Source organism: Rattus rattus, chromosome 9, assembly GCF_011064425.1.
Source record: "Rattus rattus isolate New Zealand chromosome 9, Rrattus_CSIRO_v1, whole genome shotgun sequence".
Taxonomy (NCBI): domain Eukaryota; kingdom Metazoa; phylum Chordata; class Mammalia; order Rodentia; family Muridae; genus Rattus; species Rattus rattus.
The window spans coordinates 6,345,161-6,417,249 of record NC_046162.1 but is presented as its reverse complement, the minus strand read 5'-3'; the positions used below and the strand labels follow the sequence as shown (position 1 = coordinate 6,417,249).

Here is a 72,089-nt window from a genome sequence, read left to right as displayed (position 1 = left end):
AACCGAGGCACTGCCTCTTTTCTTTGCTTACAAAGTATCCATTAAGAATATCTTTGGAGCATATAGCATCAGGAGATAGATACTGTCTCCCGCCAAAGCAAGAAGCAGGCAGGCTCACTATTCACGGTGAAACAACTTCTGCAAACTCGGGTCCTCTCTCCTGCAGTGCAATCCACAACATGGATGAACGCTATCTGGCCCTGTGTGGATACAAAGGCTTGTTGGTCACAAAGAATGAGTTACACAGCAAGACTTAGTATTTTTGTAAGCATTGCTACTTAGTTGTCTTTTCTCCCTACCAAGTCCTAAGCTCCACTAGGTTAGGCAGCATCAACTATTTACTTTTGTATTTAAAAAAAAAAACAGCCAGGAACTATTGCCAATGCACCGGTTACCTCCACAACCTGGTGGCAAGATCCTATTGGCTAAAAACACCATGTACTTACATCAACGAATATGAAGAAATCAATCTGACACTCAGTTATCAGGTTTCCTACTATTGACTAACACTCGTGGTGTTAGAAGGTACCGTACATGCTACTGGCGCTAGTTACACCCAGCTACAAATCCTGAGAGCCCCAACCTGCCTGCAAAGTGTGCCCACTGATGCGATGTTGGCACAGATGTTATAGAGGTAACCAACCGCCTCTTTATTTGATTTAAGAGGTGGAACCTGTATCTGACACCATTAATGAAATCAAGAACCGGAGACTCAATAGATCAACCACTGGAGGGGAAAACCTATTACTGTTTCTCTGCTAAATGAACTTAGCAAGAAAATGACGCCTATGACATATTTCTATACCCCACAGATCAGTGTATCACTCAACTCTCACTTCTTCTTGCAGTAAATAGCAGTTAACATGAAGGCCCACACTGGACATTGTATAACAAGTACAAGATTTGGGAGTACTCATTACTAAATGGTATCTTTAGCACAGCACTCTCTCAAGGCTTCTGGATGAATGTGGAAGAAGAAGCAGGAGGGGCTTAGGCGTGCACGGCAGGAGGTAGCCGACTCCCAGGAAACACAACACATATGATGAGGCTTGATGCACATATGAACTCACAGAGACTATGACAACATGCCCAACAGCTGAACAAGCTCAAGCCCCGCAGGGTTCCAGCACTGAGAGGGGAAATGGGTGCACTGTCCCGTCCCTAACCGAGAAGCTGTTTGTCTTGACAGCTTCTGGATAAGAGGAAGTCAGTTTCCCTCTGTGGAATGACACTGGGTATATCAACCATGCCAAACACAAAACGCACTGTGATTGTGTGTGTGTGTGTGTGTGTGTGTGTGTGTGTGTGTGTGTGTGTGTGTGTGTGTGTGTGTGTGTGTGTGTGTGTGTGTGTGTGTGTGTGTGTGTGTGTGTGTGTGTGTGTGTGTGTGTGTGTGTGTGTGTGTGTGTGTGTGTGTGTGTGTGTGTGTGTGTGTGTCTGTGTGTGTGTGTGTGTGTGTGTGTGTGTGTGTGTGTGTGTGTGTGTGTGTGTGTGTGTGTGTGTGTGTGTGTGTGTGTGGTGTGTGTGTGGGGCAGGGGATCCTGTATCCTTACCTGGGTCTGGGTATCCCTGCCTCCTCTCCTCCCAACTTTGTCTCACACCAGTTCCGCTTTCCTCCTTAAGACCTAGTGGTGACTGCCATTCAAGCACAGCAATATTTTCGTTCTGAGTACCAAACCACACATTTTTTAGTCACCACTAAACTAAGCAAGCTAGGTATTTATTCTTGTTGGGCTGAAAGGAAATCAGTATCAAGCATTTATCAGTTTCTCGGTTAGTATGTCCTTAATGAATGGATGACAATCAAATGAATTGCTCCCTTTTTTTAAGCCAGCGGTCCAGAGCAACGAGCACTTTAGTTGAAGGGAGAGGGGATAAAAAAACCCTGAGCTAACGGCCTAGACCTTCCTTTTGTATCACCATCCACACAACAAACACAATCTTCAGTCTGGAGCAGTGCCAGCATTTGAAGTGACAGCCTGCCCTCACCTGAGTAAGTGTCCCTGTATGTGTACACACATACAGTGTGCAGGGTGGTTGTAAAGGAGTCCCTACTCCATAGTGCCGGTGGCTTGCAAACAGCCAGGGCTCTTCTCCGGAAATGCAAAGGTTGCTCAGTTGACCTCTTGCTGAGAGAGGCCAGCAGGGAACAGCTGTGCAGTGCAAAGGTTTTAAGGTGCATTTTTCAGCCCTCTGAAAAAAAGGAGCACGCAGCAGGCAGTTGAAGTGGCCAAGGCTCTGGGAAGGGATCCTGATCCTTCCCCACAGGACCAGTACACTCTCTTTTTTTCCTTTTTTTTTTTTATTGGTTATTTTGTTTATTTGCATTTCAAGTGTTATCCCCCTTCCCAGTTTCCCCTCCACAAGCCCCCTATCCCATCTCTCTACCCCCTGCCTCCCTGAGGGTGCTCCCCCACCCACCTATCCACTGCCTCCCACCTCGACACCCTGGCTTTTCCCTACACTGAGGCTTCAAGCCTTCACAGGACCAACGGCCTCTCTTCCCATTGATGCCCCACAAGACGAGGCCATCCTCTACTATATATGTGGCTGGAGATATGGGTCCCTCCATGTGTACTCTGGATGGTAGCTTAGTCCCTGGGTGCACTGAGGGGTCTGGTTGGTTGATATTGTTGTTCTTCCTATGGGGTTGCAAACCCCCTCCAGATCCTTCATTTCTTCCCCAATGCCTCCATTGTGGTCCCTGTGCTCAGTCTGATGGTTGGCTGCAATCATCCACATCTGTATTGGTCAGGCTCTAGAGGAGGCTCTCAGGAGACAGCTATATCAGGCTGTCAGCAAGCATTTCTTGGCATCCGCAATATTGTCTGGGTTTGGTGGCTGCATATGGGATGGATCCCCAGGTGGGGCAGTCTCATGATGGCCTTTCCTTCAGTCTTGGGGTGGGGGTAGGGCAAGATCAGGTGTGGGAGGAGATGGGGAGATGTACAGAGGGTAGGGAATTGAACAGAGGTGTGTAGCTGTGGGGGATGGGGAACTGGGGTTAGCCACTAGAAAATCCCAGATGCAAGGAAAGCAAGGGGCTCCCAGGACCCAATGGGGATGACATTAACTGAAATACCCATAAAAGGGGAGAGAGAACCTGTAAAGACCACATCCAGAGGTTAGGCATAGTCCCCGTTTGAGGGATGTGGCCACCCACCAATCTCAAAAATATTAACCCAGAGCTGTTCTTGTCTAAAGGAAATACAGGGACAAAGACTAGAGACCAAAGGAAAGGCCATCCAGTACACTTGCTATTGTTTCTTCGGCCACAGGACCAGTACATTGGCTTTCACGTCTCTCCTCACCTCTCCTCAATGAATAGCATTTTTATTTCACTTTTATTTGCTGTTAGCTGCCTAGTTTCCAAGAATGCTTTTGTTTGTTTATACTCCCTTCACTTCACGAGTTTCTTGGCAGACTATAAGAACTCTATACTGAGTTTCACACAGTATGGTTGAGAGGCTGCGAAGGGGCAAACAGCTTAGTGGCAAGCTTGGAATCTGAGCTTAAATCCCCAATACTCACATAGAAAGAAAAGAAAGAGAAAAAAAAAAGGGAGAGAGGGGAGGGAGGGAGAGAGAGGAGAGAGAGAGAGAGAGAGAGAGAGAGAGAGAGAGAGAGAGAGAGAGAGAGAGAGAGAGAGAGAGAAGAAGAAGAAGAAGAAGAAGAAGAAGAAGAAGAAGAAGAAGAAGAAGAAGAAGAAGAGGAAGAAGAAGAGGAAGAAACAAAGAAACAGACAAACAAAGCTGGCTGTGTGTCTGTTTGTCTGTAACCCCAGTGCTTTGGGGGAGGGACAGTAGTGTCACTGGAGCTTGCTGATGGTCTCAAAGGAATCATGTAAAGCTGGAGAATGAAATGTGCCCTATATTTGGCCCAAAATCTCAGAGTCACAGTGGTCCTGTTCTAGGCCTTGGCTCTCAGCATTCCAAGTCCGCAACCTGGTCTGGCCAGTTCTCTGAGAACTGAGGAGGGAGGGGTTTTTGCAGGAGGGATTAACACACAAGGTTGCAGGACAAAGGGAGGAGGAGGAAAGAGAAGGAGGGAAGGGGAAGGGAAGGGAAGGGAAGGGGAAGGGGAAGGGAAGGGAAGGGGAAGGGGAAGGGGAAGGGAAGGAGGTCCCGAGGTTGGAGGAGGGAAAGAGGAAGGAAAGCTACTATGGTGTCTCTGTATCACTTCCTGGCCTGAAATCAAAGTCTAGGAGGATGTGTGTCTGGAGGAGAGGGACTGCCACCCTGCTCTTCACAACTCTGAGACCCCCACCCCCTTCTCCCACTCAGAGTCCTTCAGAGACCTACCCTTCCCCCACCTGAAAGCACATGTGGCCCAGCCCCATCCTTGTCTCAGCTGGGAGGCCCTCACAACATCCCCAAGTCCACTAAGGTTTTCGTTCTTTTCAAGGCTTCCAGGTACCTGATCCCTCTGGAAAACTACTGGTCCCCAGAGCCCTCAGGATTCTAGGGGCTTCTTTAAGTTTCCATTGTAGGCCAACTCCTGGGTCACCTCCATTCCGTCCGGGGCTTTCCGAAGATAACCTCTTCGACTATGTTTATAGGTGGTCTCTTCCGTGTGCCTTATTTAAATACTATTCTGTAGCTCTTAAGGGGTTAACTTTATTCTAAATTATAGGGGTGAGGAGTGGCCTCTCTCTAGTTGGCAGGCATTGTTTATTTACCGGCTCAGTCAGTAAATTGCTGTTTATGGAGCAGAGTCGGGCCCTGGCCTCCAGCAGGTGTTTTCCAGTTTAATTACACATTAACCATAATGGTTACAGACACCAAAAGAGCCCCTGAAAAGTGAAGGTATTGATGGTGAACGGCCCCGAGCACAGGCAAGCATCTGGTTCGCATTCTCAGCAAGCCGACATATCTGTTCGAAAGGAGACCGTGCACTGAGGCAAGCATTGCTCATGGTTAATCATCAAGAAATACCGATATTTGGATCCAATTTCTCACAGTCTTCCAGAAAGGCAGACATCAGGACTCCCCAGATACACGTATATTTTGATCCATTGTTTTAACCAATTCAAGCAGAGAGAGCGGCACCGCACAGACAAGTGTAAGTGATTGCTTTCTGGTCAGAGAAAATGGATGTGGGGCCATTTTTCCCTCGGGCTTGTGCCAGGAGCTGAATGGTCACAGAAAACACAGGAAACCCAACTGACTTTAAATTTTGGACAAATGTCAAAGCACTGCAATGAGGTGACACAGACAGGCAACCGTAAAGATCCAGTGCCATGCTTTATTTAGAATATGGCTCAAAATATTGACTGTTATTCTGAAGTTCAGACTTACCTGGATGTTCTGTGCCAGACATTTGCTATGTCTGGCAGCCCCCGTGGGAGTGGCAGAAAAACATAATCTCGTCCTCCAAGGTGAGTTACAGACAGATCTTACTGCAGTCGCGCACGGCCTCTGAATTAGAGCCCGTCAAGCTCAGCCCTCTGTTGGCTCTTGTTGGTTACTTGACAACGCGCTTGCTACTGTGTTCTCCTGAAGCACCTGCCGGTGTCCGCCTGCTATTCCTCTTCACGTTGCCCATCTCGGGGTCTTTCTGCGACACACCCTTGCCCTCAGCCTCTGGTCTCCCACATGGGCTGTTCCCTCTGTCTAGAAGGCTGTCTCGCTCACCCTTCGAGAACCAGTCCAGTTTCTGCCTGAACTGTCCCAGAGTCCCCAGGGAATTCTATGCACAAAACCCTCTCCTTTCCCTCATCAACTTCTTCCTCTATAGTGGTCTGCCCTGGTCGAGATGCGGTTTTAGTGTGTCCTCATGGGATGGTGTGCTGGGATCTCAGTTCCCAGTGTGACATTGTTGGTGTGTGTGTGTGTGTGTGTGTGTGTGTGTGTGTGTGTGTGTGTGTGTGTGTGTGTGTGTGATATGACCTCTTCTGAGCAGGGCCCAGAGGAAAGACAGATGACAGATGACAGGTCTCTCCTCCAGAGTCTGGCTTCCTGTCCTACCTGGTGTTCTCCCCTTCCACTGGTGTTCCTGTCCATGGGCTGTCACTACCATGAGGTGATGCGGACAGACAACCCTCCAGATCCAGCACCCTGCTATTTGCATTGCGGTCTCCCAACTTGTGAACTCATAAAGCCCATGAGTACCCAGCCTCTGGCATTTCATTACAGTAACAGCAGCAACAACGGCTGGATTGGTAAGTAGCAGTTGCTCCCCTCCATTACAAATTCATGTCTACAACCTTTTCTCTTACTGAACTGAGAACCGGTCAAGAGATGTCCTTCTCACCATGGTGTCTACATCTTTGGGTTCCAAGCACTGACAGCAGTGGCATAAACCTTTGCCCAGAGTAGATATTAATCAATGTTGGCCTAAGGAAGAAACCACATTTCACTCAAAGAACATTTCCCCAGCTTTAAGTTATGTGATCGAGACCATTCACAACCTGTGAAGAGTCCCACACACCGTCAGACGGGACAGGGCAATCACTGCGGAGGGGGTTGGCTTAGAACAATGTTAACATTCTGTCCACGGGAGCAAGTCTCAGGTAGGCACCGGATTCAGGGGGCATCCTAGACTCTCACCCTAAGACCTCCTTTGCAGACTGTCTGTTAAGTCCACAATACTGAAGTCTTTCTAGAGGTGAAGCCTGGGAAGGGGGTGAGGTCAGCCTGGGTTCCAGTTTGGAATTTCCCGTACACAGTCAGAAAGAGGTAGGAGGGAACTGTCCCTTTCTGTTCAGGGGACTGACCTAACTTCCTGGCCTCATGCCAGTTCCCAGATGAATCACTTTCCCTAAAACCAGAGCTGAAACTCAAGAAGTAGCCAAATAGAGGTCTCTTTGGTGTGGGGGATGTGGCCCCAATGGTTATATAGCCCAGAAGCCAGAAGAAGTGTAAAAAGGCTTACTCCAAATGATATGTTGGGGACATTGGATCCAACAGCCTAGAGCAAGCACAGCATTAAACAGGACTCTGTTTACACTTCTCAGAGTCACACAACTCCCAGCCCCTACACACACACACACACACACACACACACACACACACACACACACACACACACACACCAATAGAGCAACCTTCTCTTTCTGACCTGGACTCTAGTTTCAGGGGCCATGTAGATTGATTGTCCCAGATTGTCACCTGCCATCACCAGCCCAAGTGATGCCTTTAAGATAAGTGACTCTCATCACCACCCCTGCCCGCCCTCCTGAGCAGAGTAACTCTCTATAGACATAAGGCAGAGCGAGCCTATATAGATACCTACCATCCCCCGAGGTTAACATGCCTTTTCCAGACCTTCCCTTGTCTCCTGGCCCATCTGTTTCTTAGCCTACTGACACTGATTCTTTGCTTGTCTAACTTTAGACAGATTCCTGAACCATCAACGAGGCCCTTCTGTGAAATTCCTTCTAAAATTCAGTGTCAACAGGAAGCTCCCAGCCTTGAGGTCAGATCAACCTGGATATCCATGGTTCTTCACTTTCCACCAAGGCACAGATGATGTCTGCTCACCCTGGCTTGGCTCCAGCTAAAATCCTGTCTGGTCAGTTTTTCCAGAATCTTTCTTACTCTTGATGTTATCTATTAGCCATTTCACATTCACGAACTTTCTTGTCATTATTTCACATTCACGAACCTTCATCCTGCCCCGTGGCTAGAGACAACCCGTTTGCCCATGTAGTACTGGGAGTCGAGCCCGTTGTAGCTTCTTCATTACAAACAGCCCCTTGCCACGGTCCCTGAATAAAGCTAGCGTTAACTTTCCTCTAGTGAGCAGCCCCGAATAATTGCTTCTTTAACATTAAGGCCCTTCTGCTTGGAGCTGGACTGAGTGTGGAATTCCCAAACGGATTTACACCTTCAGAAACTACATTTCTCCCACGAGGCCACCCACATCCCGGATGCTTCTCCTTCGGCCACAGCATGGACCTCAATGAGGGCCACTCACCTCGGTCACCTGCGTGAACTAAACAAATGAGTTGAAGTTGGAGACCCACCTTACATGGGGATAATTTCCCCTCACAGTAAGTCTGCCTGACACTAGGATTATCATCAGTGGGAATTCCTTTTCATTTCCTCTAAGCAAGTCACCTGGCTGCTTTTTGTCTTTCTAATTTCCTGACCCAGGGTCTGTGGGGGGAACAGGGAATGAGCAGAGTGGGGAGAGGTGACTTAGACACAGGCTTTTATAGCTATCGAACACCTATCAGCAAGAAGCCTCCAATATTAAAACACTGCACCCTGAGAAACTGAGGGCGTGCCAGGCCTGGTTTTCGGCTTCCACCTTTAATAACTTTCTCCATCTGCTCTTCCTCTCCTTGACCCCTTCCTTGCTTAATTACACCCAGAGGGTGGGAGATACTAGCATTACTCAAGGAGGGGCAATGACCAATTAAAAATGCCGCCATCCTTCAATATACTGAACCCATGCTTGGGACTTGACTCTGAGGACTCAGGGATGATATCAGGGATGATATGAAGACTCCCTGACCTCTTGTTTCTCACCTGGTGGCTTCCTACACAGGTAAAGATAGCATGAGGGCGATGTGAACATGGGCGCAGGCATGAAGCCTTGTGATATAATGTAGTCAGAGACACTGGTCAGATACCAGGTAGGAAGCAAGTTCAAAACACTACATGAACCCAGAAAACAGATGCCAGAAGGAGAGGTGGCAGGGCTCCTGCCAAGAGGACTAGAGTTTAAACTGTGAGTGACAGCTCACCAGTCAGGAGCAGCCAGACCTAAGGAGCACACCTGGGCTGGGAGGACTGCTTTCATGGAAATGGTCACTGCGTTTGGACCTCAATGCTGAGCCTCGGGTAAGGAAGTGGGCAGACTCAAGAGAGGTGTGTGGTATGGTACATGACCCAGTGAGTCCAACCCAAAGTGGCCCTTGAACTGGGATGCAAAGCCACCACTTAGAGCAGTGACACCTAGGCCACAGACATCAATCATCTGAGCTCCAGCAACTTGGCCCAGATGTGTTCCAGAAATGTTTATCATGTGAATGAACAGATAAGCAAGGAGGTATTCACATCTGTTAAATGGACGGATAGTATAGCCTCCCCACCCCCAGCTCTCCTATGGTATCGTGGGAAAGGTGAATTGAGTCCATAGAAATGGAAGGGCTCTACCAGCTGTAATGTAGTAGGTTAAGATGAGGGCTACCATGTCAGTCGATTCGGCTTGTCGCCAAGACAAAGGCCATCCAAGGAAGCAGCTGGTGAAGGGCCATAGCAAAGGTGCTACCTCAGAGGAGTCACATCGGCCCAGTGTCCCGTTGCTATGATGATGTGGGGAAAGTCTGATATCATGGGGAGAACAAATGAACCTCAATGTTCAGGTGATAAGACACCACACTGGGACTAGATGTATATTGTATCTGCAAACTAAGGACTGTGCAATGGCCTCCTTCTCCATGAGTACCAACCTACCTCAAAGAGAAGGGAACTGGCTCATCTGAATCAAGTAGAATCCCCACACAGCCAGCCTATGAGATGGGTACAACCATCTTCTCTGCTTTACAGATAAGAAAACACTCAAATAAGCCACACAGTTTGTCTGGCCTAGCACGGGTAGTAAGTGAAGGCTGTGATTGGCATTTCCCTGTTGCCAAGGTAACCAGAAGTGCTCAACCTATCTCTGTAGGACATCATAGGATGTTTTATTTGAAAATGGGGGAAATGGCCAAAATAAAGACGGTCATTGACGTCGGAAATGGAACGTGAGAAACCAATAATAATGATATCCCTCACCTGGATGAGGAAGAATGTTCAAGGACTCTCCACGCCAGACCCTGGAGAAAGGCATTCAGTTAGGGTTGCCATGACTCCCAAGTACTCCCCTCCCTCTCCCATTACTTGACACCATCAATTCAAGGTTAATGCATGCCAGGACTGGGAGCTAATTATTCTACCATTTAGACATTAATTTCCTCTGGAGTGCAGCTAGAGATGAGCACTAGAGAGAAGGGAAGAGAGAAGCTAGGCGAGGAGGGGCAGAGGCCACCTGACTCCCACAAATGAGATAAGAATATGACGCCCTCTGGGACTGGCTTCCCACTCCTGGAACATACTCTCCAGCAAATTCATCGTCTTGCTGGATAAGTCTCCAAGCTGACCACCCCGCCACACAGCGATTTGCCTGGATTTCTCAGGCTTCCATGCCCATGTGTCAGGCACGGAGGCTTCTAAAAGAACTTTCAGAAAACCTGTTTTCTACAATGTATTTACTCCTTAGTCTCTACCAAGCACATCCATGCAAGGAAAGGGAAAGGGTGAAAAAATAACCCACAGCCCCTGACTTAAGCAAGCATTCAATACTGAGAAGAGAAGCATGCATCCAGTGACGGAGCGCATGGCTATACGATTAAACAGAAAGCACCGTTTGAACACGGAGGTTGTATAATAGCAGAGGCTTTGAGATTCCTCAGAGAATGAGAATCCCCTGGCGCAGCTTGTCAGAGGACAAAGAACACATGATGTGAACCTGTGTGGGCCATGAGAACCTCACTCCTCCATAAGGGTCGTAAGGGTCGGCTTCTCTGCACAACCACAGCACATCCGGGGTTATCACCTGTCTCCTTCCCCTGGTCTTTGTGGAGCTTTCCCTTTGGCCGTCTTCCATTCGCTCCTTCCACCACACAGCCCCACAGCCTGCTTTCCAAATCGCAGACCAGCTCCCATCATCCCCTTCCTCCAAGGCCATCTGTGGCTTCCACAGACTCTAACAGAACATTCTAAGCTCTATTTCATGCCACTGTGGACCCTCTGGAGTCTCCTCAGACTTACCTTCCGGGGCTTCTCATCTGATGCAACCTCACATCCAGCATGCGCTCCCTGTGCGGCACATGCAGCTCACGCAGCACACAAACTGACTCAGCTGTATTTTCCTCACTTGGAACCTCAGTCTTGTTGCCTTCATCCCCTGGCTCCCCTTCCCTTTCCATTCGCCCCAGGTACCACAAGAGAACAAGGGAGCAGCACACAACAGCCAGGACTAGAGGGGTAGTGCACCAGGAGGCCCCGCACCTGTAAAGGAGCGACCCCTGCAAGGTCTTTGTGGACAGGCCCGGCTGCAGGGCTGTGAGTGTTGGGAGACACCCACTCAGTCAGGAGAGAGAAGAAAGGAGGTACAATGACTTCTGTTGTGCCTCTCCTCTGGACCTGTGTTTTGCAGCTGACTGGGAAGTCCTCTCCACGTCCCAATTTCCCAAGGTGGAAATAGTGTCCTTGACAGTCCCTTTCTAGCATTCTGTGGCACTTTCCTGTTCAAACAGGGGTAAAAGCATTCCCTGAGACTTGAAACCAGAAGATGTGATCTTGAGGAACACGAGGAAACCTCAGATTATTTTCAGATCAGTACAGTGGGGGATGGAGACTGCGATCAGAATGTAATGGGGCTGTAAAACGAATGAGGTAAGGAGTACAGCCTGGGGACAAATCAGGGACAAGAACACAAATGAGCATAAACACACACACACACACACACACACACACACACACACCACCACCACCACCACCACCACCACCACATACCACACACAAACACCACACACACGAATATCACACACACATACACACACTCCATACCACACACACCACACACACACAAACACCACACACACACACACACACACACACCACACACACACACACATACACACACTCCACACACACACACACACCACATACACACAAAACACACACACAAACACACACACACACACACACACTCACACACACACCACATACATATACACACACACCCACACACACAAACACCACACACACACACACATATACACACACATGTACACATAGACACACACAAAACAAAACACACACACAAACAAACACATACACACACATGCATACACACACACAAACACGCACAACACACAAACACACACCACCACCACACAACACATACACCACACATATACACTCATGCACACACACACACTGCACACACACACACACACACACACACACACACACACAACACCACACACACACACACACACACACACACACACAGACACACACACACACACACACACACACACCACCACACACAGAGACACACAAAAACACACACACACACACCCATTTGTGCATACCATGTCCTATACCTACCCTGAGTTGTGTGTGTCTCTCCAAAATGCCTGGTCTGAAGAGGAGTGGCTCCTCTGCCAGGTGGCAGTGTGTTTCCCAGAGAGGAGCCCAGCCGAACAGGGACACTTTAGCAACCAGGAGGTCCCGGTGACCCTAGGTGGTAGGCTGGGAAGGTAACGGGAGAAAGAAGGGCACGTTTTTCTGGGTTCTGTGGCTGGAGAAGGAGACCGTTTATTGAGTACCTTCCTGCACCTAGTGACATGTTTTCATATCACCTGTCTCACACTATTCATGTGACATATGCGTAATCAATCCAGAGGCATGGTCACAAGGCTTGGGGGTGACAGAATCGAGATTCACATACTTCCCAATGCCCTGCTTCTTTTCTGTACCAGGGGTTCCTAAAAGTGCTGATGTTGACATTCCTGTGGATTGCAGGGTTCTACATCCCCAGGCTCTACTCAATACCATCCACCCCGACATGGAACAGACAAGTGCCTCCAGATATTAACTGTAACATGTCTACAGGAAAAAGGAGGCAAAATGCTCTCCTAGTAAGAAGCACTAGTCTCCGCCTGCCATTTGTGGTTCTCCAACCCTGGCAGATTGACCCGACCTGTCCTCCTCTTGCCTGTTTATGCTGCCATGAGCCTGCACAAGCTCTGAGAGTCAGGCTCAGGTAACACAGGGCCCAAGGGTTGACCCTACCGTTTGTATCCTTCAGGGTTATAACCAGTGGTGACTGACCAAGAGCAGGAGTAGAATCTCCCAGGGAACTACTTAATTCTTTTGTTTCTTTTCTATTTGTTCCTTTGTGGTGTTCAAAGTAAAACTACCTTTGGCCTTCCCCAGTCCTACTGAGGCCCAGGGCAGCACAGCCCTGGAGAAAGAAAGAAAGAAAGAAAGAGAAAGAAAGAGAGAGAGAGAGGAGAGAGAGGAGGGAGGGAGGAGGGAGGGAGAGGGAGGGAGGGGAGGGAGGAAGGAAAAGGAAGGAAAGGAAAAAGAAAAGAAAGAAAGAAAGGAGAGAGAGAGAGAGAGGAGGAGAGAGGGAGGAAGGAGGGAGGGGAGGGAAGGGAGGAGAGGAGAGGAGGAGAAGAGAAGAGAAGAGAAGAGAAGAGAAGAGAAGAGAAGAGAAGAGAAGAAGAGAAGAGAAGAGAAGAGAAGACCATAGCCTAACACTATCAGTGCTCATTAGAACCCCTCCTTCCATTCATGAAGTCACCCTTATTCGCTTGCTGGGTCCGGACACCATTTTAGGGACTGGGGTCAGAGAGGAATTTTAGTAAATAAATGAAAATCAGAAAACAAATAGAGCATGGCACACAACAGAGCCTGCTTAAGGAGCGCTTCTGTCCCTGGTGTTCAAAGCATGGAGAAGAGGCGACCAGCTGCTGGGTGATCAGAGAGGACATGAGGGGACCGTGGAGGTGTCAGTAGGTATGGCAATAGAGAGCAGCAGAGTTTCTGTGTACGTATAGATGGGAGGTTTGAGAGAACATACAGCTATGTGTGCATGCATGAGGAAGATGGCCTAATAGATGTATGATCTTGCATACATGCATGTCTGTTACATGCAAGCAGCAGATAGGGTATACATGCATGGCATGCCTTCAAGTATACATCTATGTAAAGAACCTAGTAGATATATGTGTGTCTGTCCATATGTATCCGTGTGTGTAAGTGCACAGGCCAAATGTAGTTTAGAAAGAACATCTGTGTGTATGAGTGTGATTCTCTGAAAGAGGTCAGCTGAGTCGATGATCTTACATTAGAAGCAGTGGGGAACAAAGGACGGGGTGTGCAAAAGGCGTGGTTGGGCAGGGCGTGGCCTGAGTGTGACAGACAGCCTCAGAGCAGAAGGGAAGGGACAGAGATGAGGAGTCCATTGATGGCCATGCTGGCCCGTCTTGTTCCAGTGGACTCTTGAGGGATCTGAGGCAGACAGGCCAACAGTTCTGAGGTAAGATGGGTAGCACCTACAGAGAGGATCAAGTGGCTTCTGACAAGGCCATGGCATTGACCATGTGCAAAGGAGCTACACAGATGTTTATAAAGGGATGCTGCTGGAGACATCAGAACTTCATGCACCCAGGCTGTGCTTGGAACTGCATCTCTCATCTCTACAGTATGTGGGAAGGAGCCTCTGGCAACAACAGGCCCTGTTCATTTCTCTAACCTCCTAGGAGTGGCTAATCTTTGAGGCCCCTCTCAAAGTAATTGCACTGTCAAGATAAGCCTCTGTGCCTAAAAGCCCTCTGGTGTCTTTCACCCTCCCCTGACCCCTCTACTTTTCCCTTCTGCTCAAAGCCATTTCACCCTCCCCTGTTAGAAGGCAGGAATCTTTAACCCCCTCACATCAGGACACTAGAAGTTTCTACATAATCCCAAATCAGCTTCCTGCCACCAAGTCAAATAGTTTCTTCTTCCAGCTCTCTGAGTCCACAAACCCCTGAGAAACACTGCAGGCAGCCAGAAGCTGAGAGGGGACATGGATTTGGCAGTCAGTCTCACTGGATCGGTGTCCTCAGGCTAAGAGTTTCCCTCCTAGCCTTCTACTTCTTAAGACAGGAATCCCAAAAATCCCAACAGCACAGAGCTGCTGTGATTTGGTCAACGAAATATGCAGGCAGATTGAGTATTCTTAATTTGAACGCTTGGGGCCAAAGGTGTTTTGAATGTCGGGTGTTTTCTTTCTCTTTCAGATTTTGAAGTCCTTACTCAAGTATCAATACCTTAAGTATGGTTCAGACACAGCTTATGCAGTAAACCCGAAAGTCATTTTACATGGTATTTTCTGCACACCCCTGGTTTGGCAGTGACCCACCGCATAAAGCCACATGGAGAGCTTTCTACGTGTGACATCATGCCAGCACTCCGGTGCAATTTTGGAGCGTTCCAGACTCAGATGCTTGCCTTAGGAATCCCGCACCTGTACCTAATCTACACCAGACACTGAACACTCCAGGGAGCCAAACAGATACAGATCTCACCTCCCAGGAACTCGATTTCTAGAAGGCCAAGAGGTGAGATTAAACAATAAACCTAATAAAGAACTCAATCATGGAGGATGACAAGATGTCAAAACTAAGCATGGGGTAAGGGGACAATGGCTAGGTTCGAGGATATTGGAACACACGATGTGACTGTTGGAGTAGGAACAATGAGAGGAAAACTGACAGAGACCGTTGTGTGACACTATTCCTGTTTGCAAATGTTTACTCAGCCCAGACAGGGGACCAATGACAGAGCAATGCCTTGGTGAACCAATGAGTCAAGACCAGGTGCCTAGCCTGGGCAGCTCGCTCTCCTGAGATCAGCAAGTCCAGGTACCACTTCTAGTTAGGGCAGCGAGGATGTCACGCCCACCAGCATCCCAGGCACTCAACAGCGCTGGTAGGTCCAAAACTGCTGGGGATAGTAGTTAGCTTTGGGGGCCGTCCAGAGTCTGAACTTTAGCCTGATGTGTGCCACTGACCACACGAACCACTTCTTCCCACCAAATGCATGTCGAGGCCAACCCTAAGGCAACGGTATTAGGAGGTAATGGAAAGCTTTCCATTTAGATAAGGCCATGAAAGTGAGGCACATGATTGGGTTTCTGCTGATATAAAAAAAATGATGAGAGACCCTCCATCCTAGGGTAAGGATGCAGATGGAGAGCATCTATCTACAAACAAGAAGGGCCTTCGTCGGGTACCAGCATCCTGATCTTTAATCCCCAGCCCTGAAAGGAAGTGTCTGTAAGTTAACCCATATAGTCTATAATATATTTTGTATTTTGCAATAGCAGCTAAAGCTAGTCCCCTCCACATACACACCCAGTGCCCCTGCGTACGATCATGGCTTGTATCACAAAGGCTTCTCAAACAAACAAAAAAATCATAAAGGACAAAGGAAAGTGAGAAGCAGCAGGAAGAACATTGTGTGGGAATCCACAAAGCTAATAAAGTATAGGACCTTGAACATGCAGGTCACCTTCTTAGAGGATCACTGACTCGGTCGGTTGTTTTCAAAGTGCTGGGATTCAGATGTCTGAGGGAGTGCCTGGGAGATGTGGGTCTCCCCTAGACCCCATTTCAACTACAGCCAACTCTATGCTTATCCATCTTACATGTCGGGTTCCTTGAGAAGATTTATTCTTGGAAATTAAAATATAGAAGAGAACAAATGACTTCATTCTGATATCTACCCAATAGAATTGGAACCAAAATGGAGTAGGATGCGCCGTCTAGCTTAAACCAGTCAGGACTGGTGTAGAAGCTAAACCCATTCACGTCAGACTGGAGAGAAAAGGGTCACACTCAACAAAGCCCAACTACAGATGTTCCAAGGATGAATGAGGAACTCAGATGCAGAAACAACTACTGTCTGGTGTATTATTAACCATGGATGCTCAGGGCTGACCAGCCATTAGATGTGCACAATATACCCGTGAAACCAACAGACTTAAACTAGCTGTCCCTTTCTAGAGGAAGGCAAACAAAAACCTAGAAAGCTAGGGTTGTGCTGAGAGCCTGAGTCTCTGACTTCTAGTCCAGTCCTCATGCTAGTGAGTGTATAGGCATGTAATGATGTTGCTTCTTATTTATGGGAAGCTCAAGGAATATCTTCCTTGATACTGGGCTGGTCTGGAAGGCTAGTGAGCTTCTAATATGTACATCATGAAACATGAAGAAGTTACAGAGATGTATATGTGTTGGTGTTCAGAGAGGTATTCCTCACAAACTGATATCTATGTACTGATGTTCAGATATTCCTCACAATAGCCAAAAACAGAGGCAACCCAGGGGCCATCTGCTACAAATAAATACACAGAATATGGAGTACACATACAAGGGGTTATCATCCAATCTTGAAAAGGAAGGCCATTGGTACATGCTACAATGTAGAAAGAAAGAAATCAGACACAAAAGGACAAATCTTTGACTTCACTGATAGGATATGCCCTCAATGGTCAGATTCTTAGAGACAGAAAGTAGCATGGTGGTTGCCAGGCGTTGGGGAGAGGGAGGAACGGAGAGCTGCTGTTTAAAGGTAGAGCCTCATACGAGTAGATAAGAAGGCCCTGAGGTGGAAGGTGCTGACTATTATATGAGGGAATGTACTTCATGATACTGGATTTTGCACTTTAAATGGTTGGAGGTGGTAAATTCTATGTTATGTAAGTCCTCCTGACCCTGTGCCTGCTAATTTTATGTTGGCATGGGAACACAAGCTAGAGTCATCTGAAGGAAGGAAACGTCATTTAAGAAAATGGCTCCAGAAGACCAGGCTGTCAACAAGAAAGCCTGTAGGGCAAGCATTTTCTTAATTAGTGATTAGTGGGGGAGGGTCCAGCCCACTGTGGGTGGTGCCACCCCTAGGCAGGTGGTCCTGGGTTTTATAAGAAAGCAGACTGGGCGAGCCATGAAGAACAAGCGAGTAAGCAGAATTACTCCATGGCCCCTGCTTCAGCTCCTATCTCTGGGTTCCTATCTTGCTTAAGTTCCTGCCCTGACTTCCCTTAGTGATGAACTATGATCTGGAAGTGTAACAGAATAACTCTTTCCTTCTCAAGTTGTTTTTGGTTATTATGTTTCATCTGAACAATAGTAACCCTAAGACACCTCACCTCTCTGTTTCTGTCTGTCTGTCTCTCTTTCTCTTCTGTCTCTGTCTCTGTCTCTCTCTGGTTGTTTTTGGTCATTATGTTTCATCTGAACAATAGTAACCCTAAGACACTCCACCTATCTGTTTCTGTCTGTCTGTCTGTCTGTCTCTGTCTCTCTGTCTGTCTGTCTCTGTCTCTCTCTCTCTCTCTCTCTCTCACACACACACACACGCACACACACACACATATCAGAGATGTATTGTTGATGGACACGAGGGTAGCTCAGACAGGTCAAGTAAGGGCCTTTTCAGCATGTACGGATCCCATCAAGAGGGACCCTGAGAACAACGTGGATCTTAGTACATTAAACAAATCAATGTATAAAAATGGTGTGTCTCATAGTAGCATCTTGGCCTAGTACATCACATTCTGTGACCAAGTCCCCCCATTACCCTCTCCTGTTCCTCCTCCACTCCCACTCATCTTTTTCTTCCCAAACATTTTCAGTTTCATGTCATACATATGTGTGTAACCTGGCTTCTGCACATGATAGGAAATGTATAGTATTTGTCTGAATCTGGCTTATTTCTCTCAATATAATGATCGCCAGTTCCATCCATTTTCCTGCCAATGGCATAGTTGTATTCTTCTTTATGACTGGATGAAGCTCTATCGTATCTGTATGCAACACTTTCTGCATCCATTCACCTGGTTAAGGACACCCGGATTGATTCCATGACCTGCCAAAGTGAGTCACGATGCTATAAACATGGAGGTGCAGGACCCTCCTGTGCTGACTTAAATCCTCTGTGAATACTCTCAGAGATGGTACAGCCGGGTCCGATGGCAGTTCAAGTTCAGATTTTTGAGTAACTTCCACCCTTATTTCCACAGTACTTGAACTAGTTTACATTCCTGCCAACGGTGTGTATAAGGGTTTCCTCACGCCATCTGTCTTAGTTAGGGTTCATTGCTGTGAAGAACCACCGTGACCAAGGCAACTCTTACAAGGGCAAACATTGAATTGGAGCTGCCTCACAGTTCAGTCCATTACCATGATGGCAGGAAACATGGCAGAGTGCACAGTCCTGGTGCTGGAGGAGCCAAGAGTTCTACATCTTGATCTAGAGGCAGCTAGGAGACTGTCATTCCACTCTGGGTGGAGCTTAAGCATAGGAGATCTCAAAGCCCACCCCCACAGTGGCACGCTTCCTCCAACAAGACCACACCTTCTCCAACAAGGCTACACCTCCTAAAAGCGCCACTTCCTACGGCCAAGCATTCAACTACATGAGTCTATGGGAACCAAACCTTCTCAAATCGCTCCGCCATCTTTGCCAGCCTGTGTTGTTTATTGTTGATTTGCTTTTCTCTGGTGGCTAAGGATGTTGGACTGGTAAAACTTTTTCATATAATAATTGGTCATTTCAACTTCATTCTGGAGAAGGGTCAGTTCATTTCATCTGCCCACCTTTTAATGGGAGAGGGCTAATGTTTGATTTTTTAGTTGTTTCATTTATTGTAGATACTAAGTTCCTCAGATATGAGGCTGCCAAGGACAACCTCCCATACTGTAGCCTGGCTCCTCACTCTGCTGCTTTCCTTCATGGGAAGGATTTGGTGGATGGTAGAATTGGCCTCACATGTTCAGGATTGAGGTGTAGGATCAGGATTTATATAGATATAGATTATAGATGATATAGATATAGATTATAAATATAGGTATATATATAGATATATGGATACATTGGTGATAGATACATAGATGATAGATAGATAGATAGATAGATATAGATATAGATAATAATAGGTAGATAGATATAGATAGATAGATAGATAGATAGATACATAGATACATACATACATACATAGACATAGATACATAGATAATAGGTAGACAGGTAGGTAGATATAGATAGATACATAGATAGATAGATATATGGATGGATGGATAGATAGATAGATAGATAGATAGATAGACATAGATACATAGATAATAGGTAGACAGGTAGATAGATATAGATAGATACATAGATAGATAGATAGATAGATAGATAGATGGATGGATGGATGGATGGATGGATGGATGGATGGATGGATGGATGGATGGATAGATAAACCAACACCCTAAGATTTCCTGGCTGGGGTTTATGTACTATTAATAATTCCTTGGTGAATAAGCATGACTGGGAATTGACTGGGCTCCTCCACCTTGACCCTAGCTTCACACTGTCCTCCCCAGAGTCTTTTGATCTTCAGGGAAGGTGAACTCCCCCTAGGACCTTGGGAAAAGCAAACAAGCTTTAGTGACTGTCTAACTCAACCCTTCCTGGTGTTCACATAAGGGACCTGTGGAGGAAGTGATGGGCCCAAGACCATACCCCTTTCTTCAGGCCACATTAGAACTTGCAAACAACAATGTCCTATAGTTACACAACTGAACCTTCCTGTCTCCGTTTCTCCAATACAAATCGTTCTCCTAAGGTTTCCATCTAATCTAGACAGAATTAAGTGACCTTCCCTTCAGTGGTTCCAGTGACTCCAGTTCTACCGCTCAAATGTCTAAGCTTCATTGCTAACAGAAGGGTGAAGTGGCCTCACCTTCTCACGTCCTTGCTTCTCTTGTGCACAGAACTGCAGCTTTTAACCCACAGAAGGATGAACCGGTTGCGGATACTTGACAGTCATAACTGACACACCGTGGCCATTGCACCACGCCTGCCCACTGCCTGCTTCTGTAAACAAGGTGTGGTCTGCATGCGCTCTGGCCCGTGGCTTCGTGTATCATCTGTGACTGTTTTCACAGTTCAGCGGCAGAGCTGAGAAACTGTAAGACCGTGAGACACGCAAACGCTGAAAACACCATCTGAGCCTTCTCAGAGAATGTTTGCTGAGCTGGAAGCTCAGAGGGGCTCACAGGCCATATCTGCTTTATACCTGGACCTCAAGAGGCCCCTGTTAAATATGTCTGAATGAAGAAGGAGGAGAGGAGAGAGGGAAAGAGGGAAGGAGGAGGATAAATGCTCCTCTGGCAGAAAAGAGATTAAAAGCCAGGGTAAGAGTGGTGTGGGAGCAGAGTTCTCTGAGTCTGCGTTTCCAGGAAAGCACAGCACCGATTGGAAGCACAGGCTGCAAGGGTGGAGACCATGCTCAGTCCCAAGATATAGTCCAGTCTCTGATGCCTGCCTGGGGTGATAACCTTCGCTGTCAACGTGACTAGATTTGGAATCACACAGGAGGCACACGCGTAGGTATGCCTTTGAGGGTGCTTCTAGAGAGGTTTACCTGAGGAGGGAAGACACACCCCAACAGGACAGCACTTTCTCACATGCTGGCGTCCGGCACTAAATAAAATGAAAAAAGACTGTTGTGTGCTAGCATCCACCTTTCTCCGCCTGTTGATCTGCTCAGATGTAAACAGGCTCTTGTTTCCGTAGCTGCTATCCACTGCTGCCAACAGGTCTATACCACCATGATGGACTGTACCCCCACCCCAAATACAACATCCAAACTATACCCTCCTTCTCCTAAGTTTCTCTTTGTCAGAGATCGGACAAAGAACGGTGGCTACCACATCTGTCCCCAAAAGCGAAGTGTGTCTCCTAAAGCAGATATGGGGAAACAATTTGGATTGAAAGAGGAGGAGAAGCTAACTTCTAGGGTCCAGAAACTCCTGGGTTTTCTCTTGTCCTGGTCAAGAAACAATGCGGCTGGACCTGTCTGTTACCCAGCCCTGCGCATGTTTGTCTCCATAGGTTTGAACCCGAGCCAAGCCTTGAACATTCCCAGGCACCGAGGGAGCTATTTAGGCTGCACCTTGAAAATGCTGAGAGGTTAACCACATTGCTACACACAGCACATCGAAACCAACCCCCGCCCTGAGCCAAATTCCTGGCTCCCTCAGAAGGGCATGCCCCTCCACCCGCATAGCGAAGGAGAAAAATCTCCTTTGTCTTTCTGTCTATCCCAAGAACCACTGTGGAGGCTCTGACTGTGTGGTCCCCTTGGGAGAGCCTTGGCTTCCTCTCCCTGACCTTGGTGCATCTTTCTTTGGTACCCCAACTGGCCCCTTTCAGGAATTCCCCTGCCACCATTTTGGGGGCAATGGGGAGATGGAATATAACTGTTTCTGGCTGGGATGACATTGCTAAGGTTCTTATAAGGGGAATCCTGCTAGGGGTCAGCCAATGACTGTAGAAGAAAAGGCAACCTTGAGGCTATCTATCCATCCATTCATTAATCTATCCATCACATATAGGGATATATATATATATATATATTCATTCTATTATATATTACATATGCTATGGAAACAAAAAAAGACATGGGGTCGTTATTTGATGCGGGAAGTTATAAAAGCCTATCACGTTCAAAGCACTGAACCTGAAAATGCCAGAAGACCACAATGGCTCAAGGCCCATGATCGGGTCCGTGAGTCATTAGGTCTGTAGCAGAGGTCAGGAAACGACAGGTATGAACTAGACCCTGCCCGAGGCCTGGCTTTACAAGTAAAATTTAATGAAACAGTCTCAGCTGTCCGCTGGCACATTATCTGGGCCTATTTGCATGCTGCAACAGAGAGACCATAAGGCCACAAACCCTGAACTATTTTCTCTCTGCCCCTTAACAGCATACACTACTGGCACTTGACTGAGAGTCAGGCTGGCAAGGTCCGACCTAAACTAAATGTGTCTTCAGCAATGGGGAATGCCTGAATAAGTGGTCTCTGGGATCCAAGCATGACCAGGCCAGATCGGCTGGCCTCCAGGTTTCAGGCAAGGTGGTAAACAAACAATATAAGTCAGCAAACTCAAGTTTAATATAGCCAAGCCATGTACTTAAGACAACATCTAGGAAACTCCAAGGCCATGTTGGGACTCCAGTCAGCATGGGCAGGTAGAATGGCCCCCAAGGACTGGGGTCATATAGCAGTGTAAAGTAGACTACAGGTCAGCCTCACTGCTCACTGGATGGCTCCTAAGGTAGGGCCAACTGGGAGCTGCAGCCAGTTTCAAGTTGGGGACCTCAGAAAGATGTCTAGGTTACTAGGAGAAAGGTCTGGGTCAGCTAGGAGAGGTTTGAACAGGACAGGGCGGCAGCAGCTGTGTGACCTCTGCTGTGAAGGAACATCAGAAAAGGTTACAGTGAGCATGTGCCAGAATAAAGCAGCGTTGACCCCAAAAGGAAACTCGAGAAAGCAGTAAGTTGACCGGATACTGGAAGAAGGGGGAAAAGTCTGATTTTCTCACTTGTGTGTGAGCCATGTTGGACAGGGCTCAGTACGGTGACAGAGAACAGAGAGAAACCAGCTTTCCCACTATTCGTCAATCCATTCAGTGCATATGCAGTATATGTGTATATGTAGTTCCGTGCTGTGCGTTAAGGAAAGGGGCAGCCATTTCCAAAAACAGGCTCATAACCTGGGGTGGGTTGTGGTTTACGGTGTGACAGAGGTCAACATGGTGTATGTGTGGTGGAGGACAGCTTTGAAGGGCCCCCAAGAGTCCTGTTGGAGTCCTGGCAAATAAGAGGAAGCAGACATAGAGGATTCCTGGCAGGAGAACAGTGTGCTCGAAACAGGCTGGTGGGGACGACGAAATAGAGGGGAGTTTGGAGAGCAATGCACTCAGCAAATGTCCATAGCTACTGGCTCCGACACACGCTGTGTGAGCGTGTCTGTTTGTCTGTCTGTCTGTCTGTTTCTCTCTGTCTCTCTCTGTGTTACTCTCTCTGTCTCTGTCTGTCTCTGTCTCTCTGTCTCTGTCTCCCTGTCTCTGTGTTTCTCTCTGTCTCTCTCTGTGTTTCTCTCTCTGTCTCTGTCTATCTCTCTCTCTCTGTCTGTCTCTGTCTGTCTCTGTCTCTCTGTCTCTGTCTCTGTCTCTGTCTCTCTGTCTCTCTCTCTCTCTCTCTCTCTCTCTGTCTCTCTCTCTCTCTGTGTCTCTGTCTCTCATCTCTCTGTCTGTTTCTGTCTCTGTCTCTCTGTCTGTCTCTCTGTCTCTCTGTCTCTCTGTCTCTCTGTCTCTGTCTGTCTGTCTCTGTCTGTCTGTCTCTGTCTCTCTGTCTCTCTCTGTGTTTCTCTCTGTCTCTGTGTTTCTCTCTCTCTGTCTCTATCTCTGTCTCTCTGTCTCTCTGTCTCTGTCTCTCTGTCTCTCTCTGTCTCTCTCTGTGTTTCTCTCTCTCTGTCTCAGTCTCTCTGTCTCTGTCTCTGTCTCTCTATCTCTATCTCAGGGCAAGAGAGAAGAAAAATTACCATCAAAGGATGTTAAAGAAAGCTTGCTGACCAGAGGAGAATGAGGCTGAAAGGGGCAGAAAACAGGACCTGCCCCTTTCTGCAGCCTCTCAATGACATCACATCTTCAAAGAAACTTTCTGATTTCCACTTCTCTAATGGAAACCCCCCACTCCCCACCCTCCCTCAGCTTAACATGGTTCCACAGTGTACAGTCCCCCCAAACATTATGCCCCATAGATGTATTGTTTATGCCATTTGTCTGCACTCACCAGAAACTGCTTTGTTTCTGCTGTGACCCTGATGCCCGGAAGAACATGTGACTCGCAGGAGACTTTCAAGACAAGAAGAATAACAGTGACTGTGTTTCTGGCTTATGGATGATCTGTGACGTCTGTAGCTCAGAAGAAAATAAAGCATTCAATTGAGGAAAACATGGCTCCTCTGGGCAGATCCCATGGGGGAACCTTCATGGTTTGCCTGCAGTGTGGTAACATTGCCAAGAAAAGAGATGTTACACCTGCCATTTCTTTTTCTCTAGTCCTTTCAGCATATAGATTCAGAATATTTATGTTTGGTATGGAGGGCATTTACAAAAAGGTATGTACGTATATATGTACGTATGTACTTATTATTATAAATTAGAATTAGTTGGAAGTACAGCTCAGTGGCACCAGCTTGAAGCTTGAGTTCAGTAGAGTTACCGAAAGGGAGAAGAAATATAAGAAGAAGAAAGAGGGGGGAAAGGAAGAGAGAAAGGAATTAATTAACTAGAAAAATATTAAATATCAAACAATACTCTACTGCTGCCCAGGTCCACTTGCATGGCCTGATTGCTTCATTCAGTGTCTCACAGGCTCTGTAGACTTGGTGACTGGTTTATTGACTGATTGGTGGGTCACAGGCTCTGTAGACTTGGTGGTTGGTTGGTTGGCTGGTTTGTTGGCTGATTGGTGGGTGGATGGGTTGGTTGGGAATTGAACCTAGAGCCTTGCTCTGCAAGTGTTCTACCACTAAGATACTTGCCCAGCCTTAGCTCTGTAGACTTCTTAAGGATTCACATATGGCCAAGGGGTTGGCCTCAGTACTGGAGACATACCAGTTAATAAGACCAGGCCTCAAACAGCACTCAGCTTAGTAACAGAGATGAGCAAGTGACAGAGATAGGCAAACCGACGGCCATTGAGTCCCACAAGTGATGGGAGGAGCAGTGGGTACATTACCAATGCAGTTGACTCAATTCCGAAGACCAAGTTCCAGGCTGTGCTGGCAGCCTCTACCACTCCTTAGCTGTGCGGCTGTGGTCTACAGAGAATCAAGATATAATCTAGGGCTGCTGAGATGGCTAAGTGGTGAAGGCCAATGAAGCGTGATGACCTGAGTTTGATCCCTGGAACCTGCCAGGTGGAAAGAAGTTATCCTCTGACCTCTACATGTACCCTGTAACACACATGCCACTCTGCACTCCCCCCACCACGCACACAATGAACTAAAATGTACTTTGAAAGAAGGAAACAAGACCGACTTGTCTCACAAAACCATTCAAGGAAGATGATGTGTGTATGGGGGGGTGGGAGCAGTTCTCCATCCAAATGCACAGTATTGGGGTGACTTATCCCGGTCCCAAATGCAGGTGGTACCAGGTACTGGGTTCATGCGGTAAGGCTGATTCACTCTGCCCTTTGTTTTTCTGGGACACATTCTAGGAGGGCATGTGGCCTCGAGGAATGGGAGGTGGGTACTGAGAGGTGTAACCTGTGAGCCGTCAGTCTGCATTGTTGGACGTCCTGAAATGCCACTGTCCTCAAGCATCCTAAGACTGGAGGTCACAGTTGGAACCAGGCAAGGCTGCCTTGGACCACTGAAAGTCAATGTAATTTCCCCCGCAAGCTCCACCCTTTTCTTCTCCAAAGTAATGGAGGTGCTACCCTGCAGCCTTTCTGAAACTGGAGGTTGGGTTTTTATGTTATCACACTCCCTTTAGTAACTTTAGATCCAACTTGCCTCGGCTCCCAGGGAGAACCCGCTCATCAATATACTCGCTGATGATCTGCATAGATACACGCTACAAAACTAAACACTGGAAACATCAACAATCTGATCGGGAGATTAATCATTACATAGATGATGAGCAGGTAGGCAGCCAGATGATATGAAAATGCCAAAAATACGTGCACAGGTATCTCCATGCACATACACAGATGCACGGCAACACACATGACACATGGGTGATGTAAACGTGAATGGGTAGTAAGCACTAACCAGATTAGAGTTTATTGTCAACTTGATAGAACATGGAGTCACCTGGAAAGAGAAAAACATCAATTTAGGGATCATACGGACCAAATATCTGTGAGGAACCATCTCTATTATTGATTGATGAGAGAGGATCCAGCCCACGTGTGATTGATCCATCTTCAGACAGGTGGTCCGGGCTATTAAAAAGAAAAAAGGCTAAAGACTGGCCAGCAAGCTAGGTAGCTTTGTTTCTCAGTGGTCTGTGCTCCAGGTTCCTGCCTTGGCCTCCCTCTATGAAAGGCTGTAACAAGCTGAAACAAACCCTTTGCTCCCCAACTTGCTTTTGGCCATGGTGTTTATCACAGCAGAAGAAAAGCAAACTGAAAAGATACAGTGAGAGAAGCCTAGTCCAGCACCTCATGCGTAAGGTCTTCTGTGCCAGAGACTTTGAGCACGACCTCTGTGACCGCAGAGTTCCTTTAGCAACCCTGCGTGCGTCTGGACACCCCCACCATCACATAAGACGCAGCTCCAGGGAGGTTAAGCAATTTGCCCAAAGCCGTGCCACACAAGTTGTTTCACCAAACCCCTTGTTCCCAGCTCCCCCTCCCACAAGGCTTCCCAGCTCTCAGTTGTCTTTGTGATTCTTGGGCCTCTCTGTTTGTGTGAGGGCTTCTTAGAAATTCTGAGAATTAGCCCCCAAACCGTGGGCATTCAGGTAGAACTTGAAACGGCTGTTCAGTCATTCCTCTTCTGGACACCCTCGAGTTGCCAGGTGAAAGCGGGGTCACTCGGACAATGTGAAAGGGCTTTCTCTTCAGCATCCACTCCCTCCCCGCAAGCACAGAGATGTTTGGGGTGGGGGGCTGGCCGGACTCCAGAGGAACACTAGGCAACTTGGTCTAGGGCCAGAAGCATCTACAGTACATTGTACCCTAAGATCCTCCCCTCCTGCCCACTTCCTTCTGCTTCCTGCAGCTAACTCCTGCTCCCCGTGAAGGTTCCTCCCTCGCTCTGTTTATTCTACCTCCCAGCTCCAGTCTGGGCAGGGTCTGCGCAGGAGTTTGGCCCAGGGTGGCCTTGACATTGCCAAGAAGGAAGAAGGTGCCTCTAGACATCCTGCTACAGCCTCAGCTCTCTCCCTGCCCCTCCCTCTGGCTCCCAGTCCTCTCAGAGCACAAGACCAACTTCCAGAGACGTCTACCCTTGTGGACAGACTCAGAAGTGAGGCCCTTGACCACTGGTTACAATATGGAGACAGACAGGGTGTGTGTGTGTGTGTGTGTGTGTGTGTGTGTGTGTGTGTGTGTGTGTGTGTGCATGTGTGTGTGTGCATGAGTGTGTGTGTGCATGAGTGTATGCATGTGTGTGTGCATGAGTGTGTGCATGTGTGTGTGCATGAGTGTGTGTGTGTGCATGTGTGTGTGTGCATGAGAGTGTGCAAGTGTGTGTGCATGAGTGTGTGTGTGCATGAGTGTGTGTGTGCATGAGTGTGTGTGCACGCGCTGTCTTTGGAACAGAAAGACCTCTCTAAAGGAGTTTGCTTGAGACTTAAAGGCTACTCTCTGGGGATCTGGGATACAGCGAAGGAGACCAGAAAGCCCCAGAATCGCCCCTACATCTTCTAAGCACCACTTTCCTAATCCTTAGGATTTTCAGTGGTTTTGCAACTGGAGAGTCTGAAGAGTCTCCTACTAACACAGAACTGACTCTGTTAATCCTAAACAAACTCAGCCAAGGCCAAGCCAGGACTGAGGCTCTCAGAAACAAATTAAGCTGTCCTGTGGATGTGAATCGGATGGTTAGGCTAGCTCCAATCCCTTTGCACCTTGTCGGAGGCATGTCCCCTGAAAGCAGAGTTTGTCACAGTGGTTGGAGCCATGCACTGACCTCTCAAGACATCTTGGATTGTAGCCATATTTCTTGGCTGAGGTCTGGGGGTATGGCTGAAAGGGGAGCCCAGAATCAAAGCAGAGATAAGCAAGATAATCAACGCACAGCAAGAGCTGGTTGATTCTCACAAACCACCCAGGGCCAGTCAGCATTCCACCAAGGGAGGAGCTGGAGGAGGCCTCGCCCACCTATACCTGGTTCAGCAGCTCTGCCTTCTCCAGAGAAAGCGTGCGGGCCACTTCATCAGAGAGAGGATGCATATCTAGATCCCTAGATCGGGGTCAGGACTGGGATGGAAAGGACCCTGGGGACCCGAAAGAGCATATCTTGTGTGAGAGTCCTGCCTGAGACCCGGAAGCACCTTCCATAATAGAGCCTCAACAACTGCCTGGTAAGGGAACTGCTGGCAGTCATCCCTGTGCTTGGAGAGAGGGCATGAAGGAGTTCCAGACGTGAGCCCTGCTGGGGTGGATGGGAGGGAAGGGAGGCAGGTCCGGAATTTGCTGGGCCCTAATTCTGCCTCAGGTCTTAGAGTACAGTGTGATGCCCTCTGCCAGAGGGGAGGAACGTAAGCATCAGGGAGGGTAAAACCACCCAAGAACAAGCGAGGGGCCCAGATGGGCACTCCCCTGCCTGGACTGCCTGGCATTGTGTGCCTCTCTACTGCCAGGCTAGACCCACAGGCACAAGGCACACCTTCATGATTTTCTTGGGTGGACCCAGGGCACTAAGACCTTTCCTCAACTCATGCCTGCCTGCCCACACATGACTCAAGACATGCTGAAGTGATGGGACAAGGGAACAGAGGTGACTGTGGATGAGGCCATGAGCATAGCAAGCTGGGCCTTCGAGGCATTTCTGTGATGGAGTGGAGGTGGGGATCCCCATCAGAATCACCTCTGCTTCTCAGAGCCAGGCTTGATTTTTAAAAATGCTACTGCCTCCCAGGTGACATTCAATTCCTGCATCTGACTTGTTCTTGCTGAGTGGTACCTTCCAGGGATGGGAGGAAGAGCTTCAGCTTGGCATTGCTTTTAAGCCAGTGAGATGACTAAATCCCCCAGCGGAAGGCATAGAACATAGAAGGGAATGAGAAGTGCCACTTATTGTTTGTGTTTATTCCCATTTGTCAGGTGGGAAAACAAGGCTGAAAAGGTTAACTATGACTCGGTTTGGTCTAACTCCAAAACCCAGGCTCTTCTCTACAAACAGACATGAGATTTTAGACAGAGAGGTTCAGCTATTGCAAGATGTCGCAATCTCCAGCTATCCTCTAGTGGTCTACGATCACCACTAAGCTCTGGGGCTGATCAAATTAACACGAACAACTCTGCAATCCCACCCTGGCTCTGTAGCATCCTCTTGAGGAGAGCTGGTGACTTGCCTTCTCATTACACCAAACATCCTGCTGCCTGGGCTCCTGATATAGGGTGGTGACAGGATGTGGGACTAATGGATTGCTCCCCTCTGATGGAGCATGAACCTTTCTGCTCACATATCTCTTGTCCCCACCAGACAGGACCTCCGCTGGTCACTTGTCTGGCTTATCAGAGACGCTCACTTAACTTTTAAAATGTTAAAGAGATGGAGGGTATGCAAGCCATTCCATGAACCCTCCTACTGTATCCAGGGGGCAAGAAGAGGACTAGGGACCAGGAAGAAGCACAAAAGCAAGCAAGCAAGCACGAATGCTGGTTTTACAGCTGATGTTTTCGTCCAGTGCTTTCCAGTGGCCATGAGCAAGCCTCCATTTCTTTTTCAGTCTTTACAGCCTCTGCCCCCAGCCACCCTTTTTCCACTGTGAAAAGGAACAGGATAGAGTATACAGAATTTGCCTGCCAAGATGGTCAGTGCCGACTTTATAAAAGTAAAATCTTTGAAAATAATTGGTAATAAGTAGATTGTGTGGCACGCAAGCATTTTTGCACGTTGCCAGTATGAGCGACCTGGCTGTTTTAAGGACTAGGGAGGCGGATCTATAGAAGCTGATATGGGAGGCTGCAGCTGCCTTAGGCAAGCGCTCCTTTCTGGTTGCTGTGGTTAAAGGAAAGACTCGGATCAGCCACTAACACTCAAGCTGCCCCTTACATGCTGTCTCAAAGCCTCAGCTCTCCTTGTAAATGAGAATCTAGGTCAAAGGTCTGTGAGGATTGGAGAGGGGCTTAGCTCAGGAAGTCGGTAAACAGCAGCTGTCCCACCCAGGTGGGAAAAAGTAACGACAAAGGACGAAAGTAACACCTTTCCCTTTTAATTTGTATGCATATATATGTGTACATTTATAAATATGCAGCAGTGACCACAGCAAAAGCACCCCAACTTCCCTTTCTAACTTTTTATGCAGACATGTGTGTGTTTGTAAATACAGGTGTATGTTGGGATAAAAACCATTGTCAACAATGATACCATCTGAGGTATGAGGCGGAAGAGAAGAAATGACAGAGGGACTTAGCATCTCCTTTGTTTTGTTTGTTTGTTTGTTTGTTTTGTTTTTTTGTTTTTGTTTTCTTTTTTTGGAGCTGAGGACCGAACCCAAGGCCTTGCACTTGCTAGGCAAGTGCTCTACCACTGAGCTAACTCCCCAACCCCTCTCCTTTGTTTTTTGAGCTAGGTCTTCTTCAATCAATTTCATTTCTTAAAGCAGTTTTAGGAATATTCTAAGATTGAGCTCCCCGTACATGTACGACTGTCCTGACTCTCAGCATCCTACACCATAGGGACATGTTTGTTCCCATCTATAAACATGCACATGGGCTGGAGAGATGACTGTGGTTAAGAGCACTGACTGCTCTTCCAGAGATCCCAGGTTCAAATCCCGGCACCCATATACACTGCGCCCTCTTCTGGCCTCCATGAGCACTGCATGCATATGGTGCATAGACTGGTGCATATGCTGGCAAAACAACCCACACACATAAAATACAAATAAGTCTTATAAAACTATACGTCTGCCCCGGTGTATGCTGCGATATACACCTCCGTCTTAATGAAGTTCTGTTCATCTTTATTTCTGTAATGAGCATGTATTGGTTTTGTCAAAAGTATGTTATGTAATAAATAAGTGGCTTAGTATGACCCAAAGCTCTGGATCTCTTAGACTCTAGAAAGACTCACCAGGGTTAGCACAGAGAAGTAAGTACCCAGAGTGGAATACCTGGGGAGGGGCCTGAACTTGAGGCCGCCACCCTGCCATGCCGCCAGCACAGCAGGTCCAAGACTGCTCTGTTAGCTGCCTCTGCTCTCCGAGGGATGTCTGATCCCACATCCCAGGGAGCCAGGCCTCTGGAGCATGTTGTTCAATGGTCCTCTTGTGCACACTGGCACACAGCAGTTGAATGGTGTCGGTACTCCATCGATCAGGTCTAGATTAGGAGGATGCTGAGCATCTTCAGGTCAAGGCAAACGCAGGCTACTACTGCCGTCCTGGAGAAAACAGACAAGGCAGCTAGATCCATTCAAACTCATTCCATCATCCATGGGTTAAATGTACTCTCCTTGAACCTGTTACCTCAATGTAAAGCAGGGATAAGCCTGCCCACTGCGCATGTGGAAGATTAGGTCAGAATACAACCGGACTGGTAGGCCTGGACTCTGGACTAAATAGGACAGTGTCCAGTCTGGTCAGTGTGAATGTGGAGCTGGAGGTGTTAGAACAAGGACACAATAAGGACAATGTGGGGCTCCTAAAATACCCAGACAAATATGTGCCATGGACTGGCTAAGGGTGCTATTTCTGCTGAACCATTGTATAAACTCCACCTACATCAGGGAGGGGTAAAAATATTAGCCTTCCAAATGACAGTGTACCTGGATGACACACAGGAAGCAGGTGTTAAACAAAAAGGTTGCAAAGAGGCTGCTCCCAATGCATGTTGGGAAAATACTGTGCCTAGCAACCCATGGAGACTGTGAGGCTGGAGGTAGGTACCCCATTTTGTCTCCCTAGGTGATTTCTTCCTTCAACCTCTTTGTGTGTGAATCAGCTCCTTCAATATGAGCTACAGCCTCTATTTGGCCTTCGTGTGTCTGAATCTCCTCGCTCAAAGGTGAGTGGCGCTACCTCAGAATGGCCCAGAGTGAACTGCTCTGGTATGGCCATGTGACAGAAAGGCTGGCAAGCATTTTCCGCTTGACTTATGACAAGCCGAAAACCAACCCCTTCTTTTCCCTAAAACATCAGAACAGTAAGACTTCTGTGCTTCATTCTATTTTAGAGAACAACTTTCTAAAATGGTCACGAATGAATGGACTTGTGTTTTTCCATAAGACCCTTGGTGAAAGGAAGTAGAAGAGATGGCTCAGTGGTTAAGAGTGCTTACTGTGTAATCAAGAGGACTAGAGTCCAAGTTCCAGTGCCCATGTAACAAGCCTAGTACCCCACAGACACCAGTAAATTTTGGGGCCTCTGAGTCAACTGATGAAAAGAGGAATTCTGGGGATTTCTATCTTCCGGCCTGGCCAAGAAAATTTGAGCCCCAGGTTCAAGGAGAGACCCTGCCTCAAAGAAATAGGTAGAGAGAAATAGAGAAAGGCATATGGTGTGCATGTGCGGGTACATATGCCTGTGCACACACACACATACACATACACATACATACACACACATATATATACATACATACATATACACACACAATCAATCAATCAATAAAAAGAAAAGATGCTGTCATGATAATTGGGTCTGCCAATTATCATGACAGTTTTCTCTATAGCAAGTGAGTAAGAAAATGGAAATACTAACTAGAAAACGTGAGATTTCTACTTAGGAAAGTTACTGTGTGAATGCACACACATACATACACACATATGAGAGAGGGTCAATTAAGCTCATGTCTATATATGTTTATCAATATTTGTACAACATAAGCATCAAAAGCCATTCTCTTTTCCAGGATGTGCATCCGGGGGAACCAGTTCAATGTGGAGGTCAGCAGAAGCGACAAGCTTTCCTTGCCTGGCTTTGAGAACCTCACTGCAGGATATAACAAATTCCTCAGGCCCAATTTTGGTGGTAGGTTATCCTTTGTGACCAGGACAGCAGTTCAAAAGGACGGACCCAGGGAGAAAACGCAGCGGAGGGCTTCAGGGGGCTCTGCTGACTCCACCCTGATCGGCAGCTGGTTTAGGAAGTGGGAAGGATGGATGAGAACATTTGCCTGTGGTTTTCTGTACTACCTTTACAAAACGCACTCTGCTCCCCCCCCCACACACACACCGGCAAGGTAGAGGTATGGTCTCCACCATTGTGGTGGCAACCCGTGACATTCTCTTCCTTCTCCCCTACTTCCACGTTCACGGTCCCAGGAACTCGCCATGGGCCACTAGCATTACCCACCAGCCTTCCTGCCTGTATACAGCCACCTATGATGGTCTCCCCTCATTTCCACCTGGATCTCCGCCTGGGTCATCTGCCTGCTCAGAATCTAAGCACTTGCCCCAGCCAGCAGCCTAGCCTGAAGTCCAGGAATTCCAGGCACTAGTCCACCTAGCCTCTGTCTGCCTGTCATTCTCTCTTCCCACGATATTCTGGGATAAGCCCCTAAAACGCCCACCAGCATCCTTACCCTCCTGGCCTCTGTGCCTTTCCACAGGCTGCTTCGCTGCCTTGAGTCACCCTTCCAACTTGCCTCCCTAGAAGCGTGATGTGAGTTTTCCATCCTGTCTTGGAGACAAGGCTACCTACCCTCCTCTGAAAGGCTCTTCCCAATTCCTCCACAGCCCACCCTCTTGTTTTGAGCACACCCCTGAATCGCACCATTTCCCTGACATATTGTACCTAGCTTTATGTCCCTGCCCCCCTGATTCTCTCCTCTGAGGGTGACAGTCTCTGGTCAGATGCAGGACAGCATGTGAATCCAAGTCCACTGGTGGTCAGATGACAGGGCAGACATTGTCTCTTCAAGGTATTTGTTGGTCTGTAAAGAGTAAGGGGAAAGAGAGAAGCTGGAAGGGCTCTCAGGCCACAAGGTGAGGAAAGGGGGTTGGGGGGGGGGCAAAGAAGTCCGGACAGAAGTCTCTTGAATAGGCTTGATGGTGGGAAAGCATTTGGGAAGGTCGCTAAAGTTCCTGAGAAAAACTGCCCAGCAGAGGACTCTGCCTCTGGGCATCCGTGATCACCCCTGCCTTAGTGTGCTACCATACATAGATTTCTCAATGGCTGAAGTCCATCCTTACCTGCCCAGCCTTGCAGCCCAGTTGCTGGCAGATTCCTCAGTACAGACACCAGGATCCTCAAGCACTCTTACCTGTTCAGCTGTAGATTTGGACAACGTCTGGTCCCACAGATAGGATCTGAAGCCTTCATGACAAGGACCTAGGTAGTCACCACACACCCTGGGTTCCCAGGCCTTACTACACACTAGCAACAAGCACATGCATCGAAAGAGCTTGCCCAGATCCATTTCTCTTGCTTCCTAGACCTCAAATCACTAAGTCCGTACATTACTCTTCGTGTTTGCGTGACGACAGGGGCCAGGAATGTTGGGCAAAGAGGTTACTCTGAGAGCAAGGCTCCTAGGGTGGGCTTAAGGGAATGTGAGGCCCAGTTCTATCTGAGGTGAATGAGCAGAGGCTTCTCACTTAAAAGGAGGGAAAGCACAACACCATGCCAGGTGGCATTGTGTATTCCATCTCCTAATGGAATCTGTCTTGCTGGGCACCCCATAAGCCCATAGATGTGCCCTTGCCTCCTGTAGTATTTGGGCACCCAGCCTCTTGGCAACCTTTGTCCTTGAGAGACAAAACCTCTGTAGTATTTTCTAGGGTAAAGCAAAGGTTTTCAAGTGGGTGCTTACACGCACTGCCCAGAAGCTGACTTTTGCCATTCTTCTAGGAGAAAGGTGCCCTCTGGTGGCACAGATTATTCATATAGTTTCAGGGGACGAAAGCAAGCTGGTTCTTAAAACAGCCAACTGTGACCAGGTCTGGACTAGGCTACTAGGGGGAGACTAAGCCCAAAACACCATGGAACTGTAATTCTGTGTGCTCTTCAACTGTGCAGTCTTCAGAGAGGGAAATCGAGTGGACTCACTGGTTTTCTTTTTCCTTTTTTAAAGATTTATTTATTTAATTTATGTATACAAGTACACTGTAGCTGTCTTCAGACACACCAGATCCCATAGATGGTTGTGAGCCACCATGTGGTTGCTGGGAATTGAACTCAGGACCTCTGGAAGAGCAGTCGGTGCTCTAACTGCTGAGCCATCTCTCCAGCCCCGACTCACTGATTTTCATGGTCCCCACTTCCACTGTAGGCGCTTAGCCTGTTTTGTTCAGCTATAGAGTAATGCCTGGACCTGGGTAATTTATAACAAACCCAAATGCATGAGCTTGTTGTCCAGTATTTAAATGCTGGCATTCAGCAATGGTTCAGTTGCCATATCATCCAATGGTAGAAGGTGGGAGTGCTGAAGAAGACAAAGGAGGGTTGAATTTACCCTTCCTGAATAGCGCCAATCATAGCCGTGAGGCTGGAACTCTCGTAGCCTAATTACTTCTTAAAGCTCCCACCTCTTACTGCATTTGCATATATTAAATTTCCACATAAGTTTGGGAGGGGACAAACATTGGGAATCAGAACAGCAAGTTATATATCATTTAGCAAACACACACACACACACACACACACACAAAATGGCAGAGAGCTTTAACAATGTGCTTGGGGGTCACACCACACCAACCCACCCACCCCCATCTTTTTTTCTGTCTCTCATCAGATCTTCTTAATGCAATGGCAAAAGGCCACCTAACACCACACCCTTCCACTGCCCTCAAAAATCTTCCCATTAACACTTACCTTACAATGGCATTGGCTCTAGAACTCCATTTCCAAATTCCTGCCTACATTCTATGGCTTGGTTTTCCGGGATTACTAATCCTTTAATTATTGGGTTGTTTTAACTGATTCTGACCAATTAGATGATTGGCTGTTTTGTTTTTGGTTTTGGTCTTGTTTTTTCTTAGTTTCTTTAGAATCCCATCTCTTCTCTGCCTGGTTTGTTGCCACAGTCTCCTGGGGCTCTCTCAGCTGTTGAATGTAACTGAGAGCTGCTTTATCCATTAACCTGGTGAGCAAAGTTGTCCCCTCCCCAACATTAACTGGGATTTCAGAAGAGAGTGGGAGGACTCTACTGACTGGGCGGGTATCAAAGCGTTGCAGGTGTGATGCCGGAGGCCGTGTGGGGGGAGTCATTTCTGAGAGTCCTGGAGGGACCAGGCAGGCACTGTGCATGCATTCCCTCATGCCGTCACTGGCCAAAGCACTGACACACCACTGATGTCACTGACCTCTTGCAGGTGGGAAAACTACAGTTCTAGAAGCTTCAGTAACTTACCCCTGATGACAGAGCTAGGAGATTTCAGAGCTGAGGTCTAAATTCACACGGTTCACTCTCTTGGGCCCCTCATCCACATCTCTCATTGAATGAGGAGGTTTGGCCTGGGTGGCCTCCTTGGCTTCTGAGAACAATGGCCCCTGTGCTCCAGTCTTCAGAACTAAAAATGGTCCTCAGTGGAGTCTTTCAATCTCCCTAAACCCCAGGCAGGACTGGGGCTCACGAAACCATGGTGACCTGGTTCAGGCGGGCTAAAACTTAGGGCTCCTAAGAGTGAAAGATGAGTCTGGGGCCAGTAGGAGCCTGGCTGTGAGCAGCCTTCCATGCCATCTTTACAGAGGGAGAGGGAAGTCATGTGTGTACAATCACGTGAATGGATCTCTGGTCCACTCTACACAATTGGCCCTCCAGACACTACAGGAAAAATCTTCCACATAAGAAGGACCTTACCACTAACTTCGTTAAAATATATACTAAGGGGCCAGGGAGCAGGCTCAAGGTGAAAGTGCTCGCCACACAGCCTGACTCCCTGAGTTCCGTTCCCCGAATCAACGTAAAAGCTGGAGATAGTGACACACATCTGTAATCCTGGCACCCCTATGGTGAGATGGGAGGTGGAAATAGACCTTTCAGAGCTCTCAGACCAGGGCAGCCTTGGGCTTGCTGTATAGCAACCATAATGAGAGAGGCCCTGCCTTAAAGCAAAGCAGAGATGAGAACCAACTCCCAGAGTGTGTGGCTCTCCCCAGCTCTCTCTTTCTCTCCGAAATAAGTAAATTAATCTTAAAACTTTTTAAAATACCCATTAATTAATAATGGTGCGACCTCTTTTATGAATCATGATGTCCCCTTGTAACTTTTTATATTTTTCATACCAAGTGGTTGCTCCTGGGAAGATAAAATTAATTTTCTTATTTTTATAGTTCGGATTATTTAAATATTTCTAATATGCTGGTATTGCTTTTATAATTTCTATAGTTTTGTTTCCAACCCACTAATGTAGGCTGCGGAGTCTGAAACGAGGCAGGGGTGCAATGGGTGGTTGGGAGGAGGAGAGCTTGCGTTTGTGTTTCTGTGTAAGTCTGGTGTTTGCTTCCTTCTCAGGTGACCCAGTTCGGATAGCGCTGACTCTGGACATCGCAAGCATCTCTAGTATTTCAGAGAGTAACATGGTAACCCAGTGCCACCTGCCACCCCCCACTCCCCAGAGAGTAACATGGTAACCCAGTGCCACTCCCCAACCCCCCACTCCCCAGAGAGTAACATGGTAACCTAATGCCATCCCCTCACCCCCACCCCCACTCCCCAGAGAGTAACATGGTAACCCAGTGCCACTCTCCAACCCCTCCCACCCCTCCACCCCCCCCCCCCCCGCACTCTCCAGAGAGTAACATGGTAACCCAGGGCCACCCCCCTGCTCCCTCTCCTTGCTTTCAGTGGTGATGTCCTTTCAAGTTACTCAGAAACAGAGTGGCAGATGCCAGAGCTCTGTCTTTTAAGCAGAGACCGTAGATGTTTATACAATGGGTTTCTGGGTGTCAGGAAGGGGACAGACTCAAAGGCCAGGAAGAAAGAAACTAGAAAAGGAAGTGAAGGATTGCCTGGAGAATAACAATGGAGAAAAAAGAATGAAATCATAGTCCAGAGAGGTCTGGAGTCCACACGGTCTTTTAGTCAAGGGCCAGCTGATCAAACTTAACAATGTAATGGCCAACTTGAGAGGAAGGACACAGAAAAGATGAAGCCAGGAGGAAGTCAGTTTGCAACCTAGGCTATCAAAATTCCACAAGACGGGCATCTAGAGTAAAACTCTTGTTGCCTTCAAACACCAGCCGCAGGTCTGTCCAGTGCTGCCGGAGGTATATAGCGGCTGTGTAGTCCTAGTCATCAGCTTAGTGATGACTGTGTTCTCGGGCAGTGCAGCTCTTATGTCATACGATAGTAGGACAAGATTCTGAAAGTGGGCCTTGACAGTATGTCTTAGTTAGGGTTTTATTGCTATAAACAGACACCATGACCAAGGCACTCTTGTAAGGGCAACATGTAATTGCGGCTGGTTTACAGGTTTATAAGTTCAGTCCATTATCATCAAGGCAGGAGCAGGGCAGCACCCAAGCAGGCATGGTGCAGGAGGAGCTGAGAGTTCTACATCTTCATCTGAAGGCTGCTAGCAGAATATTGGCTTCAGGCAGCTAGGATGTCTTACAGCCCACACCCACAGTGACCCACCTACTCCAACAGGGTCACATCTTCTAATAGTGCCACTCCCTGAGCTGAGCATATACAATCACACAGAAGGAGGTATTATCTAAAATAAATAATGCACTTTGTTATTTCATTGCTGCCAATGAGTATCTCGCCAGTAACTTAATTCACCAAGAATAATATGTGCATATAGAGAGCATATATAACGGGAGGGAGGGGAGTGAAACTTGGCCCCTTTCATTCTGTTTTTGGGGTCTCCCTAATTGTGCCCATCATTTGCATTCCTGGCTTTCCCCCTAGGACTACACAGCCACCATATACCTCCGACAGCGCTGGACCGACCCACGGCTGGTGTTTGAAGGCAACAAGAGCTTTACTCTAGATGCCCGCCTCGTGGAGTTCCTCTGGGTGCCAGACACTTACATTGTGGAGTCCAAGAAGTCCTTCCTGCATGAAGTCACGGTGGGAAACAGGCTCATCCGCCTCTTCTCCAATGGCACAGTCTTGTATGCACTCAGGTGAGCAGGCGTCTGGGAGTCTGGGGTTGGAGGGAAAGACTCATGTAAATGACACATATATCCTGGGTACTTGTGACCAGTGCCAAAGCGGTGAGTCCCTATTCCTCACAAATTCCTCTGCTTTATACCCCAGTGCCACTCAGAAGGGCCTCTCTCGGTACATCCGGGCTACCGAGCACCTTCTAGCTGCTAGGTGCCAGGCCCCAAGCAGGAGACCCAGGAAGAGCTGAGTAAGACAAGCCAGGCCCCTGAGAGTACAGACTTGTTAAACAAAGGACATATCTGGTGCCAGGACCCAAGCTGAGTCGTCGTTTGCAGGTTGATGGTTAGGGATAATGTTAAAATATGCTTTCACTGGGTTATGAACTGAACCTTTAAAGGTGAGGAAAGATAGCCGAAAGAGAAGAAAGGTGGCTGGAAAGCTAGCGCGGTGGTGGTGGGGGATCTGAGTTCAAAAACCTGTGTAAAAGGTGAGCCTAGGGCATGCATCTAAAAGCCCAGTGCTGAGGAGTAGGGGCAGGTAGAAAAATCCTAGGGCTTTCTAACCATTCAGTTTAGTCCTACCACTCACTTAAATGCAGAGTAGGCATGACAACCCCTGTCCATTTGGCCTTTGGGTGATAGAGACAGGATCTCTAGAGAAATGTCTGGCTAATCTACCTAAACCCGTGAGACCCAGGTTCACTAAGAGACCCTGCCTCAGTACAGAAGATAGAGAGTGATTGAGGGAAATACTCAACCTCTCATCCTCTCTCTGTCTCTGTCTCTGTCTCTGTCTCTGTCTCTGTCTCTCTCTCTCTCTCTCTCTCTCTCACACACACACACACACACACAGGACAGGAGGTGGGAGAAGAGGAGGAGGGAGGGAAGACAAGGAAGAGACGTGAGCAAGCAGAGAAGTCTATATTAGGAATTCGTCTGTCACGGGGCTCAGTAGAGCAAGGTATCTCTACATGGCATCTCTGCATATCTGAGACATGTTTGTGCAAAGAAGCAAAGTGTGAATCCCAAAGACTCTACCTACTTGCAGCTACAGGCCACCTCTCTAGATTGCCAAGATCTAATGTTCCCTCTGTCTCCTGGATTCCCCTCAATGGTTGGAACAGGAAAGAGGCTCTCTGGGTACTGTGGAAGGAAGCCTATACAAATGATTTATCCTGTGCAAGGGCTGTGCACATTTGGACTTTCTGAGTCCCTGGGGAGCAGAGCAAGTATTAAGTAAGAATGGACTGACCTTTAATCACAAGAAGGACCTGAAGTTATAAACCAGGGACTGAGCTAGCAGATAAATAGCATTTCTGGGCATGCCTCAGCAAAACTGACATTTTACAGAGACCAGCCCAATCCCCAACCCCTCTTTCAAGAAACCTACTTCTCCTTTGATTTCCAGTCTGCATTTTTTCCCCAAACTTCCATGGGAACCTGTTTGCACAGGAAGCGTGTACATGTACATTTGTGTGCCTGGGGGTGTGCATCCACTGTGTGTTACTGCATATGGAACAATTAACCAGTAAATCATGGTTGATGAGGAACCTGCTACTGTACTTCTGTCCTAAACAGCGCTGTGAACTTAGGCAAGTTACGAGACCTTCAGGTTCCCTAACAGCTAAACAAAAGCAATAGCAGTTAGTATAGAGAACTATTCAAAGGGTTAATGCATGTGACGTCCTCGGCACAGAAATTGACTTGCAGTAAGCAACCTCTTATTCTCTGCCTCCCCTAAGGGGATGTAGAGCACCATCGAGTTGAATGCTGTGCCATGAACACATCTGCCTCTAGAGTACCCAAGCACTGTACTTCATCAAACCCAGGACCTAGTAAAAATGAGTGAATATTAAAAAGGAAGATTAAAAACCTGCCTTTTAAAAATCTCTACCGTGAGGACTTCACTAATGTCTGTTTTAGTTGAGCACACTTAGATGAACCCAGGAGCCATGAGCTGTAGTAGCCGGTGTCTTCTGAGTTCTCTATATCTCGATGCCAGCAAGGAGCCAAGAGACCAGGACTCTTGTCGGGGCTCTGACTCTCAGAGCCTTGTGGGTGTAAGCAAGTCCAGTGATCACTGCTCCAGCCCTACAAGGGGTTACCATGAAGATTACGCTGAAAACTTAAGTTCAAAAGCATTCCCAGGAAGAGGAAGTGGACACCAAGTCCTAGTCCTAAACAGGAAGCTACTTGTAATTGACAGCTGTTGGGCGAGGGGAAAATCATTTTCTCCAGTGCAGTGATGCTGGATATGTCAACCATACCCCCGAGTAGCCTTCATGCTTCAGAGTGATTAGTCCATGCGAAACAGGTTCCGTGTGTGGTTTGTTTGGTTTGGTCTTACCAGTGTGCTTTTCTGTTGTCATTTTGGTTTGGATTTGGGGTATTTGTTTGTTTGAGGGGGTGTGTGTGTGTGTGTGTGTGTGTGTGAGAGAGAGAGAGAGAGAGAGAGAGAGAGAGAGAGAGAGAGAGAGAGACAGAGAGGGACAGAGACAGAAAGAGACAGACAGAGAGACAGACAGAGAGAGAGACAGACAGACAGACAGACAGAGAATGTGAGGTTGGGTATGTAGGAAGTGAAGAGAGAAGGAAAAAAGTGATCAAAATATACTATATGAAAGAAAACTTAATCTGAATTTTAAAAAGCATGCCCAGAAAGCTGAAGAGATGGCTCAGCCCTTGTTGCTCTGCCAAAGGACCTGGGTTCGAGTCCCAACACCCATAGTGTGGCTCACAACCATTCCTGGTGCCAGTTGCAAAGGACTCAATGTCCTTATACACATAAAATACATTGACTAAAGCTAAAACTATATTTTTAAATGTCCTCAACATATTGGAGAATGAGTCTGTTCTGTCATGTTGTGGACTTTTTGCCTCTGAGCGGCCAGCATTCCAGCTTCTTCCAGTCTGGATCTAGTTCTAACTGAGTCTGACGAGTGCTGTGGAGCACAGAAAACCTCAGGAATGTTTGGATGCAGGCTCTAAGCCGCATGTCCCCATAAGAGTCTGAGAGAAAGTTGTCTTGAGGCGGCCCTCCATCACTACTGTGAACTTTGGTTCTTCTGACAGAACTCTTTCTGAGCCGGCTTATTTGTCTGTTTGTTTTTCTTTTCTTTCTTTTAGAATCACAACAACAGTTACATGTAACATGGATCTGTCGAAATACCCCATGGACACACAGACCTGCAAGTTGCAGCTAGAAAGTTGTGAGTATACATCCTGAAGAAGGCCCCAGGTGACTTTCCTGAGTGACTTCCGTCTTTTTTTTGCAGGGTACCCCATATCTATGACTGGTCTTTGTTCGTGTTGATCCACAATGGATTGAGCCATTCAACCTGTAGTTCCAGGCAGAGTCAGATTCTCCTCAAAGGCAAACAGCAACATTGTATCTTTGAGGGGAATCTCTGGTACTATTGTGCATTAGTACCAAATGTCTCCAGTTGTAAGTAGAGAGATAAGGGAAGAAGATACTTTAACATAGCTGATTGCGTAGGTCCTGGTCAGCAAACTGAACTCATCTGCCAAATCTCGCCCATGGCCCATTGCTGGAAATACAGTTGTGTTATAGACAGAGATGCCCACTGGTTTGCAGATTGCCTGTGGCCACTTGATGTCACACTGTTATAACAGAACTAAGCATTTGGAACAGAGTCTGTGGTCCACAAAACCTAAAATAATAACGTTCTTCATCATTACAGAACTGTTAGGAGCCTCAAGAGCTAATTCCCTGTCAAATTTTAAGGACTGTATCATCTCCCAGACTTACATAACCATAGAACCTTGCTTCATGAGTATTTGTAGAAAACATCTTGATGAGACTAGATCTAAGCTAGATATTTATCCAGCTTAGGCTACTTACCCTCAGAGGATCTGGGATTCCAGATGTGTTCTCGTTGAATCATTCTATGGCTATGACGTTAGTCCACATACCCACTTTTGCTCTACCAAAACCAAATCAACCTTAGGTCCCAATGGAAGCTGATGCAGAAGTCCTGGACTTCACCAATCCCCTTTCCAATTGTTACTAAATATGCCTCCTTACCCTCAGGCTGCCAGAGGCCTCAAAAGGTTTCTTTTCTTTTTCTTAATGGAGATTCACTGTGGCCTCCAGCCACACCTTGCTACTCCACTGCAGAGGAAGTAGGGAAGCTAGTTGGAAAATGACTGTAGGAGGGACAGCTAATGTGATGATCTCAATCTGCCTTTGCCCTGTCACCTTGATCAAACCACTTTTCCATTTACAACCATGAAAATAATAATTAATAATAGAGCTCATTTCCTGATAGTATCATTGCGTCCACATGCCAGGCACTGCCATAAATACCTTCCAAACAAAACTGCAAGTGTTGTTTTCCTACCTTAGGATTACAGAAATTAAGAGTCATCACCATTTATCATCTTTCTAAAGGAACCTGAGAGGAACACTGGGAATCTAGAGGAATCTAGAGGAATCTAGAGGAACACTGGGGCTAGAGCCCAGGTAGAGGGGCGGGGCAATTCCGAGGACTCTGCTATTGGCTAGCAAAGCCCATGAGAATTTTGTTATGTGCCTTGTTTACGATCTGTGGTATACATTTTCCTAGAGTATATCATTATGTGGTTTTTAAGGAATCTTGTGGAATCGCTAGGTTTTCTAGTACCCATTGATAATCATCATATTTCCCAGACTGAGGGACCATGTGACATTTGTTTGGGATTCCCAAGTCCTGCCAAAAAGTAAGCTGAACTACAATGTGACTGTCAGACAGCAGACCCAAGTTTCCTCCTATTGGTTTCTTAGGAGCAAGGCCAGTGTTTTCTTTTCCTCTGTGTCTTAAGGAAAATATTTTGACTCAGTCTAATACTTCAGCTCTGCATATTTTCCCACTAAATTCTCCGACTAATCTGGATGTCTGATGGAGTCCCACCTGCCTATCCTCTGTTAGTCCATCCATTCAACAACTGCCCGCCTGTTCTGTGTTAAACACAGTGGTCAATGATCGAAATCCAAAGATAAAATAATTCACCCACCGTCAAGAAGTCCACCCCCTTACAGAGAACCCAGGACTTAAAATAATTCCGAAAGACTTGAGTGATAACCGGAAAAGGTAATGGCGCCATGGGAGCCTCTGAAATCAGAGGAGGGATCGGCTCCAGCTAGCTGAGAGGCCAAAAGGGAGGCACAGTACCACAAGAACCAAGGAAGAGCAAAGGTTAGTGAGGAGAACAAAGAGGAGTTGGGGCGTGGTGGGGGTGGGGCGGGAGGGACCTTTTCCCTGCCTCGAATGGGAAAGGCCCTGGCTCAGTCCCCAGCTCTAGGGCAGAAAAGCCAAATACTCAAAGCCATCACTGATGCTGATAATGGAGCTGCACCCACCATGGGCACGAGAACTTACTTGGTGCACATAAAGCTTCGTAAAGCGCTGAGAGTAAACGGGCATCTAAATTACAGCCCGGGAATGTCCTAGAATGGAAAATGGGGGTTCACGCCAAATGGGTGTAGGGCAAATCAATTCCTTGGGATGCGTAAGCAATCTCCCTTGTTCCTTAAGTAAGCTTCTCTGAATAGCCACCAGGTTGGGGCACCTTTCTTAGGGAGATAGTGCCACCGCTATGACTCATTAAGGCAAGCCCTGGGGACCACTGGATACTCTACACGTAAGGGCACAAGTGGGCAACTCCAGGAGAGAACCATTATGAGGAAAAAGCCATTCTTCAGACGTACACATTTAATTAAGGACTTAGGCAGATTAATTACTCTATTGATTCAGTGCATGCAAACCCTTCTCGAAGCAATGCAGCTGTTTGGTGGCAGAAGACGACTTGAGGTTGTCAAAAAGAAAAGCCATTCCCTCGCAGCGCAGGAGAAATAATTGCCTTCCATGTGTCACGACTGGGCTCATCCCAAATCCCAGGAGCGAGATTCTCCAGGCGACTTCAGCGCTCGGCGTGCACAGACAGAGGAAGCTTCCACGGAATGCTTATTAGCAGGCATTTAGATATTAAAAAAGAACTCAGTAAGATGCACGCGCGCGCGCACACACACGCACAGACACACACACAGACACACACACACACGCGCACACAGACACACACACATACACACACATATACACACACACACACACACACACACACACCACATATCCACTGAAGAAAAGAACTTATATCATCTTAATTGCCCACATTCACTCAGGGACAAAAGATGGTTATAAATAAAAAGCTGTGAGTCTCTACTAGGAGTGAAACCAAGTACCCTGGTAGGAACTTGCACTCCTCACCTTCACAGAGCTGTCTTCATTCCTTTGAGGTCCCGAGCTAATTTCAATGGCTACCTTCCATTCAGCTTTGGATGATTCCAAAGGGACAAGCACAGCTTCACCTGGAAGTCCTCGTGGCACTCAGGTGTCACGAGATAATGCCTACTGGATATTGACTCTGTCACGATGCTTCTTAGCACAGCATTGGTACCAACACCAGCATCCTATCTCAGTAGCCTTTGAGGCAATGGCAGGCAGGAGCTGTTTGTGTTTACGGCCACAGGTGGGCAACATCACCAGTCATGTGACATTAGCTAATGAGTCTCAGCGGAATGGAAAAAGTAACAGAACCAGGCTCATTCAGTCACCTTCTATTAATCAGGTTTATTAGTCTATAATTTATGCACCATAAAATTCACTTTTTTTTTTTTTTTTTTTAGAAAGAGGAGGTGGGGGTGTTGTGTATCCTTGGCTGTCTTAGAACTTGCCCTGTAGAGTAGGCTGGCCTCAAACTCAGAGAACCTCCTGCCTCTGCCTCTCAAGTGCTGGGATTAAAGGTGTGCACCACCCCTGCCCAGATAAATTCACCCATTTTTAATTTACTCATGATTCAAAGTTTTCAGTAAAATTACCAGCGTGTGTGGCCATTGCCAGGTTGCATTGTGGGAACATTCCTGTCACTTTCAGAGATCCCTTGTGCCTATCGTGAGCACCCCAGTTTCCTACCACCACTTCCAGGTACACTAACTTACATTCTGCTGATGTGAATTTTTCTCTCCTGAACAGCTCATATACGTAAGACCAATACGATACGTTCCCTTTTGCGTCTGGCACTTTCCACAGAATGCAGTGGCCTGTCATTGGTACCTCATTCCCTTTGATTGCTCTGTACTGCTTCTTTCCAGCTTTTCAGTGGTTGGGCTCTTGGGTTATTCCCACATCTGGCCACTGTAGCTAATGCTGCCATGAACATGTCTGCACGATTCTTTCTGTGACTGGCACTTTGTTCCTTAAGTAAATACCTAGGAATGGTGTTCTGATTCAAATGATACCCTTATTATTTAGGGTTTTAGGAAGTCATTTTGCTTCCTAAAAGTGGTTATATATCTTACACTCCCATCCATGATGACCTTGTATGTGGTTTTGCTTTGCATTTTTCTAGTGACTGATGCCATTCTCTCTCTCTCTCTCTCTCTCTCTCTCTCTCTCTCTCTCTCTCTCTCTCTCTCTCTCTCTCTCTCTCTGTAGTAACTATGCACATCTTCTCAACCAGGACTAGAGATCAACAGTGTTGCAAGGCACTCAGAAATTGCTTACCAAGTAACAGACACTGAAATTATTTTACCACCATCCATGAGCTTTGGGATTACTTCCTGAGTGAAGCACAGTGCTGGGTTTTGTCTCTTACTTGTGTGTATCCTGAGAGAGTTAAGAAACCCCTTAGAATCTGAGCATTTGTGCATAGAATGGGCAAAGGACTCATCAAGTCTAAGGTGCAATAGATCGTGAATAAGCATAATCTTTAGGAGAAAAATGCAAGCTCTGCTTCACACACATGAAGTAATAGTAAGATCCAGTACAATTTCAGACACGTGAAAACAAAAGTCCATCTTAAATCTGAAGAAACACAGAGAGGTCTACCTTAGGATTGTGAGAGCATGAGAGAGGTGTTGTATGTCGTGTAAGGGCTTATAAAAGGTAACTGTTGTCCGTGCCATCAACGGATATTGGTAAAGCTAATGTTTATCAAAAGCACATATTGACAGATATTCATACAGTGGCTGGTTACAAGCTGTCTTAGTTTTGCATTTATGCTAATGGGAAATAGGAACAGACTACTTCCAAAGTCCCAGGGAACATTATCGGAGCTTAGACTGCTCTGAAAGGCAGAATCTAGCATGAGTCTCCTTGTGATAATATGCTTTGTAAGTGTCATTTAGTAGTGAAAGACGCCATTTTTTATCATCTGCCAGGTTTTATGAATGCTTATAATAGAACTACTTCTCAACCAGCAAAGGATTTCACTGTGCAGTGCCTGAGAATCCTTGCCAGCTTTTGCATGGCGTGCTCCTTCAGACTTAATAGAACCAGAGAAAGTCTTGCTGGTAGATTTCCCAAACCAGCTCAGTCTGAGGTATCCTTGCACTGACTGGGGTTCCCTCTCCTCTCCTCTGCCAGGGGGATACGATGGCAATGACGTGGAGTTCTCCTGGCTAAGAGGGAACGATTCGGTACGTGGACTGGAAAACCTGCGCCTTGCTCAGTACACCATCCAACAGTATTTCACCCTGGTCACCGTATCCCAGCAGGAGACAGGTAACTCTTACGACCCATCACATGGAATAAAAACTCCTTAGAGAAAGGGCTGGAGAGATGCCTCACAGGTTAAGATCACTGACCACTCTTCCAGAGGTCCCATGTTCACTTCCTAGCACCCATGTCAAGGCTCACAACTGTCAACTGTCTGTAACTCCTTTTCCAGGGGAGTCAATATGGGACCTGGTCTTGTGTGCACGCCTCACTCAGGGTTGACAGGGTCTGCTGGAGAGTAAATCTCTGGGCCAGCACTGATGTTTCCCCAATCATCTTTCTGGGATTTTCTGACTGCTCAAATGCAGCATTTCCTTATACATAAAAGTCACTCATGTCTCTAATGAGAACACCGGTCACTTTAATAACGTGCTCCCCGGTGAAGAAGACAACAGCAATACCATGCGATCACCTAGTTACCGATAAATCGCCTAGTTACCAATAAATCGCCTAGTTACCGATAAATCGCCTAGTTACCAATAAATCGCCTAGTTACCGATAAATCAATCACCTAATTACCGATAAATCAATCACCTATTACCGATAAATCACCTAGTTACCGATATTACTGATTCATCATGTACAGAGCTGGATCTCTGGGAGTTGCTGGCTTTAAGTGGGTGTTTTCTAAATGGCACAATTTTCTTCTTGGTTCCTCCTGGTCAAGTTAGGAATATTTTGTTGCATCAATATCTGTAATCTTTGAAACCTTGTACTTCAGTTGAATCTAGATGACCTTAAAAATCAAAACCAGGCTGGAGAGATAACTTGACAGTTAAGAGCACTGTCTGCTCTCCCAGAGGTCCTGAGTTCAAATCCCAGCAACCACATGGTGGCTCACAACCATCTGTAATGAGATCTGATGCCCTCTTCTGGTGTGTCTGAAGACAGCTACAGTGTACTTATATATAATAAATAAATAAATCTTTTTTTTTTTAAAATCAAACCACGCCTAGAGAAAAGACAAGAAGGGAAGCTACAGCTCCCTACTGATATCCCCACATGTAATGTGTGTACACTGGCCATTTCCTAAGTATGATCCTGCAGTGATACCTCCAATATCAACAAAAATTAAAGTATAGGGGCTGGGTGTGTCACTCAGTCAGTAATGTGCCTACCTCGTAAACATGATGAGGAAAAAGGCTGGGCGCACCAGAAAGGCAAAGACTTTGTAGCTCCCTGGCCAGCCACCTAGCCTACTTGGCAAGCTCCAGGCCAGGACAAGATCCTGTCTCAAACAAAAAGCTAGATGGTGCCAGAGCAACAACAGCAAAGATTGCCCTCCCTCTGGTCTCCACAGCATTCGCACACGCACATACACATGCATGCACGCAAAAACTAAATTATATTTAATAGGCCTGCTCTACAGTAGTCTTGAAAACACTGGGCGTCTTAAATAATCTTCATTAACCAGGGATTTATTAACAACTTACCTTCTGAATGCAAGACTGAGAAATGTGAGGTTTGCCCCCCTTGGGTTCAGTCTAGTGAGCTAGATGTTAGGAAAATCAGTTCTCTGGGAACCCCAATGGAGGAGTTAGGGGAAGGACTGAAGGAGCTGAAGGGGTTCGCAACCCCATAGGCAGAACAACAATATGAACCAACCAGACCCCCAAAGCTCTCAGGGACTAAACCACCAACCAAAGAGTACACGGGCATGGACCCATGGCTCTAGCCGCATATGTAGCAGAGGATGGCTTTGTCTGGCATCAATAGGAGGGGAAGCTCTGGGCCCTGTGAGGGCTTGATGCCCCAGCATAGGGGAATGATAAGGTGGTGGGGCAGGTGGGTGGATGGGTAGGAGAGCATCCTCGGGGAGGCAGGAGGAGGGGAGTGGAATGGGGGTGTTTTTGGAGGGGAAACCTGGAAGGGGGATACCATTTGAAATGTAAATAAACAATAACCAGTAAAACAAAAGAAAATCAGTGCTCATGGTGCTGAAGGAATTCTTTGATAAAGAAAAGCATATGGAGAAAAACATGAGTGCTGGGGTCAGGTAGCAGCAGCCCTGTAAATCCCATGCCAGGCAACGTCGAGGTCCTTTTCGGTAACCAGAATGGCAGTTCGTAGTTGACTAGAGTTTGGTACTGGAAGACTTAACGTGATTGTGATTTCACTAAACATTTCAAGGGCCAGGTGTTCCTCCGCATGAACAGACAGGATTTCTTATCTCATTTGCACTCTCAGGAAACTATACGCGGTTGGTTTTGCAATTTGAGCTTCGGAGGAACGTCCTGTATTTCATTCTGGAAACCTACGTCCCTTCCACCTTCCTGGTGGTGTTATCCTGGGTCTCCTTTTGGATCTCTCTCGAGTCGGTTCCTGCGAGAACCTGCATTGGTAAGCAGTGCCTGTAGGCAATGACTAAGAACTAGGTGAATCTGGTGCTTTTCTATCGATATTTTCCTTGATGGTTGGGGGCCATTAAAAGAGCTAGTGTCTTGAGAAATTCCTTTGCACAGAGAGAAGAATGGATACAGAGAGAGAGAAAGATAGCGTCAGGAGGATTGTCTTTTTAAATGTGTTTTATAGTGACAGAAGAGAAGAGCTTGTGAGCCAACAGTCCATTGGTTACTTTATGGATTTGATCGCCCATCTCTAAAAGAAGACAGGAGATGCCATGTTTAGAAAGCTATGTCACTTGTGTATCTGCTCAAGATGAATAAATCAATCCAATTCCAGAAGGTCACAGACTCTTTAAAATGAGATCTGTACTTTCCTGAGTCCTGTCCTCATCTTGCTCCCGAGTGGAGCCAACCAGCCAGATGACAGAGGTCAGGGCCGGGGGAGAGAGTGTCAATGGAACACCAGTGTGAAACATTCCTACTTGTTTCCCCAGGAGTGACAACGGTGTTGTCCATGACAACGCTGATGATCGGCTCCCGCACATCCCTACCCAACACCAACTGCTTCATAAAGGCCATTGATGTTTACCTGGGGATTTGCTTCAGCTTTGTGTTTGGGGCCTTACTGGAGTATGCAGTTGCTCACTACAGCTCCTTACAGCAGATGGCAGTCAAAGATAGGGTAAGGAGTTCGAGGGGCGGGCGTTGTCTCTGGTCCATTGCTTGGATGGACATGCACTAGTCTGAAGAGGTCATTGGGGTTTGGTTGCCTTTATTCTAATGAATCTTATCCCTACTAAGGTAGGCACATTTGGAAGTCAAGGTGCCCCTTGACCTATGTTGTCCTTTTCACCCAGTGAGATAGGATATCAGACTTTAATTTTTTAGCAGAAAACTGTTATTCATATGCAACATGAAGGGCAAGCATCTAAAAAGCCCAATATCAGGGGCTGGAGAGATGGCTCAGCGGTTAAGAGCACCGGTTGCTCTTCCAGAGGTCCCGAGTTCAATTCCCAGCAACCACATGGTGACTCACAACCATCTGTAATGGGATCTGATGCCCTCTTCTGGTGTGTCTGAAGACAGCTACAGTGTACTCACATAAATAAAATAAATCTTTAAAAAGCCCAATATCAAAGTAGACATGCTTAGATGTTCACACACTTCAGATCAACATAGAGTTGCTACTTAACTCTTTTCATGATGTTTTATATTCTTAAATTACGTTAAGTAGCAGGTTATCAAAAACCATATGTGGGAGAAAATACTTTGTAACAAAATCCCAAAAGACAAGGAGAGTAGAGGGTAGAGTTGGCAGTCTAACCCCGAACCTCTTTGCTCCAGTGTGATGTATTGTTTTCCTCACACAGTAAGCAACAGGAGACCCTATTAACTATTACTCTTTTTTTTAAATAATTATTTATTTTATGTATATGAGTATACTGTAGACACTTCAGACACACCAGAGGAGAGTATTGGATCCCATTGCAGATGGTTGTGAGCCACCATGTGGTTGCTGGGAATTGAACTCAGGACCTCTGGAAGAGCAGTCGGTGCTCTTATCCACTGAGTCATCTCTCCAGCCCCAACTATTAGTCTTTATAGCCCCAGTAGACCCCGGGGGTTATTTGGAGACTAAGTTTAATCGATATTAGCATACCGAAGCTCATACAAACAAACAAACAAAAATAATAGGAATCAGGTTTGGAAAAGTGTCACCTTAAGCAGTGTGCTGGGACCACGAGGATCCAAGAGTGAAGATGCAACAGAGGAACCAATGACTTTGTCATTGTTTTTGGCCATTGTGACCAATCCAAGGACCAAAGACAAAGAGCATGTGTACCAGCCAGTACAGAACGTGGATTTCCTGTGTTTTCTGCTGTACAGGCTTCCCTAATAGCACATACAGATCCAGACATGCCAGATTGACAGGTGAGGGTTGGAGAATTCCCAAGATCCTCTATGGAAGACACCAGTATGCACCCCCCCCTCCCATGCCTGTGCATGTAACAATAAATGCACTGTGGGCTATATGCTATTTTCTTCACATCTGAGCATCTCAAAATTCAGGAAAATGATGCCATCATTCTCCTTATTTTATACTTGAGAAGTTTGTTCTCCAAGCAGTGAAGCAACCCAGCCGAGACCCCACATTCTCTGTCATCTGCCCCTTGTTGGCTGGTGGAATGTTCCTGATTTGCAGGGAGCATCACTGTGTCTTTGTGTGTAGCAAAGATCACACGACACAATGGGATTATAATGTCTTTCATAATCTCTTCTCTCTGGAACAGACTAGAACCTTACCGAATACCTAGTAGGTGCATTGCAGGGTTTTACGCCGCCTAATCTTCCCCCTTAGTCTCATAAAGGAACAAGCAATATCATTAGCATGTTGCAGACAAGGATCTGCATCGCACTTTAAAGCGATCTAGGTAACTAAAATTTCAAATAGTAACAGACTGATTGAGATTTAAGCCCAGGTCTGCCACCTTCACAGCACACTGTTCTTCGCAATGCCATCTGTGTACCTCACTGTATCCTGTCTTCTGAGCTAACTGTTGTCTATGAACCAGGGGCCAGCGAAGGACTCAGAAGAAGTCAATATCACCAACATCATCAACAGCTCCATCTCCAGCTTTAAACGAAAGATCAGCTTCGCCAGCATTGAAATTTCTGGCGACAATGTCAACTACAGCGACCTGACGATGAAAGCCAGCGACAAGTTTAAGTTTGTCTTCCGAGAAAAGATCGGCAGAATCATTGATTACTTCACAATTCAAAATCCCAGCAACGTGGATCGATATTCCAAACTACTGTTTCCTTTGATTTTTATGTTGGCCAATGTATTTTACTGGGCATACTACATGTATTTTTGAGATGCCATTGAACTCTTGCATGGCATGTGTCTTTAACAGAATAACAACGATGTTCAGGGTAGTCCAGGACATGTGTGTGCACTTCAGCTTAGAAATGGGCTAACGTAACGATTATTCAAAGTTGTGTAGAAGTCCTAGTGTGACCAGATTCTATAGTAGAGTCATTATGAAGCGAGCCTTTCTTCTTCAAGTTTGGACAGAACCACCTTCCACAGAACCCAAGATTGCAAACCTACTCAGAGTTAGTATCAGGTGCATAAGTTTTGAAACTTATTCTAGAATTCCTAATACAGGATGCTGCCACGAAGACTTGCTGGGTCAAGTCTCTTAGCCTAGTCACCTTGACTCCACATACTAGCTAGGTACCGAGTAGACCAGAGTACTCTGTCAACCGCTCATCTCCGTTGACCTGTTGACCAAAATGTTGGGGAACATTTTACCAGTGGCAAATGTCCTGTTTCCTTCCAGGAGGAGCTTTCATCCCTGGGCTCCAGTGACCAGGCAGGAGTGATCTCTATTCCATAAGGAGCTGGAGTACCCAGATATAAATAGCTTATCTTAAATAGATACCTTTCCCCCAACCTTTCTAGCTGAACTGCTTTGAGTGGCTTATCCTGAGTGAGCAGCTGACCACTGGCCCTGAACAGTCCCGACTGTTCTGCATTGCACAACCCACATGAGCTGTCTCTTCTGAGTTCAGCCAGACTCACCCTGACCTAGGAGCTCATGTGTGCCTCTCTCCCTCTTGCTCCACAAGAGTCGCCTATCCAAGGTTCTAATTCCGCCTCAATTATTTCAAAGACTCTTGCCATCTTCAGTTCTTTAGCCTCCTTTTCTAACGAACCCTCAGCTTTCCCTGTCCTTTCTACACCAACACAGAACTTTAGATGGTCTTTCCTTTCATGTCCGTCAGCCATGGGCTCTCCTTCCCATGATCATGGTTCTGCTCATAATTCCATCTCCGTGAGCTTGATTGCCTGGCGCTTAGCAAATGTTCCTGTTCAGAATTCTCTATGTTCATTGGAGTACACCCTTGAGCTAGGTGTAGTTACACTATTAGAGTTCTTAGTAAAATCTCTTTGTATTTTGTATCTGTCATATGCGTTCCTAAGGGGTGGGGTTAGGAGAGGGGGAAATGTGGTTGAGTGATTCAATCATATTTGTGATTTTTTTTTATAAAAATGTTTAAAACATAACTTCACCGAGGCCTCATTTAAGCTACTGAATAATGCAAATTGTAAATATGTGGAACTATAAAAATAAATACATCGTACGAGCTACTGAGTGGTAATTGCAGAAGAATGTGAACACATCCCAAATACAAAAGATAGTATAATGCTAATTAATCCTCACATCCCTCCATGTTCATGTTCCCTCCCACCCCAGACAGCACACGTGCACATTCACACACCAGGAGAAGAAATACAATTTTTAGTATGAGAGTATATTTTGGGAGAAAGGCAACCTTTAGATTTTAGAGCCATTGGAATTCTTAATAAAAACTGCGAATTCCTTACATCTGTCCCACATATTCTGCCTATGCAGAGTATTATCTATACAGGTTTTATTCAAAATACTAATTTTAAAGCAGTGGTTCTCAACTTTCCTAATGCTGCCACCTTTTAATAGTTTCTCATGTTGGGGTGAGCCCAACCATAAAATTATTTCCATCTCTACTTCATAATTGTAATTTTCTACTGTTATGAATTGTAATGTAAATACTTTTGGAAATAGGTTTGTTGGAGGGGTCGCAGCCCACAGGTTGAGAACCACTGTTTTAGGTCAGTGAATCAAGAACTTTATCAAATATCCAGATGAATGTTACCAGGAGCAGTAAGAGATATTTTAAGCCTCGGGAATACAGTTTTTAACTATCTCGTCATTGAGAATATCGAAAGTCTCCATGGAGGGAGTTGTGTAAATATAGGAAGGCATTCGATAACAAGTAAATGTCAAAAGGTTCATTTCCAGTGCGGGCTGAGAAAATGAGGAAACGAAGAAATGAGCACAGCAAGAAAAGAGATAGGAGATACTGCAGACCACAAGCTGAGGAGCAGGGAGGACCACGAGAGGAAACTGCAGTGCGGGGGCCCTAGCCATGCAGGGAGGATCACGGAGGAACCAATGGGGTGCCGGCCCTCAGTACCACGTGAGGGCAGATAGTGACGTAGCCTTAGATACAGTTTAAAGTCTAGGGTTAAGATACGACTTTTCTCCAGTGACCGGTGTTACCCTTTCAGGTACAGGACTGTCCTCAGCTGCTGGTACATAGTGAATTTTCATTAGTTCATGATACGTATTGCTGCAAAAAAGATCCTTAGTTCTTAAAACACGCATTTAAAAAAATGACTTTTAAGCCAGGCGAGGTGGCACATGCTTTTGATCCCAGCACGCTGGAGGCAGAGGTAGGTGGATCTCTGTGAGTTCGAAGCCAGCCTGGTCTACAGAGCGAGTCCAGGACAGCCAGGGCTATTACATAGAGAAACCCTATCTCAAAATAAATAAATAAAATTTGACTTTTAATGTATAGGTAACATGATTCAACATGTGGTTGATATGATGTCTGTACTGTTCCAAGGACTTAATTTTTTTCTAAATGGATAAGTTTAATCTATTTTGAATTTTAAAAGTATAAATATAAGGGTCCGGAGAGATGGCATCTCGTTCCAGAGCATTTGCTGTTCTTGCAGAGGACCCAAATTCTACCGCCCACATGGAAGCTCACACTTGGCTGTAAACCCAATCCCAGAGCAGCTGGTGCCTTTTCCCAGCCTCCACAAACACGGCATAAATTCAATGCACACCTACATTGCAGGCAAAACACCCATTTACACCACATAAAAATTTAAAGCGGGAGTAATGCACATGCCTTTAATCCCAGACTCAAGAGGCTGAGGCAGACAGATCTCTGAATTCGAGGCCAGCCTGGTCTACAGAACAATTTCCAGGACAGGCAGGCTACACAGAGAAACCCTGTCTCACAAAAACATAATAATTTAAATAACATGCATATTATCCCAGGCATGGTGGTGCATGCTTGGATTGCAGTAAATTAGAGGCCAGCCTGGCCTACAAAGCAAAGCCCAGGTCAATCACGGCTACACAATGAGACCCCATCTCAAACAACAACACCCACATTAAATTCTTCTTGTAAATATGTTCATATACTTATTTATGCAAATTCTATAAACAAATTAGATTGCAGTATATTTGTTTTTTAAAAAAAACCATTGAGTCCAATTCTGGCTCACATTTTAAAAAGATAATGTATAGAAGTGGGAGAAAAAATGTCAGGGGTAATTAAGACTGTAAAAAAACAAGTCCAGTGGGTTTGCACCTTGAAATGCAAGGCTGAGTGGTTGGCCCTGTCCTTCTAAGGCTGTCCGGAGTGGTTTTGTCAGGGATAGGCTGCTCTATGGCTCGCCTGGATCAGTGATCTGACAACACGCAAACGGCCTACGTGAACATAAAAGGAATGTCTAATTGTTTAGAAGGAAGAAAACTTGCTAGCTGGATAAGGAAATACCCAGATCCGCCATCTGGAAACGTCCTTTGGGAATAAACAATGAGTAATAATAAAGCATCATCCCCTGCCTTTGACGTTGCCGTCTGCCCACCGTAAGCAGATGGCTCTACTCTACCAGGTAATCATGGGAGGTTTGTAGATGCAGAGAGGTGCTTCTCGGTGATGAGAATGAAAGTCTCGTACAACGAGTTGCTAACGCAGAAGCAAATGCTTATGAATATTCCTGGCAGCCCAGGAGATTGAGCGTCACATTTGCGATTTATTTGGGCAGACTTAGAGTGGAGTGGTGTGCCTCACAGCTTTCAATGGCCATCCATCTGGTCTGTTTACAGTGCTGCCTTTCCAGGATCTAGAGGGGAGGGGGGGAAGGCTATTCTATTTGGAAAATTGAACATAAATTTTAAAAATAGATCTGCATAGCTGAATGTTCATGTGCCTCCCTGTGACCATTGAGGGCTTAAGTGTTTGTAAGCATGCTGTGTGTTCCTCTGTAAGTGAAAACAGGCCAATAGCCAAGAGGTCTTGGGAGTTGGGTGGCTCACATCTTTCTGCCTTGGCCTGCTTCCTTCTCAAATAAAGGCAGGTGGATGTTATTAAGATCCTCAGTGGGGCTGGAGAAATGGCTCAGCGGTTGGGAGCACTGACTATTCTTCCAGAGGTCCTGGGTTCAATTCCCAGCAATCACATGGTGGCTCACAACCATTTGTAAGGGATCTCTCTTCTGGTGTGTCTGAAGACAGCTAGAGTGTACTCGCAGACATAAAATAAGTAATTAAGAATTCTATCTAGAGGGGTTGGGGATTTAGCTCAGTGGTAGAGCACTTGCCTAGCAAGCGCAAGGCCCTGGGTTCGGTCCCCAGCTCTGAAAAAAAGAAAAAAAGAAAAAAGAATTCTATCTAGAAGGAGCAAGACTGTTTTCAATTCTCAGGACCCTTACACAAATCCTGATGTGGCCACACTCTTATAACCCCAGCTCTGTGAAGGGTAGAACCTGCACAGGAAGAATGACAGAACTTCCTGGCTACCAGCCAGCCCAGCTCCTGTTGTAGGGAAAGACCTTGTTTCAAGGGAATAAGACAAAGTGACTGAGCAGGACACTACACATGTGCGTGTGTGTATGTGCATGCACGCACGCACACGCACACACACATACACACACACACATCATACACAAATATACCACACTCTCACACATACACACATCATACACACACACATATGGACAGACACACATACATATGCATACACTCTCACATGTACACACACATCATACACAAATATATCACAATTACACATATATACACTCACTATGTGTACACACACACAAAAGCCAAGCATGATGGCTAACATTGGGCAAAGAAGACAGGAGTCAATCTAGCTGAATTAGCAGGTTCAGTGAGAGACCTTGCCTCAAAAAGATAAGGCGGGGGGGCAATTGAGGAAGACACCAAGCATTGAACACAGACATATACATGTCCAGAGGACCTGGGTTCAGACCGCAGCACCCACACGGCAGCACACAACTGTCTGTAACTCCAAGAACTGGCACCCTCACATAGACATGCATTCAGGCAAAATATGAATGCACATAAAATAAATGTTAAAAAAAACACACACACACACAAAGGAAGTGGGGCCTATCTGGAAGAAGTAGATCCCTAGGGGTAGCCTTTTAAAAGTTAAACCTGCCCCTGGTTGCAACCTGCTCTCTACTTCTCCTTTTTGGGGTCTTGTTTTTAATGCATTTGCTGCCTATGTGTGTGTGTGTGTGTGTGTGTGTGTGTGTGTGTGTGTGTGTGTGTGTGTGTGTGTAGTGTGTGTCATGCACATGCACGCATGTGTGTATACATGTCATGGAGACTAGAAGAGGCTGCCATGTCCCCTAAAACTGGAATTACAGTTTTGAGCCGCCATGTAGGTGCTGGGAACTGAACCCAGTTCCTTTTGAAGAACAGGCAGTGCTCTTAGGTGATGATCTCTACTTCTTGGTGCACTGTCACATATGGATCCCGTCCATATGCACTGACTGCCATCAACCTGCCTTGCCTTCCCCACCATGATGCCCTCTAAATCTATGCCTTAAACACATCCCTCCCCTCTTAAATGGTCTCTCTTATTCTACTATAGTCCCGCCGATACAAAAGTGACTGGCATACTGCCATCAGTTAGCACACTTCGAAAGTCTTTCTTTTACCTCTTCTCTATACAGTCACACAGGAAGGGGACTGTGGTAAGTATGAAGTGTGCAGTACTGTTTGTAGGGTTGGCCCTCAGCTGATGTGGGGCAATCTGGGTTTGAGGGAGGTCCATCATTTTCAAGCCAATGAAAGCAGCTGAAGGTATCTAAGCCATGCCAAAGCCTTGAGTGAGTAGGATGTTGGAGCAGCGTAGGTAGAAACGGCAATGTGACTGGCACCCGATTCAAGTTGAGTCTTTAGTGAGCATCGTAGTGTAAACCATCTCCCGGTTGGTGGAATTCTACACCAGACGGATTAAGCAGGTACTGGCTGGTTCTACTAAGGAAGGCTCTTCTTTCCTCAGGATTGTGCCCCATGGTACTATTCCCTCTGCTGGCTTTCCTATGCATCCTGTTCTTAAAAGAAATTATACCCAGGCATGCAAATGTATGCTGAGTCTTGTGAGTCCCCTGGAGGCATCTAGACCACTCTAGAGCAGTGGTTCTCAACCTTCCTAATGCCACGACCCTCTAATACATACAGTTCCTCATGTTGTGGTGAGCCCTCCTAATCGGAAAATTTATTCCATCAAGCCTTTTGTAACTGTAATTTTGCTACTGTCGTGAAGTGTGATGAAAATGTGCAACCCCTGTGGGGGTTGAGACCCACGGGTTGAGAAACCACTGTCCTAGAGACTCTTTCACTCTGGAGATGGTGTCAAGGGTCTGGGCGCATGTGCTTTGAAGCCATGCTTCCCAAATCTGACAAAACATAAGACCCATCATCGCACAGTGTGGCTTTGTAGGCAACTGATCCTAGTGTCTTAACCTAGGCCCCTGAGCTCAAGCCTTCTGACTCTCTCTCTGTCTCTGTCTCTCTCCCTCTCTCTCTGTCTCTGTCTCTCTCCCTCTCTCTCTGTCTCTCTCTCTCTCTCTCTCTCTCTCTCTCTCTCTCTCTCTCTCTCTCTCTCTCTCTCTCTCTCTCTCTCTCTCTCTCTCTCTCTCTCTCTCTGTCTCTCTCTCTCTGTCTCTCTCTCTGTCTCTCTCTCTGTCTCTCTCTCTCTCTCTCTCTCTCTCTCTCTCTCTCTCTCTCTCTCTCTCTCTGTGTGTGTGTGTGTGTGTGTGTGTGTGTGTGTGTGTAAACAGACGCCAACTGCAAATACCTCAGTACAAAAGGAAAACAGCTGGAAGAAAACTATTTTCAGAAACCTTTCCAGGGAAGGATTACACAGTGTGTCTGACACATGGACGAGTGTAGCTGAATGCATGAATAATGCATACAGCAGACGGGAGGCAGAATTGGTTTTTCTTTTCCCTTTGTCTCATTTGGATCTTCTATGTCCCTGTCAAGAAGGAACAGGTAAGTGTCTACGTCTGGAAAGGCTGCAGCAAGACAAAACGGCATCCAATGGTAGGACTGAGACTGAAGAGCGAGGTGGTGCCCAAGGGTGGAGCTGCTCTGCCTTATACAACCTCTGGTGTTTGAGACACTGAGTTGTCAGCTATGTAAAGGAACCGAAGAACATCCCGGGTGAGCATGAGACTCCATGTGACCAGTGTTCAGCTTTTACAGGGGTGGGAACGGCAGGTCAAGCGTGACAACCCAAAGCCTCCTTAAAAGATGACAGGGGTGGGGATGGGGGAGGTGGGATGGGGGTTGGGTGGGGATGGAGGTTGGGGATAGCTGTTAAACATAAATGAGAAGGAGCATAGCTGAGAAACATGAACCCTTCAGATCTGTGACTGGCAGAAGAGGGAATCTCCAAACATAGATTCCTCTCTCATTCTTTTGTTTGCCTGTTTGTTTTTCCAGACAGGGTTTCTCTGTGTTAGCCCTGACGTCCTAGAACTTGCTCTGTAGACCAGGCTGGCTTCAAAATCAGTGATCCGCTTGCCTAGGCCTCCCAAGTACTGGGATTCAAGGCTCCTTTCTCATTCTTGTGGCTGCTGGACATCTGCCCAAGCCCAGTTCCCTCCGTGTTGCAGCAAAGGCAAAGGCCTCGCCATCTGGATGGTATTGTGCATGTTACCTTGTGAACATTTGTTTAACTTCTCAAATGTTACAGGATGCCTTAAAGCTGGCCTTTCAGAATGAACACTTTCACAGACATCTGTAACAAACAAACAAAATATGGCTATGTCCTCAAAAATCCGGGGCTAAGGCACCAGTGGTAAGTAAAGATTCTCTAAGAGAGACTTCTTCGAGAAGTAGGCAGACCCGTCCCTGATGGGTTTTGCTTTTCAATAACAAGTTATTGAACCAATTCACCAAACTATATCTTGAAGAATCAAGAAGCTCTCGTCCATAAATCAAATCTTGTCTATGGGGCAGAACAAAGGAAACGGAGAGGAAGAGAGTGGGAAGTGACAACCGCAGGTGCCACCAATAAAACTTAGACTCAGACGCTGTGGCATTCAAAGCCTCCGTCCTTAGAATGCAATAATAAATGAATCTCAGAACGTAAAGAAGTCCCAGGAGAAATTATCCATTTAGAAGGATATGAGATGTGCACCTTTTCTGGATGTGTACATTGCTTACATCCTAACAAAACGTTCTAATCCATTTCACAGTGGGATTCAAAGGCAAATTCTCCACAAGGGAAATACAAGTTTGTTTTTTATCTACTGTAGTAATTTAATATAATTTATCAAGTTACTTTTCCTTTCCACGAAGAATTCAGCTGTATACCCTTTCACACGTATCCCAAAAGACTAATCCAAGCTTAATTTAGTGTAGGAACCCAGAAATGAGAGTCAGGAGACCTGGACTCTGCCATTAACTTAATCTCTATTTGCCTAAGTTTCCTAATATGTCAAATGGGACGAAAGCATTTAGCCGTCCTATTTCACAGGTTGGTGGGAGGGTTAAAAATAAGATTAAAAGTACAAAGGCGATTTGGAAATGAGACATAATTCATCTAAATAGGTGCTAATTAGTTGTGCACGTGATCACACGCTCATACCTCACTATACCTCTAGAAGTAGCTGGGACATCAAGAGGTTCAATCAGTCTATTCTCTGTATTTATGCAGGTGAGGGTCAGAGACCGCAAGATACATCCCAGATGAAACACAGCACACCCAGGCTTAGAAGCAGTGTCGCCTAAGCCCAGTGTTCTCTCCATTGGTTCCCACCAGCTCCCCCAAAGGATGCAACGCATGTACCTCAGATTCTGTCTACGAAGAACCAGGGTTATAAGACTACACTATATCAGTGCGAGGGAAAGCTACAGTTACAAGAAGAAAGACACCCTGCAATCATCTGTTAGCTGCAGCTCCATGGTCTCTCTCCGTCCCCCAGAACTATCCCCCACCCCCAAAACAGAGGTATCTCTGGACTCTTTGCCATCAGACTTATCATTCTTCTGCCCAAAGGAATTTTAGAGGCTTATTTTTAAGCATAGAGGAGCCTGTGGAGATCACAAAGATATATTTGACCCGGCTTAGCTGCCTCCAAGAATACAGTTCAGAAGACTGTCCTATTTCATTACCACAGAGGGAAGAGCCTAAGAATCTGATCCCTTCGGCCCCATACGAGTGATTGTTTTAAAGATGCGTTTGTTGTTCTCCACGATGCCAGCAATGAATCGTTTGCATTCTTAAAGGTAAGTTGCATGTTCTGACACTGCAAATGGTGGTAAAAGTATTTCAAATTATCTCCCATTTGCTTACTGTATTAGACAAGAGAGTACATAAAAAAGTAGCAATAAAGTTCTATCTTTATCAGAAAAGCATATGGTGCTTTGGCAAGCACCGTACTAACGTGCCATTGTCTGCTCAAAGTTTTATAATGTTTTCCAGATAGAACACCGGCATAAAACAACTTGTATGCAGTTTGCTCGGGGAAAATATTAAGAGTGATCACCATAATGCTGTCCACCAGTGGTTTCTCATTTTGCTTCTTCTCCAATATTTTAGATAGACTTGATATTGTGAGTCACGTAAAACAGGAGTCCAGGGTGCGAAGACACCCATAACCAGCCAAGCTCATACCAAGTACCTCATCTGCCCTACCTCTTGTTCCGACTTTACCCCTCTAAGATAGACGCCATTAACCCATTCTACAAACAGAGGTTTGAAGTTAAGTGGTCGCCTGGCGGTTATGTACACGGGAAGGTATGCTGTACATGGGAAGAGATGGGATTCAAACCTGGTCTGTTTGGACTAGGATTTTACCCAGCAGACTTATTTACTTAAATCTTACACATTGTTAGAAGTCTCCCACTCTAAGTCTGTTGCACAATAATGAGTATGAAAGAAAGGAAGCAAGCAATAGGAACAGATCTCCTTCTCCTTTGCTGCCTTAGACGAGCTGGCTGAACTCACGCTCCCCCAAACAGGAGCTCATTAGGCTGACATGGACCTGAATTGACCACGTGAGGAGCTCAAGCTGTCAGCTGGAGCCATTGACCTGAGTCCAGTTAGGTTTAAGTCCTGGTCCTGCCCTCCATCACAAAGTCCTGTGGCCTGGTTTAACCTTGTTCAGCTTTATTTCCCTCTCTGTAGAGAGCCACCCTCATGGGCTTCAGTGACACAACATGTCTGATGCACACAAAGGTGTGAGGTGTGCAGAACACTTAGCGCCGCCGCTCCTGGCGTGCGGCCGGGTGCATGGTGAATGATGGCTCTTTTTATTGGGACTACTGCTGAGAGGTTGCTGTATAAAAATAAAAGACACATTATCGGGGGAAAAACAAAACAAAGCTCGCAGGATCGGGTTTAACTGGCTTTTGTTGGCACCTAATGGATCCAGTCCTCTGGATTTAGGGGCATCTTAAAAGGCAAAAAGTGGGTATCAAGCACCAGGTTTCCATTTTCGAAAAAACAGATGCTCTCTTCGTTTGAGGCTCGGCAAACAGTAAAGTCGGTCTGACAGCTTAAAATAAAACCCACTTGCTTTCTCCTGGCAGTTGAAGTAGAAGATTAGAGCTGCGGAAAGTGTGAAGAGTTCCTGGAATTTCTAATTGGTATGTCAGTCCCTAAGCTGCGGGTCCCACGCTCTGGTGCTTTTACATAATAATCTTCTACCTCTCCTTTACGCCATCCCCAAACTCTGCTCAAATAAACAGATGACAGCAACAGCAAAATACTAACAGGGGCCACTGACACTAAACATCAGCCTGACTTCATGGAACGCTGAAATGGAGACCAATTTGCATGAGTCTTCTACTGGGGAAACTCCAGGAGACTTGCAATCCATCGTTTGTTTGTTTGTTTGTTTGTTTGTTTGTTTGTTTTTGGAGACAGAGTCTCTTTAGGTATTCCTGAAACTTGCTATGTAGACTAGGCTGGCCTTGAACTCACAGAAATCCTCATGCCTCTACCTCCCAAGTGCTAGTTTTAAAGGCACACAGCACCATGCCTATCCAATCTTTCTGCTTATGCTGGAGAAAATGCAGAGGTCCTCGGGAAGACAGCACTTACATTAGTTTGTTTTTGCACCGCTACAATGAACTCTCCGAAGGAGGCTGACATCCTGGAGGAACGAGGTTCGCGGTTCATAATTATGGATTCGAGGAGTCTAATCAGCAAGATGGGGCTTTGGCAAGGACGCATCACATCGGGGTGGATGGCTGTGATGGGGACTCCTTTAAGGAAATAGATCACATCACAAAGCAGGAAGCAAGAGGGTGACCAGTGCTTGGCCTTACTCTTATTAAAACTTGCTCTCAAGTGAGCAGAGTTTATAATATGGATCGAGCAGAAGTCGTTATGAAAGGTTTTGCTAAATATTACCCACAAGGCTGGGTCCCTAGAAAGTTACTTTCCACTTAATTTTCAGTTCCCAGGAAAGGTTTTTATCTTTCCTGTGCAGTTCAAGCCTTTGGTTTCATAGACTATGATGGTGCAGGTATATGGGAAAATTCTGATAGAATCGCATTGAAACTTGAAACTTACTTTGAGAAATAGTTTTTTTGCTAAAAACATATTTGGAACCAGATTTTTTTTAAATGTTTAGATATTAATCCTGACAAGTAACTTTTTCTTAAGACTTAATAAGACAGAAGACATGTGAAAACCAGAAGTCTGAGTGTATATCTTTGAAATCTAACCTTTCGCCTCGGGGGTGGTCCTGGGCTTTGGGGGGTTTGCAGGTGAACCCCGATTTAGCCTGTAGAAGAATCTAAGCAAAAGGCACGGTAGAGCTCAACACTTAGTACTTCATGTCTTGAAAAGTGATACCATGGTATGGAGAGATGTTCTGCAAGTAAAAAGATATATTGTCCAGAGCTTCCAGGGACTAAGCCACTACCCAAAGACTATACATGGACTGACCCTGGGCTCTAACCTCATAGGTAGCAATGAATAGCGTAGTAAGAGCACCAGTGGAAAGGGAAGCCCTGGGTCCTGCTAAGACTGAACCCCCAGTGAACCAGACTGTTGGGGGAGGGCGGCAATGGGGGGAGGTGGGAGGGAACACCCAAGGAAGGGGGGGGGATGTTTGCCCGAAACCGGAAAGGGAATAACACTTTCGAAATGTATATAAGAAATATTCAAGTTAATAAAAAAAAAAAAAAAAAAGATACATTGCTCTTTCAGAGGACCCAAGTTCAGTTCCCAGTTTGTACACAGGGCTGCTCATAAACCACCTATAACTGAAAAATATGGCTTATATCACTCCAACAATTCCACGGAGGTCTAGCACGTCTGACCTCTATAGACACCTGCACTCAAATGCATGCAACGCCTCCCAACATACATGTATCCATAATTTAAAAATAAGTCTATCTTTAAGCAGTACCACCTGTATTTGGTGACTTGCACAGCTGTAAATTAGGTTTCTTTCTTCTCCTCCTTCCTCCAAATGACTCAAGAGTTTGCTTGCACCACCATAACAAATTCCATAGATTGGGAGGCTCAAAGAACAGAAATGTATTGTCCCACAGTTCAGTTTATTAGCTATGATGACTAATACTGATTGTCATCTCCAGGAGGCAAGCCTCTGGGAATGCCCCTACATCAGGTTAGCCTCTGGGTTATGTGTGTGAGGGGTCATCTAGATGGGGTTGAGGTAGGAAGACCCAAACATAGCACCATCTTACCATCTTGTGTGGTCCATGACTAAAAAAAAGAGAGAGAGCGAGACAGTCTCGGATGCTTCCTTGCTGCAGATACAATGTGAGCAGCTACCTCAAACCCCTGTTGCCAAGATAACCTCAGATCATGAGCCAAAAATAAACCCTCTCTTCCTTAAGCTCTTTTTTTTTCCCAAGCATTTTGGTCTATCAACAAAACAAGTGCCTATTGCAGTAAGGGTAGAAGTCCTTGGTTCAAAGTTGCTTCTAAAACTTCTGTCCTTGGCTCCTAGGTGACTGTCTTTCTCCTGTCTCCACACAAGCGTCTCATTATATTTGTTCTATGTCTAAATTCTATTTCTTTTTCTTACAGGGACACCAGGCACTGTGGATTGGAACCCACTCTAGTGCTCTTCTCCCCCACTTAATCGTCCCTTACAGGCCTTATCTCCCAGTACAGTCTGAGTCTCAGGTAACGATGGTTGGATGTCAGGGCCAATTCTGAGTATAGCTTCTCCCCCTGATCTCTCAAAAGAGTGAGCAGTTGCTCTGGGCCCTGTTTAATTTTCTGCATTATAAAAACAAGAATGAGAAAACGTAAGGCCGCTACTAAGTTTTTTTTTTTTTTTGCTGTCATTTATGCACAATTTTTGATTGGTTTGGTTGGTTCAGATGTTGTTTTTAGTCTAGCCATTTAGCTCTTGCTGTGTTTGCCTCAACTCAGACAACCTTTGTTCCTCAGTCTTTCACACCTCCCCTTCCCTTCCAGAGAGCTGCAGAGAGCAACTCGGGCACTTCTCTACAGACTGCTAGGGTCTGTCTTTGAAGAGTATTGTTGAATAGGATAACCTTTACTCAGAGCTGGAGTAAAGAAGGCCACCCCCACCCCCCAATGCCATGGTTGTCTTAAGGGATGGGGCAGTATTTGTCAGCAGAAGCCTCATGCCTGACACAGCTAGGGCTGCTGCCCACTGAGGAACCTGCCTGACTCCATTTTGAAGACAGGAGCCATTGTGCTGTATTATTCAAAGTAAGCTTCAGTCTGTTTCCTGGAACCTGCCCTGCCCCGACCCATGACTTGGGGAAACACCTAAACCCTCCCTAACCTCTTCCCTAATCACATGTTGACCATGTTGAAGACAAAGGCTGGCTTTGGTATTTGTTTGTCGTTGTTTTTCTGTGCTTTCTTAAAGCTCCGTTGTCTTCTGTAAACCTACTTTGAATGACTAGTGATTTTCCTCCTTGAAAGGATCCTAATGGCTATTCCTTTTAACCCTACTTAAGAGGCAGTCACTGGCCAGCTCTCGGGTGCACCCCAATAAAAATCAAGTTTGCTTCAAATTTGGCTCAAGATTGTGGATGTGGTCTGTGATGGTTTGTATATGCTCAGTCCAGGAAGTGGCACTATCGGGAGGTGTGGCTTCTTGGAGTGGGTGTGTCCTTGTGGTCACAGGCTTAAGACCCTCATCCAAGCTGCCTGAAAGTCAGTATTCTGCTAGCGGCCTTCAGAGGAAGATGTAGAACTCCAGCTCCTCCTGCACCATGCCTGCCTGGATGCTGCCATGCTCTTGCCTTGATGATAATGGACTGAACCTCTGAACTTGTAGGCCAACCCCAATTAAATGTTGTCCTTGCCTTGGTCATGGTGTCTCTTCACAGCATTGCAAACCCTAAGGCATTGTCTTATTCTCCCCCAGTGGGATTAACACCATCTGATCTTTCTTTTTGATTCTCTCCCATCATATTGCCAAGATTTAAAACCCACAGAAGCCCAAGGAGCGCCATACCGTTGAATAAGGTAAGTTCCCTCAGAGCTGGAGCGAAGGAAGCCACCGCAAGTACAGTGGTTGTCTTCAGGGCTGGGGCAGCATTTGTCAGCAGAGGCCTCTTACCTGACTAAGTGAGGGCTATTGTCCTTAAACTATGACTAATGGGCTTTGGCAGCGGCTTTCAGAGCTGGGACCTAGCTGGAGGGCATGGCAAGGTACTCTGTTTCTCTAAAGGACAGCCAGAGACTTCCCCCCTCCTTTTAAATTACCTTGTTATGGGATAGGAATCATAAGGGGAAAAAAGAAGTATAGAAAGTTGCTCTTTTATGTATCTGACCTTCTGGGAGCCTATACGTTTTAGGGACAGATAACTTCCCAATGAGACTTTTTATAATAAAGCTTTCATTGCTTTCGAAAATATTAACTTTTGCAGTTCTTCCGGGTAGATCAAAGGGACCCTGCAGTTACGGCTACAATATCCTAAAGATTTAGCTTCTCCATAATAAGAGGTAAGAGCCTTAGCATTGCCATGGGCCAAAACTATATTATTTGAAATGAAAGCTCTCATAAATATCCAACTATGAGGTCACTATCTATCAACTGCTGTTATATAAACAGGACAGAGCTAAGTCCCCCACGTGTCAATAATGGAGTTGCCACAAAGAATGACTTTTGTGTCCGAAACTCACAAATTAAACAAGCCCTTGCTCTGTCAGCCAATTTTCGGAAGCTAAGTTTAGTTTGGATTGTCACAGAGTAGGAGGATCCAAGTAAGGAGGCCTGGTAGGGTCTGAATTGTTCTCTCGTTTCCATTTTGCTAAATGGGTGGATGCTCCCCAGGCTCCGTATCTTCCCCTGGGGAATAGGCTAAACCTTTTGAAAGAGCTCCGCAGTATCCCGCAGCCCACCGCTTGCTTCTACTTTCCCATGGATTTCTCCGTACAGCTGGACAGAGGAAACCCACAGATTTCCAGGGCCAAAGACTCCTGTTTCCCCTGCACAGCTCTTTTTGGAGCAGCCCTCACAACACAGACTTCTCTGAGCACTTGGCACCTGGTTTATCACAGTTACGTTCAGGGCAAAAATGCCAATTGGAGATAGGAGGAGCACACTTTATGTGAACCTGTTAACAGACGCAGATGCACTTCTAGGAGCAACGGTTAAATACTAGTACCACCTATAATACGTGTGTGTGTGTGTGTGTGTGTGTGTGTGTGTGTGTGTGTGTGTCTTTGTTGGGATTTTCACTGCTGTGAAGAGACACCATCCACGACCAAGGCAACTCTTATAAAGGCAAACGTTTCATTGGTGTTGGCTTACAGTTTCAGAGGTTCAGTCTATTATCATCATGGCGGGAAGCACGGCACCAGTCAGATGTGGTGCTGGAGGAGCAGAGAGTTCTACCTACATCTTGATCTGAAGGCAGGTAGGAGGAGACTGGTTTCTGCAGGCATCCAGGAAGGAGGTTTTCTCTTCCACACTGGACAGAGCTTGAACGCTCAAAGTCCATCTACACAGTGACAAGTTTCTTCCAACAAGGCCACACCTCCTAATACTGCCACTTCCCAGGAGTCAAGCATATTCAAATCACCACATATAATAATAATCACAATGCTTATTATTATTCCATGATTATTATTATTATAAGCCATCGTTGTTAGGATGTGTCAGATCCCGTCACAAACGTTTTTGTTAAATTGATTCATCTAATCCTCATAACCTAAGAGGTAAGGACTATTTTAATCCTCATTCCAAGACAGAGAAGACAAACTGCTACCTAGTAACAGATGTGCCATCCCAATAGGCCACCTGGCTTCTAGATCCAGCTTGTAATTTATTTCTATGTGCAGTACCTCAACTAATCCATATCTGCCCATCCCTACCAAGCCAGCAGCAGCAGCAGCAACATTATTGTTGTTGTTGTTATTATTATTATTATTATTATTATTATTATTATTATCATCTTTTCACATTCCCATTACAGGTTCTGGAACATGACAACCATATGCCTGTGACAATCTGTACTCAAATCATAATTCCCTTTTTCAAGTCTGAGATTTTTAAGTAGGGAGGTACCAGGCTCTTGCCTTTACAAGGGGAATGCAATAGTCACCTCTGTGGATGAAAAAAAGAAGGAAGGACATGACTGCTCCCAGGTTCGGGTCGGGAGTGGGGAGGAGGAAGAGAAGGAAGAGGAAGAGGGAGAGAAGGTTTATTGTAGACGAAAGGGAGAGCATAGCCAGAGGCAAGGACATCTGGGAGAGTCCATAGAACACGCCCTGAGCCAGCCAGGTGAGGAGAAGGGGAGGGAGGAAGGAGATGCAGGAGAGTAAAGGGTAAACAATTAGGTAGGAGGTAACCAAAATGGCTGACTCACAATAGTAAAGGTCCACTCTGGCAGGGGTGAGGAGAGCAGCCCAGCTCTGGGGCTGGAGAGGTTTAGGGTAGAGGGTGGGATATGGCAGCAGCAGGGTTTGAGACCCAATACTAGTCAGGTTGCAGAAAATGCCTAACACAAGACTTGGCAGAAGATGCCTGGAATCATGGCTAGTACTAGATCTGCCTACGCCATTTTCTTCCAATACATACGTGTGACAAAATCGGTTTTACAAATTAAGTTTAAGAACAACAATAATAAAATGGAGCGACTATAGAGCTGTACTAAACATTGTCCGAGCATGTCCATTCTGTCTCCCTGCTAGCATCCATTGGATACATTTGGTCAGAAGTTGGGTGTGAATAATAAGCCACCAAAGGTGAAACTATGGCTGAGCTGAAAGGCACGGGACCAAACAGAGCTAGAGAAATGGCTTGGTGATCAAGAGGACCCGTTCCCAGAACTCACATGGCAGCTGACAAGCATTTCTAACTCTGGGATTGGGGAATCTGCAGATGATTCTTATCTGCAAGAAGAGAAGTATGGTGAGCACACTGACCTTGGACTTCTAGCCTCCAGAGTTGTGAAAATGGACTTCTGTCAAGTCACCCCACCATGCTGTGTTGTTATAGCAAGCCTGGGCAAGCTAATATGCTTAACATCCAGCATAAGTGGACTTATTCGTTGGCCCAAGTCAAATAACACCATCCCTCCTTTCATCCATATACCTGCAAAGCTGAGCTCAGGGCTGAGCATCCGCTATAGTCTCTCTGAGTTTGCTGAATGACTGGAGGAATGAATGGGTGTTTACTCTCCTCACGCACAGGGCATCTTCTGTGCACACTGCTTCTGGAAACTGGAAAGCAGGCTGGGCTAGAGTAACCATGCCAGCGGGAGTTTAGCGCTATCCAAAGGAAAAGAAAGGGGGGACCCACAGTGTAGTTCCCTCTGCAGCAATCGGGGATTTAGAAAAACTGAAGCAACTCCCCGTAACACAGATCTGTGGTATTTCCCAGTTCTTTCAAATACATTTAATTCTGCACATGGAAAATAATGGCATCATTATTTAATCCAGAACACAATAACAACAATAGATTGCTCATGTGGGTGCACAAGTTCCCTGCAGAGAATTAATGCGCACGTTGCCTTTACCCACATGTACGGCTAAGGCAGTGCGAACAGGGGCCAGTCCACTGGTGTGGCCTGCACAGAGAATGTGGATACCTGTGGTGGTTATAGCAGCCAAGGGGGGGTGGGGGGAGACAAAGAAAGCTCAAGGGTATAACTGTGACTCTACATAAAACTAATGCATACCTTCATTTTAATCCTCTGCAGTAATTCAAAGAAATATCTGATGCTCCTGAAAGACTGCTGTCATCCCTGGTAGATACCCATCAATTATTATTAAGTATTGCATGGTTCAGGTCAAGATATAATATGTCTGAGAAAAACCATGGCACCTCCTTTTAATCTTGCGTAGAAAACAATTAAAGTATATAAAGCACATTATTAAAATATGTAAAATTTATAATTTAATTATAAGATTGCATGGCTTTATGATCTAATAGTTCTGCTGTATTTTGCATATTAGTGAACAATTGCTTTCTTAAAGCACACAGTAGAATCATTTACTTGATGCTGGAGAATAAGTTAATTATGGATTCCCAGTATATGACTAATGGATTTAATAATCACTTTACTGTAGAATTAACTTATACTTCCCTGTGCTTATAGCACTAATGATGATATTCATAAAAGTTATATTTTTTAAATGTAAGATTGGCACAAGGAGGGAAACCAGTGTATAACTTGGCTTTAGATGGAGCAGTTCTAAATAGGTCGTTTCGAGCTGTCAAGGGCTTCTCCTGGCCCTGACATAAATCATTCCTATCCTCCCTACCCCTCACCCCACCACCAACTCTGCCTCCATTGGCTTTATTAAGGGAATTTATTTTATTTAAGGGAAGACGAAATGCTTGCCAGATGCATTCAGTAGGACTCCTGTGTGTTTTGTACCCTCGCTTGTAGAGTCTTTGCTTCTGTCCTCCTTACCACACACGGGGAAGACCCAAACAGGCCAAGAGCACACTGGGATGCCCCAGGCCCTCTCTTTGTCCTAGTTTTATTGGTCACAGCCATTCAGTCTTTCATCCCGAACAAAGACACTAGTAAAAAGGGTAGCAGAGATGGTCTTTGTTTAAGGAAAAAAGGCCCTGCTCCATCCTTCCCATTTTATCCTTTATTAACTACTACTATTTTAGCAATGACCTTACCGCCTTCAGGAACACCCTTACCACCGCCACCACCTTCAGCTGCGTAACTCACAGAACTTAGCTGATTTTATTTCCAGCTCGGCTGGCTTACCGGTTGGGTGACCCTGGG

The 72,089-nt window shown here is 46.3% G+C and overlaps 1 protein-coding gene across 2 annotated transcripts; it reads left to right on the top strand.

Annotated features, from left to right (window-relative positions):
- Positions 1–28,266: 28,266 nt before the first annotated feature.
- On the top strand, positions 28,267–54,117 carry Gabrp (gamma-aminobutyric acid type A receptor subunit pi). Of its 2 annotated transcripts, XM_032912563.1 has the most exons (10): positions 28,267–28,427; positions 31,980–32,079; positions 32,926–33,044; positions 37,471–37,538; positions 38,872–39,089; positions 42,198–42,280; positions 47,492–47,629; positions 49,811–49,963; positions 50,463–50,650; positions 52,542–54,117. In XM_032912563.1, the coding sequence occupies exons 2-10, from the start codon at positions 32,027–32,029 to the stop codon at positions 52,842–52,844; spliced, it is 1,323 nt and encodes a 440-aa protein (XP_032768454.1). In that variant the 5' UTR covers positions 28,267–28,427; positions 31,980–32,026; the 3' UTR covers positions 52,845–54,117. The 2 variants fall into 2 exon arrangements, with proteins under 2 accessions (XP_032768454.1, XP_032768455.1); XM_032912564.1 differs by lacking the exons at positions 28,267–28,427; positions 50,463–50,650 and having other exon boundaries at positions 31,828–32,079; positions 49,811–49,970; positions 52,549–52,679.
- The last annotated feature ends 17,972 nt before the right edge of the window (positions 54,118–72,089 follow it).

Bases quoted from the DNA above. Each gene is read 5' to 3' on its own strand.
- Gabrp (XM_032912563.1), top strand. From the start codon at position 32,027: ATGAGCTACAGCCTCTATTTGGCCTTCGTGTGTCTGAATCTCCTCGCT. The intron at 33,045-37,470 runs GTAGGTTATCCT...CTTCCTTCTCAG, and splicing joins CCTCAGGCCCAATTTTGGTG to GTGACCCAGTTCGGATAGCG. The intron at 47,630-49,810 runs GTAACTCTTACG...TTGCACTCTCAG, and splicing joins CGTATCCCAGCAGGAGACAG to GAAACTATACGCGGTTGGTT.